The following is a 72089-nucleotide window of genomic DNA, read 5'->3' on the forward strand; positions in this document are numbered from 1 at the left end:
TTTAAAATTTCATAGAAATATGAAATCTTGGAGTTAGGCCATTATCCAAAATTTAATCGATATTGAGCCAAATAGGCCCTAAATTTTTCAAATATATTGTTAAAGTCAAATCTCATTTGATTCGTCCATTAGTATTTTATAAATCGGACAATTGTTGATCCAAGTCGTCGATCTGGATGCAGAATTGGTTGGGACAAAACTAGTTCCATAATGGTATGTCCCGACCAGGTTCCCCCCCAAAACTCTTCATTTTTTTCTCTTTTTTCTTTAAGCTTATCTAATGTTTTATGTGGTCTCCCCCTAAATCCCCACCCTATAAACCTCTATTTTGTTTTTTATTTTTTATTTTTTTGGATCACCAATCTAGATGATTTGAGAACAATCATGATTGCTGATCCAGCTGATCCAAACCGGGATTGGGGGTGGACAATCTGCCTCACCATTCCGTTTCTTTCTTTTTTTCAAAATGGACTCCATTTTATTGAGCAACAAATCAAAAGGCTTTGAAGTCTTTTTAAACATGGTCCTGCTTCCCTGGACAAAACCCAATCTTGGGGTTTTTTAAGGATCTAAAGTTTGAAAATGTATACTAACTTCCAAAAAGAAAATTTTAAATGCACTCTTTATGATCCTAAAAAAGTAAAATCCTAAATTTTAAGGTAAATTATCTAATTTTTGGACAACCAGATCTAAGTATTGAAGAATTCAAATTTTTATTTTTTTAAACAATTATTTGGCAATTCTTAATTAGATCCAAAATTTCACATAAAAAATTCCTTGAATAACTTTTTCTCCTAGGGGAGTAAAGGAACGTATACTCCCATAGAAGAATAGCACACATCATTCCTAAAACTCCCAAATCAAATATCCAAGAAACACTATATTCCAAAAGAAAAAAATATATATCCCAAAATGACTAGGTGTAAAGCTCCAAAACTTCTCAAAATATATTGCTATCCCAAAACCATACATTCTCAATGAACAACGCACTAAATTTATGTAATTTTTCTTAGAGATTCAATTCAAATTTTATGTAATTTTTCTTGGAGATTTAATTCAAATCCCATTTGGAAGAGCATGGTCATATGCGTGCTTGTGCTACGCAGTGCAAGTAGAGAGGTTTTGAGGTGGGGTAACATGGTAATATAATGTTCCTGGGAAACACAAAAGTTTCCCTATATTTCACTCTCCCGAGGAAGCATGAAATCTTGTAGCATTATGTTAACTCTGGTGGCAATAAACCCGGACCCGACGTGGGACCCGCAGAATACATCCGAACCGGGATCCAAAGGATGGACTCGACCCAAATCTGGGTATGAGTTCAATACCCGGTAGGTCGACTCTGGGTCAAAGTCTTGAACCACATATTTTCGGGTATTAATTTATGAAAAATAGATAAACATCAAATTAGAGCCTACCTTAAAAATTTCAAAATATATGAAAAATAGATAAAAGTTTATATAGAGCCGAAGCTCTAAACAATCAAATTAGCGCCTACCTAAAAAGTTTCACTAAAAGAGGTTATGTTGATTCTTAAATATCCTCAAATTGATCATCTTGACATCAAGATGCATGAACATGAGAGAAAAATGGATTTCAAGTTTTGAAAATAATGTATTTTGTAATGCATTTTTGGACCGTCAATTTTCAAAATTTTTAAGCTTTCATAGATATGTGGATCTACACAATTTTTGAAGCTTTAAACTTTATAAATAAAGATGAAAATATATTCTAAGGTAATAAAAAAAATTTCCAATATTGAAACCACATTTCTCTTACGCTACTTTAATGTAGGCTCTAATTTGATTGTTTAGAGCCTAGGCTCCGTACAAACCACGCCCATTTAAATATGGTATTGCACCAATGAGACCATATATCTTTTAATATAAAGTGAACACAATTCCTTGCAAGTATTTGATTTGAAATTTGATTACTTGGATGTGTCGTGATAAAATTTATTTTGAAGTTTGGGCTTGATAATGGAATAATTGTAGCCTTCCAATTTCACATCCATCGGTCAATATTAATGCGATCACCTTTTATAAAAAATAAATAGCCTCGTTATATATTTTCTTTTTAAATATATATATTTTAATTTTCGAGTAGGGGCTGGGTCCGGGTCCCTGCCGCGGCCTGATAATAGGTCCGGGTCCCTACCCGGTCCATAATGGGTCCGGATCCCTGTCTAATAATGGTTCTCCAGGTCCGACTGGTTGCAAACCCCAGTACGCTAGGCCCGGCCCGCCCTGCCCTCTCTCTCTCCTATTGCCCCACATTGGAGTCTTTCTCTCTCACTGACCTTTCTCTCCCTTCACCGTTGCTCAACTACTTTCTCCCTCCAGAGAGCAACCCGCCTCCTCCCTTCTGGACAAAGCAGAAAGACTGCTTATTAACGAGCCTTCTTCCTTTCTTTCATCTCTGTTCACTTAGATTCGCTTTGGTTCTTAACGAGAAAATACCACAACGCCTGTAAAATACCGGTAAGTTACAAGGTCAGTTGGGTTTTCTTGTCCCTTTATTTTATTTTTGAGATTCATCTGGTATATTTGGTTTCAGCTTCTTCTTATTCTATTTGTCATTTATTTTGTTGTTTTTATCCATTTTTTTTTATTTCTAAAACCTGCTGTGATTTGTCAGGTATTGGGATGTTATGGGGTAAAATGATCTTATTGGGATTTTGGTCATTATTAAGCTCCTTAGAAGGTTTTTTTTGTTTTTAAATAAATGACTGGTTCGATCACAAAATGAAGAATGCCATAAGCACTATTCATTTAATCAAACTTGCAGCGCTAGGGAAGGGCGGGCGGCAGCTTTCAGTGAAAGTTGGGGGCATAAAACCCGTGCTTCATTTCTACCTACAACCACAGCAGCCCCTCTCGAAGAAGAGAAAACCCGTGAAGCCTGTGAAAACCCTCGGTTGAAGAAGAGAAAGACACCCACAGCAGCATTTGCTCCATCGCCATTATCATAGAGCTCGAAGAGATTGAATCCACCAATCCGTGAGTTTTTTTTTTTTTTTTTTACTTCTTCAGGCCTCCAAGAGAGAAATAGATACATGTACGAGAGAGAGATGTCTTATAGAGAGTGAGAGATATCTGAGAGAGGGAAAGAGGTGATTTTCTCATTAAAAGATTGAAGAACAACTGTGGTGGACAGCAAGAGAGAGAAAGGGCTCCAAAACCCATTTCTGTACTGACAATCTATTTCCTCTGCTTGCTGCTTATTCAATGATTCATACTGAGAATGGTTTGTCCGCCCTCAAAAAGTTGCTAAAATTTGATCTCAGACTAATCGGAATACCCCCAATGGCTCCCTTACTCTTCTGGATATTTTACCAGATGGGATTCTTTCATTGTCTCACCATATGAAACCCATATTTCTACTTGATTTTTGGAGCTTTGGGTTTCTTTTTCAGTCTATTCTATTTCTCATGGTCTCACAATAAAAGCCAATGTTTTTTTTTGATGTTGGGAGCTTTGAATTTCCTTTTGGGTCATTGAATAGATGATAATTACTGGGTTGTTATTAAATTGAGCTGAAAATTCAGGAAATAATTATTATTTAGATTGGGTTTTTTTTTTCTTTTATACTGTTTTATTTGGTGTCCATCCTTGCTTTTTGTGTTTGGTTTCAAATTCAATTTTGTTGGAACTTATTGAACAGAATGAGAATGAAACCTAATTATAGTTATTACGAGTTCATAAATTAGACCCTCCATTCAATCAATAAAACTTTAATCATCAAAGAAATAATTTAAATTTCTTTGATAGCGTCAGCGAGCTATACCCTATTAGTAACAGTGAAATTTCAGTGGTTCTGTAATGAAAATTTCCATTATTGGAAAGAAAATTGTGCATGAGATTTGGAAGGTGTAATTGAAATCTACCAATCGAATGGTTCTCTTTGACATTGTTTTCTTTAAAAATAAAATTGGATTTGTTGTTACAAATAGATGGTTTGGATATTGTATGCCCTGCTTTCCTTCTATCATTACTCGTGTCTTCTCATTATGCTCTCTTTGAATTTTGTTTGTTTAGCGTTGATGGTACCTTTTATTTGTGCTTTTCTTTGCGTTAGCTGAGTGACCAAGATATTTGATCTCGAAAACTTGTCTGGGAATTTATTAGAGGGATTAAAAGAAAATTTCAAATTTTTTGGTGTGCTTGGAATTTCAATTGTTGTTGGGTGTCTTCCACTCTTAAGTTACACAGATATAAGAACAAATTTCAATCTTGACTGTACATATTATAAGAAATGCATTAGGTGGGTTCTTGCAAAAAAATTTCATTCAAGATATGCATTTTGCACATCAAATCAATTAAATACAAAATGAACGGTTTATCAAACAGTTTATCAAACAGCTTTCCCATTGCCAAACATGTGAAATTACCAGCACCACAGTTTATCAAACAGGGTTTCCAATTTTCATGCAAAGTCAGCAGCTGGGGTGATTCCCAAGGAGACTGCAGTGAAAGTTATCAAATGCAACCTCAGGGTTTTCCTATGATCTGAAAAAGTTCAAGTGGTGAGAGAGTAGAGGAAGAAGAGGAAATTGAATTTTTTTTTTTGCAGACCACCAAGTTCTCTCTCTAGCGTTTTCTCCTTCTAATGGATCCTTTCTCGTCGCTTTCCACTGTGTAAGCCAATTCCTTGCCTGCAACCCACCAACTCTTCCCTGTGTTGCCTGGAAACCACACTGGAGAGTAATTATTTGGTGATCAAATTACTGAGAAGATAACCCCTTTGAGAGTTTCAAAACTGCTTGTGGCGTATTCAAAATAGCTTATCTGAAGTCCAAAACTGCCTATCTGGTGGTTTTGTTCTCAAATTGTTGCCTTGTGGCTTTCATGGCGACGTTACTTTGTGGTTTTTTGTCAAAACATTACGTTGAAATTCTGGGAACCCATAAAAACATTGAAAATTTGTTGCTTTTTCTCCAATTGAAAATTTGATACTCTCTTCCTTTCTTCAGTGGAAAAACCACCTTATATTTTCGGACCTGGAGCTTTTTGAGGGCCAAAACCACTTTTAAAAAGAGGAGGATCGGGTGAGAAAGCATCAGAGAGAGAGGGGAAAGTGACAAAGCATTAGAGATAGAGAGAGAGTCGGTGATGGTTTCTGTGGCTCAACCATCCCTGCAGCTGTTATGCACCTGCTGAGTGTAGGTTAGTGCTAGTTTCTGATTTATTTTAAATTTTCATATTTTTTTCAATTTTTGCAGGAAATGGGTAAACTTGGGAAGAAGGCGAGGAAGTTTGCCAAAAAGAATCTTCAGTCTGTGTTGAGGAATAGACGTAAAAACAAGGCTCTGAGAGAGTCATTTAAAAGGAAGAAAGGCAATCGTCAAGCTGGTACAGGTTTCTGTTATTTTTATTCCTTAGTTACATACATAGCTTGTTATTTTGGTGATTTTCTTTTTATATATTAAGCCTTTGTATTTTAGGGTATACGTGCTTCTTTTTTGACATAACTGTCTTTGTTATAAGTTTTGCTACTAATACTATATTAGATGATAGGACTAATCCGAATGTAGCAGTTAGGGAAGTAAAGATGCTTCTAGTTCTTTGATTTCAAACTCATTTCTTAGTTAAGAGTATGAGCTAGTCACAAAGAGTAAATTGAATATCTGCTTCCATTTAGGTAGCAAGTTACCACTTATAAGAAAAAGAGATAACAACTTGCAGTGTTCTATCATGTGGAAACTGTCACTGCTTGGATGCATTTCTTTTGCCTTTGATGCCTGGATGTTATGTTACAAATAATTGCAAATATTTATTTTTCACTGTTTAATTTGGCACTTCTCGACCTTTCTTCTGCATTAATCTTATTTGTGAAAAAAAGATAGTGTTTGTGCATTGATTGACACTTTGTGTCACTTGATGGAAGCTGGAATGCTCTTTATGTCAAAGAAAGAGAAATACGGGACTAGTATGTTCTAGATGGAATTACTTTGATGTGGCCCTTACGCTTAACTTTTTCATTTATGATCAATGGTTTCTTGAATGTCTAGATGTGTAATAATATGTTATATGGATTTTGAACTTGTTGGAATTAAGAGTCTTGAACTTTAACAGTGTCATTCTAAATTGAACTCGGTGACTGAACATAGTTGTTGATTTTTGTTGTAACTATAGGAGAAAATAGACCTTCGCCAGACCAAGCTACTACAACATCAGACCAGAATCTTGAAGGGTAAGAAAGTAAACTCTTCTCTGACAAACATTGTGATTATGTTCGTCTGAATTTCTTATATTTAGGCAGTGTCATGTTGTCATTATTCAAATTGCTTTGTGTATGATACTGGTGACATGCATAGCAATGTGAGATAGCTAGAAACACATTGCAAGTAACTTATTTTGACTTTGTATGAGTTTTAATTATTTACAATTATTTCTCTGAATTTGTAGCCATGTACTTATTTATAGAATGTTCACTTCTGTTCATTTATACATTTTAGAAGTTAAAATGTAAGAGAAACTGCACTAACTTTCTATGGAAGCTTTAGCAATTAATATAGAAAGTGCTGTTAAAATGGTATCCAAAAATTATACTCTTCAACATCAATAAATTATGCTGCTCTACCATTTAGGTTCATCAAGTGCATATTTTATGTGGTTTGCGTCAAGATCCTTATTTCACTTTTTCTATTTGCTTTGTGGGGCTCATTTTTTTGCTTTTTTTGAACAATGTGTGTGCATATGGTGCAATGATGATGATGTTGTGTGCATATGGTGCAATGAGCCAGTACTTCTGTTAAGGTAAAATATACTGGAATGCCAAGGACTACGGAGAAACCATGTTTCTTGGGGTTATCACTGTCCAGTGAAATAATGGGTAGTAATGGAACCAGAGTGGAACTCACCAGGACAAGACAGGACCCAATGGTGGGCTTTACTCTATGTCCTTCATCATCCATTATCTCGGTGATGATGATGACGACCCTATGGACTACAGATTTTTCCTAGTCCTGTCTCCTGAGAATTGTAATATGCTTTTCCTTCTGTTGATAAGCTTTAGCAAAAGATGCCTAAATTATAATTTCCTCCTGAAATAAGTATTTTTCCATCCAAAAAGTATTGTTTCACTGTGTTAACTATTGTTTTCAGGAATATTGAAGGCAATATTTTAGATGGCGGTGTCTATGATATTTTTGTAGATAATTCAGGCAGTGAAGATGACCACCATTTGGAAGATGAGGATTCAGAAAGTGATGGTTTCCTCTCAGAGGTTTGGTAGACGGCTTTGTTAAATTAATATATAGTTTATAATTGATGATCTCTATGCATCATATGAGTGAATGGAAATAACCTTCTTAAGTACTGTTCAGGATTTGAGCTGCCCATATGTATCTGAAGATGAAATGGAAGATGAATTAGAAGGTTGGTGTATTTATAAGTGTTTTTGGGACTTTGGGATTCCTTAAGCTTTGGAAAAAAAAATTTCAAGAATTCTTTTTTTTCTTCAAGGTTCACTGTAATGAGTCGTTCTGGACATATTTTTATTGTTATTGAATTTATTACAGATGAGAATAGCTCTAGTGCTTTATTGGGGCAAAACAGGACTCTTCGTATGGAAATTGCCAAGCAAACGTGCATACTGGAGAGATTAAAGGAAAAGGTACTGGCTAGTTTGGCTCCTTGCATATGCAAACGCAGGTTTTAATTCATATCCTGAGTATGCAAATCATAGGACATGTGAATCCTGGATATTGGAACAAAGTTGTCTGGATATCTTCTGGGAGAACCCAGGATGTGCAAATCCCCCGTTAGAATTATCTGTTTATAGAGACTGCACTTGCTATTTCTTTATATTTTCAGGTTAAAAAAGGTCTCCTATTATTTATTGTTCAGATGAAATTCGAGACTGTTCATAATGTTACTCTAAACCTTAAATATATAGGCTTTTCATTGGTGCATTCTCTCAATTTGAAATTATCTTAGACACACATAACTTTCAGGATAGAGGCCTGGCCAACAATGCCAAGCTGCACTCTGCCCTCAACAATCCCCAAAGTCTCTCACTTGTCTCCCTCTCTCCCTTGAGATCTCTCACCTATATCCCTCTAGCCGAAAAATTATATCCTTCCGAAGGAGCATATATAAAATTATATGGTCCCTCAACAATTGCTGTCTATAGAGGTTAGCTTTATGTTATCCCTACACACAACAACAAAAAAATTATCCTTATCTCTCTCTCTGTTCTCAACCTATCTCTGTCCTTATATCCTTCGCCCCATCTTTCTCTCTCTCCCAACTACAAAACCCTCTTTCTCTATCTGGGTTGATGGGTCTGCCGATGATCCATCGAGTATGAAGAAAAGCCATTATTAAAAGTTAAAGTATAGCTCTTGCAAGTTTTTCCCATGGAGAAGAGCGACCTTTATCCTAAAAGTTTTGTCCAAAAATCATTGTGCTGTCCCCAGCCCTTGCCAGTTGGCAATTGCAGAATTAGGGAACAAATGACTTGCAGAGATAGGGCTCAGAGGAACCTAGGGCACGAGGGCCTGGCCTTCAGGGTTAATCTCTTCTCAAAACCTTCTGCTACTGAAACGAGCTCTATTACTCGAGCCTTACTCAATCAAGAATAGGAAGAAGAGTCACTGTGTTTTTGTGGCTTTGCCTCTTGATCCGGTGAGTTCAGATGGGAAAATGGCGATGGAGTGCCCATGAAGGTTTGGTGGGGATAGATGGTCTGGGGGTTTACGACTGGAGAGGTCAAAAAGAGGTTATGGGTTGAACGTCAAGGTCATTGAAAGCGACATGTATAATACATGGAGTGCAAAATGGAGGAAAAAATTCGGAGGATTGAATGACAGCTTTTGGGTGAAAGGGAAAGATGGTGGTGGCACTCTGATAATAGAGAGAGAGAGAGAGTGAGGAAAGAGAAAACGAGTATAGAGAAAAACATAAATGGGGAGAGAGGGAAGCAATCAACGGGTTATGTGCGGCCCAATGCAAAAGCATGTGTTTGCAAACTCATGTTTTAAGGAAAAAGTTTATATACGGTTGCTACCTTAAAATGTAGAAATACAGATGCACCTCAAAAATCCATCAAAAAAGGTTGTTTTAATGTTGAAAATCCCTCTAATTGATCATCTCGACAACGAGATGTATGAATATGAAAAAAAAAAAGATTATGAGCCCTAGAAATAGTGCATCTTGCAACACATTATCAAGACCGTCTGTTTTCAAGAGTTTCATATGTTCATAGATCTACTTGTTTTTAACCATTTTTGGAGTTTAAAATTTTATAATTAGATATGAAAATCAATTTTGAGATAATCCTAAGAATTTTTTACACCAAAATTACATGTTATGATAAAATTTGGAGGTGCACCTTAATTGGATTGTTTAAGGTTGCAACCTTATAGAAACCACAAATTTAAGTAATCCTTTTTCTTTCTTTTTTTGGATTTAGTTAGCCCGCATTATGAAGGGTTCTGTGGATATTAATAACTTTCATATGGGTCTCAAAAAATATGTCAAATGCGATTTCCCATCCCATATCCTGTATAAACCTGGCTTTGCATATCTTAGGATCCCAATGGGGCATAAAAATGCTTTTTCAGGTGGTCAGATGTTAGCTTAAGAGAAATGTTCTATTAAGTTAATGTTTGTCTTTGGGCCTTATTGTACTTAGTTGATGGACAAGATTGGAAAAATGTGCAACTCAAATTATTTTGGACATGAGTCTCTTATTCTACTCATAGATTTGTAAGAAAATTCCAATCATCATCATTCTTTGACAACATGTATCAACTTAGGTCTTATTTGTTTTGGGCTGCATTTTAAGATTGGTATGGTTAATGATCAAGATTGAAGTTGGAAAAACACATATGCAAATGCTGCAACTTTCTTTAATCTTTTTATGGAATAAAACATTGTCTAGAAAATAATAGAGGGATTAAATCCCTCGTTCATGGTCAAAATTTTTTTTTCATACGAACTCTGGCCTTCTGGCAATGAAAGCAATGTTGAAATAGTTTTAATGGAGGATTATCATATTTTGCTTAGATTTCAAGATGACATTGAGTCAAGGGAGATAAGGATGTGCATATGCAACTTTCTTTAATCTTTTTATGGAATAAAACATTATCTAGAAAATAATAGAGGGATTAAATCCCTCGTTCATGGTCAAGAATTTTTTTTCATTCGAACTTCTGGCCTTCTGGCAATGAAAGCAATGTTGGAATGGTTTTAATGGAGGATTATCATATTTTGCTTAGATTTCAAGATGAAATTGAGTCAAGGGAGGTAAGGATATATAACTTACATATTATTTGTTGGAAATTGGGACCAGTGGGTTGGAAGTGTTATTGATACATAAAGCTATTGTATTTGATGCCCTTTTATGTTGGGTTTCCCTCTTTATTTTGCTTCAAAAATTTACCCAGTATCATCTCACAATTACCTCCATTTTCATATTGGAAGGTTGGTCCTTCAGTGCTTTGTGGGTAACCTATGGCATGCTATGGGAAAAATTACCTTTTCTGCTGAATATTCACCTAATATTCGTGACATGTTCCCATGTACATGTCTATTCAGGAACTTGTAATGTGCTCTTCTTGTGAAGTGGTCTATTTGAAACTGTACCATATTTCATTTTCATCAAATATCCCCACTTCAGTCTTGCTTTATTTTCCTGTCCAATAGTACTTTTTCTTTTTGTTTTTATGAATAATTAATATCATTAAAGCAAGCAATTATTTCTGCCCCATATCACAGACATAATATAGAATCTATTTTCCATTTGTCAATTAAAACCTGCACTATAGTTGGCTTTTCATTTTTTCAGGATCCTGAGTTCTCAATATTTTTGGAAAGTCGCCATGAGGAGCGTCAGCAATCCAATGAAGAAAATGTAAGCCCCATGACCATATTTCTCAACTTATATAGCAAGAATGGGCACTGAATCAAGCGTCTGATTATTTCTTCTATGAAGTGTGATTCATCATAATCAATACGTAATCTGCCATGGTATTTCTTGGGTGCGATTCTCCTTAGTTCTATGATTCTAAACATATTGAAGAATGATTTAGGCATTGCTTGATTTCCGGGCCAAATTGCATTTTGAGCCAAATAGGAATTTTGTCACCTGCAATTTAACCACAAGGAGTGTTTTATTTAAACTCTTAGTGGATTTTCAATTGCAATTATGCTCCCAAATTGAATTATTTGCAAAACTATTGTTTATTTTGCAATACTTTCAATCCCTCTCTCTCTCTCTCTCTCTCTCTCTCTCTCTCTGCCCCAACCTACCACCACCCTTTTATGACCACTGTCACTACCATTGCAGCACTACCACAACCACTTCACCACTGCACTGCTTATCCATCACTAATTCACCACAATAAACGTCACGGCCACCACTCTCCTCCATGGCCATCACCACCACACCACCCTACCTCCACCACCACTCCTCTTCCATCCCACCATCACATCACCTCCACCACTACTACCACTACCACCGCTATCACATGCTGCCACCACCGCCGCAGTACTACACAACAGCTGTTACTGCACCCACTCCACCAATACCACCTCCACCATCTCACTATTGCGACTGCCACTATCATCACCTCTCGGCATCACCTCACCATCACACTGCACAACAACAAATTGCAATTCAAACTAAAACAATCAGACACCCCTGAGAGAAAATGATAATTGACCAAATTGCCCTGTTGTCAATTAAAATTTGAAAAAAGAAAACTCCATTGGGTGAAATCTGCAGTCAAATGGTGCCTTAGTGGTGGTGTTCTATATAATAAAGTGTAAATTCTGAACCTCGTTCGGCGTTTCATGTAGGCATGGAGTTTTGGATTAGGCTCAATAAGATAGAGAAAGACGACTAATAGACACATATTGATATAGTTTTAAATGCTAAGTATGTCTATATTCATATGCATGTAATAATGCTGATAATGTCGTATGCACTGCATCAGTCACTTATTGCTGATAATTATTTGCTAGCTTTTCATCTTTGTCAGGCCCCAAGTTCTCAGCTTTAAACCCTATTTATGATTTCTTATACATTTTCTATGACAGTTTTCTTCTGGAGAAGATGATGTTAATGACAATGATGGGAACATTGCAGTAGAAAACCCAAGATCACAGCATTACAAGGTTCTCACATCTTCTACGATAGATGCCTGGTGCCAGTCAGTTATGGAACAAAAATTTTCAGTTCTTCCAAACCTCTTGAATGGATTTCAAGCTGCCTGCCATTATGGAGATAATGACCAAGATGTCCTTCGCTACAATGTAATTCAAAGCAGAGGCTGCTTCTACAAGATTTTGATATTTATGCTCAAGGAGGGTGATGGTATCCTCCGAAGATTGTTGGGTATATCCAGTGGTTGCAAAAGGCAAATCATAGTGGATATGAGGAATGTGTCTAAATGGAAAGAAGTAAAACCACTGATAAAATCTTATTTGAGGAGCACCTTGTATCTTCTGGATCAGATGACAGATAACCTGATATTGGCATTCACTCTTTCCCGGCTTAGAGCATCGCTTGTTTTCTTTGCGGCTTTTCCAAAATTGCTGAGGAGATTAATTAAGGTGCTTACCTTGTATTCTGTTTCCCATGCTTTTGTTGTCAAAAATGTCCTTTTTTATTCACCCTGAAAAAGGTCATTTTTTTCTCTTTTATTGGGAACAAATGATGGTTCATTTGTAAGGGTACATGAATATGAGCCTGCCACATTCTTCCCTGTGAGAAGTTTATGCTCAATTTTTTAAAATAACTCTGGTGTCCCTAAGGTTTTTCTTGTGATATAGAATATTTATGATTCTGAGTCTTGTTTTTGTCACTGTGAGGGTAAATTTCTTGTTTCTCACTCGCAAGGAATTGAAATTGTTTTTAATCTTTTCCAAACAATAAAGTTTTTCTGGAGTATTAAACAGAACAGTCATAGGCAGGGTTGTACAGCAGGTTTATTTACGTTGGATGAAACTCTTTGAAAATGCAAGCAGGTTGCACTTCACTTTTGGGGAACTGGAGAAGGGGAATTATCTTTGGTCTCATTCTCCATCATCAGAGACATGGCCATTCACATGAGCCCAGACTGCCTTGAGTATTGCTTGAAGAAAGCATACAAAGCTTTTGCTTCTAACTGCAAGATTGTTGAACTTGCAAACCTTGATCACATCAAATATCTCTCAGATTCCGTTGTTGAATTGTTTTCATTAGATTTGGAGAAGTCCTATCAGCACGTGCTCCTTTCTTTGAAGCAATTGGCCATGGTTGTTCAGCAAGCTCTTAAAACAATGAAAAAGGTAATAATTTCAGTGCTCAAAAGGTAATCTCAGTTCAATGGACTATGGAAAAACATTGTCCATTGGTTCATCACTGTCTGTTGAAATGGACGTCTATGGAGAGAGAACTGGATTGCCCATTGGAATCATGTTGTTTTCTGATGGCTTCTGCTTTCCCCATTCCCCCTTATTTCATGGGCAGTTATGACCCAATGGAATTCGTTTTCTAGATATTTCTTTGCTTTGTTGTTTACTTCCCTTTGGTATTTATTACTCACAACATAAACCATGGCAGATTTCACCTGAACCTATGAGGGTTGTAGCTGTATACATCCATATGCTACTCCTAATAGCTTGGCTTTTGGTCAAAATCAACGAAAATTTTTTCAAATCGTTCCTTGAAGTTGTTCTAAATTTAAAACTGATTTTGGCAAGAAATATTGTCAATGATTACCTCTCAATTGAATCCAAAACCAAACCTCTGGTTTTTCTTTGTAGTAATCATAGTTACCAGAATCTTGCAACCAGGTGGCAATTTGACTTCAGAATCTCGCCTCGGTTCTTCGGTCCACAAATCTTAATAGGTGCACCAAACCATGATCAATCAAACATGGAATCTCGCTCCCATTTTTTGAAAATATCAATCTGAGTTATTTGGGATCCAAACGTGAATTCCCTTGTGGACCATGTTAATGCGCTTTAACAAGTGTTGGGTTCAAGATAAACTTTTACTAGTGGTGGAATGGCTAAAAAACTACTTTGGAATGCTTGGAATTTTTTAGATATTATGGAATGATTGCAAAAATGTTATGGAATGCTTGAAATTTTTTAAACATTATGGAACCCTCTATTTTTTATTTTTTTTTATTAATTAATGTATAAATTGTACTTCTTTATTCAACAAGGATGGGTGTCTAGAACGCCACATAACATCAGGATGGGTGACTCTACTATCATTCCTTAAGTCCGGAACTTAAAATAAGTCTTTTTATTCATTATTAAAAAATCAATTAATCTTGCTTTATTTATTCAATCTAGAAACTTCAGTCAACCTCAACTGTAGTACTTAGGGAACTCTAGTTGATGGCACTTGACCTTGATTCCAATACTTCTGGGGAATTATGATTAAGGGCATTTGATATGTCAATTCCAATGCCAGGGGAACCTTTGCTTAGGGTAGGCGAGAACCTCGAATCGAATACTAAGGGAACCCTGGCTAAACATACTCAAAATATCGACTCCAACATTAAGGGATTCTTGATTAAGGATCCTCTAGAACCTCAAACCTTTTTCCTTATGGAACTCATTTATTGATAATTGCATGCACAGTTCCAAGTAGTTGGGAGCACATTTCTCGAAAGGTGGGAATCTCGATTCTGAGATATGCATTGTACGGATGGTGCTTCCTACCATAGCATGCTTCTAGCATCTCATGATTCCCTGCTTCCGATTCCCAAATGCTCCTGAAATGATCTTGCTTCTAACAACTATGGCTGTAATTACTTTCTTAAATTTAAAATATTTGGGTTTGAACCCATAGCTCAACTGAAAGGTTAACTCAACTGAAAGGTTATTTTGCGTTATGACATGTGGGCTCAAACTTTAGTATTAATAGAAGCATTTCAAACAATGTATTATTTCCAGCACAAAGTTTAACTTGTAATTTGACATTTTCATTTTGGTTCCAAACATAGCCTGTGGACTGACTTCTTCTTTAATCTTTGTGTGCAGGAAATACTTAAGAAAATCCACACTTGGCAGTTCATTAAGTGTGTTGAACTCTGGGCAAAACTTATTTGTGAAAACATCAAAGACCATGATCTGCAACCTTTGCTGTACGTAATTGTTCAGATGATAACTGGGGTGGTTCACCTGTTCCCTGGAGTTCGCTACTTCCCATTGAGACTAAAATGCATACAATTGCTGAATAAGATTTCAATTTCTAGCAAGGTTTTCATTCCCACAGCTTCTTTCATACTTGAATTTCTGGAGAGCGAAGAAATGAGCACAGCAAAGATGCCTTGTGGAGAAGTCTTTGACTCCTCATCTGTCTTGAAGGTTTGAGATAGAATATGCTATCCTCATAACTTCTCCTGTATTAGTTAGTATGGCCCATATTAGGCACAGTTAATTAACTTACCAAGAAACCACACGCCTACACTCACAAATACATGTGTGTGTATACAGATGTGTGTGTGTGTGTGTGTGTGTGTGTGGTATTTTTTATGTGAAGATTATGCATCATGTGGTTATTATTTGCTTCTTTTGGAGATATGCTTTCGCCCTTTGATCCTAGTCAGATTTTGAAATTAACACTTCTTTCTTCTGTGCTGTTTTTAGAATTATTTAGGCCATTGTTTTCTGAAATTACTGAAATACCATTGATCTTTTCTAAATAAATTATATCAGATTCTATTGGATGACCAACGTTTTAGGTGTGACCAAAGTTAATGATTATTTATTGTATGGAAGATTCCTTTTATATGTATTTCAAGATAAACTGAGTCTTTTCCTTTGCCTGCAAATTAGTTTTATATGATGTGTTTGTCAGCCCTATGTGTTGTGTACTTGACATTGTTGTTTTTGTTATGTATGCCTTAGCAAGTGCGTATCTTGCAGGTACCAAAGCATCTGATCAAATCACAAGAGGTCCAGGAAGAATGTGTTCTCTCTGCAATTGAATATCTTTCTGAGCTGTTTCATCAGTGGAGCTATCACATATCATTTCCTGAGCTGGCTTCAATTCCTCTTAATCGATTAAGGAAATTCCATGATGAAACTAGTGATAAGAGTTTCAGGCGTGTGGTGAAGCAGTTCATTGATCACGTATATATTTCTTTATTCTATTTTATTTTAGTGGTTTACTTGCTCAAATAAAATCAGCTTTATAACTGAAAGTGAAGTTACTGAAAGTTTCATAAATTATTATAATGGGTACCATTTAATGTTGCAGGTCGATCGCAATGTTGAATTTATTCAGAAAAAGAGAGATGAGGTTGCTTTTTCACCAAAGGACCATGGAGCAATTGACTCATTTCTTCAGGTTTGTTTTTTGTTTTTTATCCTTTTGAGATCCTACTAGCATTTGTTTTTTGCCTGGTCTGTTCTGAAGTTCTGGATTTTCACAGGTTGAGAGTAGTGGAACCAGTCCGACTAACCAAAAAATCGAAAAAGTTAACAGAACCAGTCTTACCAATCAAAAAGAAGAAAAGAAAAAAAGTGGTGGAACCAGTCCTTTCTCTCAGTATTATACCTCTGTTTTGCAAAAATCAATCTCTAGGAAGGCAGTGTTGCAGAACAAACTGAGGTGAGGCCCTGATTGTTTTCATTTAACAGGACATAGTTCCAAAGTTTATTTTTTATATTCCTACAGCTAAATAACCTTAAAAAAATAAAAAATAAAAAAATTAGGAAAAAAAAAAATCGACAATTTTTTGGGAGGGTAACAACTGTTTCAAGTTTCATTATGTTTTGAATCAGCTTGGGGTGGTGGTTTCTAAATTTTGATCTTCTCTTTAAACATAATCAAGTATTCATGCATTTATGTAGCAATAAATACTAAGTAGATATTTGTATTTTCTAAAAAATCCAAACTCTGTAAATTTTTTTCATTGTGAATTTTCTAGATTTTCTTCCGGTATGTCAGAAAAGATTCTGTTCCTGCTTCAAAAGGCAATGGATATTTGAGAGAAAAAACTTCTGAACTGGATCCATACACCTTTTGCCAATGCTTTAAAGTTTTGAACTTTTCCCACATCTGACTGTGCCAAGACACAGGAGTTTTATCATCAAAATTTTCGAACTGAGTTTTTAGACAAATTTTGGATTGTTTTGCAAAAGTACATACGAAGAAAAAATGATATTTCAGACTCACAAATCTTCTAAAGTGATTTGGGACTCACCTGATAATTTATAATACTAAGTCCAAACCTAACTCTTTCCCATGGCAGTGAGCTGATCAAAACAGATTCTCAGTTTTCCATGTGTTTTGGATGGTATTTAGAACATTTCATTGACGACAGTAGCTATTTTGTGTCACTTTTTATCTTCCATTCTTGATGGACGAATAGGTAATTGGTCACTTCAAAACAAAATTGATAGATATATTCATACGCATCAAATATTTCTCTCTCTTGATGACTTGAATAAAATTGTAGACAGCTTTCTGTTAAATGTAAAGCCTCATTTGGCTTGTTACTTATTAGCAAAGCATGCCCATTTAGTTCTTGGGTAAGTGTCTTATATGCAACATGTTTATGGGAAAGCCTTAACCACTGGCTTGTCTGCCATCTGGCGGAATTCCAGCTTATGGTCTTTTGCTGCTTTGTGTTAAATTGTTAATGGCCTTCTGATTTACTAATTAAAATTCTTTTTCCATTTGTCTCAGTTCTAAGCCTGAGCCATTGAATAACTCAGAGAGATCACTTGTTGATGTTTCCGGAGAAGCGCTCCTCAATTCTAAGGGAAAGTCGAATAAAAGCCAGTGGGTTGAAGGAGATGTCGCTAATGGTCGCCATGGGAAAACTTTGAAGAAAGAAAGAAAGAGGAGAAAGATTGGTGCCTGAGGACTCTAGTTGCTTTGTTGCATATCTCTCTCTCTCTCTCTCTCTCTCGCTCAATATCTATTTCAAACCACACGAGGTACTGATGTAAAGAGATTGAACGTGGGTTCTTTTTGGCTCTGAACCCACAAGAATTTTGTACTGTAGCTTAATTGATTTTATTCAAGTCTTGGTAAACTCTTTAAGAACCTCCAATGGATTAAGTCTGACATAAAGAATTGGGGTTGGATTGTTTCTCAAAAAAAAAAAGAAAAAAAAAAAGAGTTTGACTTAGATTGTCTAAGGTCAAAAATAAAACATATAACGTGTGGGAACCAAGTGTTCTGCCATATGATTTTAGTCGGTCTGGATCAAGTCTGGATCACCTAGTTTCATGATAAACTTGCTCACTCTACAGAACCCGGTGAGTCCATAAGAACTATATGATTATTATTTCCAATAAGGAACACAGATCGGTCTAGCCTGATTTGCGATTCGGATCAGCATTTCCCAATTTGGACTGTCATTTTTTATGCCGGCTGTCAACGTGTTGACAATTGCAAATGTTTCCGGGTTAAAGATAATTAAGATTAGAGGTCTCCTTGGCAATTGCAAATGTCCCCGCTTAAAGAAAATTAAGATTAAAAGGCTTATGTTTATGGATCTCTCTCTCTCTATCTCTAAAAGAGGAACACAAACGGGAAAAAAATAAGAGGGACTTCAATACAATTAGGCATCTTTATGGATTTGGAACAAGATCTCTCTCTCTCTGTGGACTTCGGGGGTATAAAATTTCAATTGTGACCTACTAATTGGCCGTGCCCCCAACATGGGCGCAAAAGGATGTGCAAGTTCTTGTATCTACGACGTCCAATGAAAATTGGTACTTATAATTTCTTCTTTTGAAAAAAAAACAAGGGAGAATAATTCATTGTCCAAAGAATTATTTATTAAATTAATTAGCACGGTGCGGACTGCAGAGAGAGTTTACCATGTATTATCAAAAAATATTTATTAAATTAATTATCATTTATCATAAAGATAAATTAATTTATTATTTCTCCCTTAATTATTTTTATTCAGATAAACTTTTAAGAAGAATCCCATTATAATTTATGATATGATAATACCAGAAAGTCCAGTATATTTTTTATTTTATGCTCGAGTCTGAACCATTATTTTGTAGTTGATGAAAGATTGATTCAACATTGGACGTGGGCACCAGTTTTTTTGTAGCCAAAAAATATACATTTTTTGCAAATATTAAAATTATAATGGGATTAGTAATTTTAAAACCCAAAGATTCACAAATTTGGATCATTCACCTAAATCAGGATGGACCAATACACGCCCAGTTCCAAGATTATATCCAATCCCAATCCGGTACACACCAAACACAAAACCAACTCCCATGCTCCCCTTCTCTCTTCCCCTTCTTTTTTATGGATTTTCTTTTTAAACCTATTTAGTGTTTTCTTAAGCTTCCAAAAAACCCCTATTTTAATTTTAATTTTTATTTTATTTTTAAACATTTCTCTAGATCACCTATTTGTGACCAATTCAGATTTGTCGATCCACCAATCTGACACAGATTTATGGGGTGAACGATTCATTCTACCAATCCTGGTATAAAAAAACAATGGATTCTTCTATAAATTTTCCTTTTAAGTTAATATAGAATATGATTTTGATTTATAGACGATTAGAAAGTGTTAGGACATTAGATGAACACACGCTACTCTTCTTTTCGAGGGAACTACGACACAGATGAGATGATCAACAAAATCCTTGAGGAAAATAAGAGAAATGAGATGGATTACTTGAAGAGATGACTCACAATAAGCAAATGTAAAAAGCTTTACAAATAAGCATCCTTAGAATATGATTGCCAATTTTACAAATATCAAATTTATTACGATCTGGTCAATTTCAAAACTACAGGTACCTTGACATTTACCCAGTGACCACTAGGACTTTGTAAACAGGCATCTCTGATACATTCCAACTAGAAAAAACTAATTGAAAAAAAAAAAAACAACTAAATTCACCAGGGAAAGAGGAGTTATATTGGACATTCCATTAGACGGGGATGAGAGCCAAAAATTGACTTTCAAGACCTAGGCTTAGGCACCACAAGGATCCAACTAGGTGACAATCGAATCGGATCAACTGAGTGGATTTTGTATATGCAAACATATGAAGCAATGAAAATCTTATGAGAACCATGAACGCGCCTATTGGAGGACCTCACCGAGAGGACGATAAATTTTCACAGCTCCAAAAACGGGCAGTGCTACTCGGCTTTTAACATGTTTAAAATAGAAGGGAGAGGCATATGCTACAGACGAAGCATTACAAGCCATCCATGAGTCCCGTAAACACAACATTTACCTCTTGCTATGAATACCACAAATTACTAAAAAGTAGTTGCTCAAAGGTGAAAAGTTGGGGACAGAATTCTGAAGTCCAACCCTTACAAAACCACTAAAAAGAACTCAGAAACCATCCCCTTTCCAGGACAAAAGACATTAAAGAAGATTCAACAATTGCCAAGCAGAACTCTAGAATTTATCATTGCACCCAAATAATTAAAGCGATATAATTGCCTCTGCCACATTCACTTGGTGATAGCAAGAAAGTGAACACAATAAAAAGGAGAACCAATTGAATGATGCATTTAAAAATTATCTTTATTTTAGATAATTTATGGGAAAGATAAAAATGTTGTGATCATTTGATCAATCATCTGATGTGGTAAAAACTGACCTGGGTCAGGGTACCATATTCCCCATACCAAGGGAAAATCTGCTCTAAGTTCAATGTATGATATATATGCCGACTGATACATACATAATGAGTGGTGGAATTGGTAGTAGTTACCATTCTATTCAAACAATGATCTGCTCTCCGGCTCTTATCTGCAACCACGATTCTCAAGGTAAAAGATCAAATCATTATCAAGCTAAAAGATTGAAAGTAAAAGTGAATACAGTTTAAGCAAACATATTTCACTTCCTTTCCAACAAAACCTGCAAGCTTTTTTCATCTCTAGTTGGTAAGCACAGGGATTGAACCCAATACCCAGGTCACAACTCAGTGGTTCCCACACTCCACACCACACCTGTTTGGCAAATACATCTCAATCCACCATCAACTATGGTTTTGTGGTTAATTTATCCACCAACTTGATACTACTGTGGCCATCCATACTGCTACTGTGGCCATCCATACTGCTGATTCCTGTTACCACCAATCATATTTGGGCCTCGACCAGTTCCCGAAGAGCCATAAGGACCAGGTTGGGCATAGTTTGGAGCACCAACTCCATATCCACCTCCACCTCCACCTCCACCTCCACCTCCACCCCCACCCCTTGGACCCAAACCAGACATACCTGATGAAGCATAAGGAGCCCCACGTCCTTGAGGGGGATAGGGTCCACCATAACCGCCTCCTTGGCCTCCACGGTTAGGGTTGTACCCACTGCTAGGGTTCCCTCCCTGTGGGTACCTGCAAGGAATAACAGATGTTATGTGAAAGGTCAGCATCCAAGCAACTATCAAAACAGAATAGTTCAAACAAAAAGGGTAGGAAAAATAGAAGAAAAAGGCAACAAACACAAAAAGGAGAGCAAAAATGGAAACAAGATAAACAGGCTTTCTTAAAAAATATATGTATTGTTCTATTTGTTCAAAACAAGACAAAAAACGGACACTTTCTTTTTTCATTATCCCTTTTTTGCTGTCATATTCAGCTGTTCTATCCATAAAGAAAAAACAACCATCCAAAACTATTTTAACAAATGTACTTGTTATAATATACAATGTACGTAACAGATGATTACTACGATCGTTATACAACTTTAAAGAACATCATCTTAGATTTTAAAAAAAAGTAACGCCGTCATCGTGAACCAGTACCTGTTCTGACCGCCAGCCGGACCTCGAGGCTTGCCATAGTGGTGGCTGGGGCCTGCAACCACTTGGGGGGGGGCGTTGTGCATTGGTTGGTTAACACCCGGCCCACGGAGCTGAAGGTGGGGTTGACCGCCAGTCTGTTGAATTGGGGGTAGCCGAGCATGTTGCTGAGGGTGTTGCAACTTCTGCCTCTTTGCATTTTCTTCATGTTGCCGCTGTTGCTGCCGTTTCTTCTTTGTTTGGAACTCATGTGAGGATTCGTACTTGGGCAAACTGGACATAGAAACTGTAGTTAGATCAACTGAAACTTAAAAATGGAAAGTAAACTATTGAGTACAACATTTTTCGGCTATGGAGAGGTGACGTTCATTGGGATCATCACAATCCAATATTATTGGGCATTCAAGTATAGAAAAATCTTTGGTGGTTATGGAGAGATAGGGAAGCCACCCTTGGGGTCATTCTGGTAGGTCATATCCTCCAACATCATCCATCATTTTATTAAAAGGTAATACTCCAACATATTGGAGTTTTCCATAGTGTATTGGATTATAATTATGCTTTCCCGTTAGAATACCATATGGAAGAGAGTAGAAGAATGACAACAAACCTCTTAGGGTCACATGGTAAAGGGTCGTTCCAGAAATATTCAGCATCTAGAGCATCCTTTGCAGAAATTCTCTGCAAAGGAAAGTTATAAGAACAAAAAGAATAAATTTAGTAAACATGTATAAGAAAACATATAATCAATAAGCCTGAGTTTCCATCACCATCTCGAGTTCAACACATGATCTTGAAACAAAGTAGCTCCAACTATGTAATCAAGATGGAAGCTAATAGATATCCAAAGCTACGAATTAGTAATCAACTAGTTGGAAATGATATTACGACATACTTAAGAGCCCTCAAATGATTGAAACTACTAATGAATAAGAAAAATAAAAGGGATTTTGAAACGCAAAGAAGATCACGATTCAAGCAACTGATTAAAACTACTAACAAATAATACAATAACAGGAACTATGAAACGAAAATCATGGTTTGACTACTCGCACACATATCAAAATGCAAAAATATCATAGGATCAAGACTGATGTCCATAGAAATGTCTGATTTATGGAACTCATTTCTGTAGAATGCAGACCGATTTAAGTTATATTGCATTAAATATGGGTAACCAGCTGTCATCACTTTTAGATGCCAATGGGACATTTACAAAAGCAGTATTCACATGCAAATACTAATAATTAAGCTTACTAGCCCCTTCCCGCATTCCACAAAAAAACAAAAAAGTTTGAAGGGGTATACCTGAGATGGATCAAGAGTTAGCATTCTTTCCAGCAGCTCCAAAGCATGCCTGTCGAAACTGTCAAACAACAAACAAAATGACTAATCCAGCATGGTTACAAAATTTGGACTATCACAATAAATGGGATCCGACACTCAGATGCTACCATGTTCAGCATGCAAATAAAAACCATCTGATAATCAGGCATGTGATGTGAGATGAACTTACTGTTTAAAGACCTCTCTTACGCGCCTCTTCATTGCCCTTGGAGGCTTGAATTGATTATACCAGGGTATCTTGGAGACCCCTGGCCAGTTGACCTCATCAGGAGTTCCACAAAGCTCAAATATTTTAGTCAACTGCTCCAACTGCAATAAGCATAGCAAACAAAAATAGAAACAAGCATAAAATATCCACATAGAGAGTTCCAGAACAGGATAAATTTAGCAGAAACCAGGACTTTCCCTATCACCACTAACATACATTAATAATAAGCACAAGAGAAATATTCTAGATCAGCACATCTCCTACAAATAGCTTTGGCAACCAACATTCGTGGATTGGCTCTAGATCAAGCTTCTTTTTTTTTTTTTTGATGTTGTTAATAACTGTTGCTCTAGATCAAGCTTTAGAAGGGACTGACAAGCGCACTATTGGAATTATTACCCATTAGGCCATTACCAGTTCAAGTGTTCATCATGTCGTTTTCTTGATTTTTAGTTGATAATTTTTTCCAACTTTTTTTTCAAATAAAAATGACAATGCATTGAAATAGTGTATTTCGGTGCATGAGATTGCAGTATTTCGGTAAAGTACCTAGCCCCTCTTTGCTCATTCTATCAGGTTATTGCAATCAGCCAATTAATTTCAAATTGTAAACAACAAACATACCAAAAAGAGCGTATTTTTTATATCTTGGGTTGATAATCTAGGAAAATGGAGAGATTGAAGAAGATATCGCACATAGAATTAGAGCTGGGAGGGCAACGTGCAGATGTACAACCGGAATTTTATGTGATCACCGCATACCAATGAAGCTGAAGGATAAGTTCTATAGAACAGTTGTGAGCCTAACTCTGCTTTATAGGGCGGGAATGTTGGGCATAAAAAAACAACATACCCATAGAATAAGTATAGCCGAGAAGAGGATGTTGAGATGGATGAGTAACAAGACAAGGGATAAAATTCGAAATGAATACATTCGAAAAAATTTTGGTGTGGCACCAATAGGCGATACGATGAGAGAGAGTAGAATTAGGTGGGTTGGCCATACGTCACACAAACCCAGTACAACACCTGCTAGGAGGTGCCTGTTAGTTCAAGTGTAAGGCTCAAAAAAAGCAAAAGGTAGGCCCAAAAAGACATGGTTGGAAGTAGTGAGAAAAAATATGGAGAATTATGGCCTCACTAAGAGTATGACCCTTAATAGAGTAGAATGACGGACCATGATTCATATAGCTGCCCCAATTAGTTGGGAAAAAAGGCTTTGATGATGAAAGAAGCAAACGTACCATACCCTATTTTTCTTTCCTCTCTTTTGTCATATGTACCTCCTCAAAAAAAAAACATATGTATTCTTTAGGCCAATCAGGAATATTTTAAAAATAATAACTCAGATTAGATGTTACAAACATGAAACCAGCATCAAAACATGGGGGATAACATATAACCAACAGATCATCATCACTATCCGAGCCTTATTGCAACTATTTGGGGTTGGCTAATGTATAACCAACAAATCATCATCACTATCTGAGCCTTATTGCAACTATTTGGGGTTGGCTAATGTATAACCAACAGATAAACCAACAAATATCAAAATTATTTTACGGAGCTACAAGAATGTATGGAAGGAGCAAGACAAAAAGTAGAGTTTTGAAAAAGACTATTGCGTAATATACTTCAAGGCAATCAAAGCAATGCCGCAAAGTCTATTCACCCACATCTCCTCCGCAATCAGTTTGCATATTATCCAAGGTATCATGAAAGCTTGTTTTGTTTTCCAACCTCGCTTTTTCCTGGCAAGATTGGTTTTCCATACAAGAGCTCCGCAAAAATGCAACCAACAGACCACATGTCCACAGCTGGACCATACTTTGTGGATCCCAGTAACAATTCTGGAGGCCTGCAAAACATTACTTACCAGAACTAATTACAAAGAAAAGCAGTGGGATCTAAAGAACTCTTAAGCAAAAACAAGATATAGAGTACATAGGGGAACTTATTTTTGTTGCAAAAACGATTCAGGTATAAAATTTCAAATTAAAATATTCATGATAACCAGATTATTATTGTTTTTACCTATACCACAATGTAATAACACGATTGGTGAGATTCCCATTGTGATCATTTGAAAAGGAACGTGCGAGGCCGAAATCTGCAAGCTTCAAATTACCCTCATTATCAATGAGTAGATTTGACCCTGCAAGCGGATTATATATTGGTGTCACGATCGGAAGGAAATTGCAAGAGCAGAATCCAACAAGAAATCTCGTGCACTAATAACCTTTAATATCCCGATGAAGTACTTGATTGACGTGGCAATAATGCAGACCCGTCAATAGCTGCCTCATGTAGCACTTGAAAACACCAACAAAAGCAGCACAATTACTCACTTATCAAGCAAATGGAAGTAAGATTTGCTTGTAACCGTTGCATCATTGGTTTATTCAAACCTTAATTTGAGGAACAGTGAACCTCATTCCTGGTCGATCAGAAAGACCAGTCAAGTCATGGTCCATGTATTCGAAAACCATGTAGATGCTACCTTTATACTTATTGCCGTCTGCTGGTTTTCGAGGAACATAAAATATGTCAGTGCCAAAAAATAATACCACTACCGAGTAAGAACTGCATATTAGACTTCAATACAAGACAAGACAATAAAATATTGAATCTATCAAAACAAACGTTTTTTTTAAATATGTTGACTTTCTATCAAAACACACGTTGCTGAAATATCAAGTATAGCAGGGCTTATCCTCAAGTATACTAGGACATATCTTCACAAACTATCATTGTGCAACATATAATTACCTGGTTTCCCATGCTCATCTTTCTCACGACCTGAAAAACAAGTGTTTGCAGCTCTCTATTAAAACCGTGGATAAACATTAACACATTAACGTTTCTTTTGAAAGTGATGAAAATAAAAATAGGAGTTGTTTAATTTTTTTATTTTATATTTCTTTTAATTTTAGGAATAGGAAGTGCACTGGGATAAGTAAGTTGGAGTGTGAGTTTTGTGGCGTAAGTTTTGGTAGGGGCCTCTGTTGTGGTTCAAGAAGAAGCTTATCTTTTAAGATAAGTAGAAATTATTTTTTATTATCTTTTGGATAGAGAGAATAGGAAGGACTATCTTAAAAGATATGTTCTAATCTTCAGAAAGTCAATCTTTTAGTTAGAAAGTCAATCTTTTGATAAATATGTAGTTAAAAAGGTTATTCTTTTAGGAAAGAAAGGAGTTTTAGAAGGAGAGATAAAAAGAGTTTTTATTTTTTTATTTTATTTATTCCAGTTACATTTAAAAGGGAGAAGTCCCTCATTGTAAAGAAGATATTGGAATTGGGTAAAGAGTTCATCTTATGAAAAGATCCTTTTGAGGTGGACGCCCTTGCAGACCTGAAGAGATGGTATATTCTCTCAACCCTTTGTATTTTATATTTTTATTTTTCTGGGTTATTATTTATCTCTGCATCAGAAGATAATACTATCACATAGTAAAGATACGAATGTACATATATATGTGCATGTGTGTCTGCATCTATGCATGCATGTAATAAAAGATAAAACATAAATTCCTATCAAACCTGGAGATGTCACAATTTCTTTTAACTGAATAACATTTTCATGATGCAGCTTCTTCAGAATTTTGATTTCACGTATGGCGGTGATCGGGAACTGCAATAATAGACACAACAAATAGTCAACATATTGCAGGGTAAATCATAAAGTTCAAAACAAAAAAAATTAACAAAGACAAAGACATAGGGCAAATATAAGCCCCACTTATCCTAAGCCAAACTACAGCTCAGCTTTTCAAAAAACAATGCAATAATCAATGTTAATAAACAAGAACTTACCCCTTCTCTTTCATTGTCCATTCGAATTTTCTTCAAGGCAACAATGTCCCCCGTTTTTACCTCCTTAGCCATGTATACTTGCCTACAGAAATAAGAGCATCATAAACAAATAGTGTAACTATCATCCAAAACCAATTAAAGGGAAATCGATAAATAAAAAAACAAAACAATGAGAAGTTGTACACAAACATTCCAGCTATACATTGTTTTGCTCCCTCTCCAAAAATTCAAGTGAAATGCTTTCATTGCAAAAGACTCAAAGGAACTACTCACTGGCCAAAACGCCAAATTGAAAAGCTTGTCTAACCCCTTGTGGACCAATCTATGCCAATGACATACCCACCACTAAAACTCCATGCCCATGAGCACAACCTCCATTTTCTGTCCGAGAAGCAAAATAGAGAAAGGGAGAGAGAGTATAGGAAGATAGAGAAGAGGATAAAATGGAGAGAGAGAGAGAGAGAATAGGAATATTAAAAGAGAGAGAGATGGAGAGAGGGAGAGAGGGAGAGAGAGAGAGAGAGACAGATAGATGGAGAACAGGGAAAGACACCTATTGATAATTGAAAGAGAGAAAATAATGGAGAGAGAGAGTGAAGAAGTTTTGTATTAGAGAGAAGTGAAGGATAAAGAATTATTAAAAAAAGTGAAAAGCAAAAAGAAACCTAAATCATAAAATATATGTCAATCTCCTTCCAAATGTGTTCTTAGCTTCTAATTACTTAAAAAAAGGGCCAACCAAATTTGTCCTCTTGAAAAGATTGCTTCAAATTAATAAAAACCTAAAAAAGGGCAAAAATCAGCAAATATCCAGTATTTCCCAAAATTTAGTTCGTTTTCATTTTTAAACTCCCAATATATCTTTTATCTACATCTATGCCATAGGACCCCTAACTAATCTGTCTCTCTCGATCTCTCCCTAACCCTCCCTTGAACCCAAACCCTCCCATCCTCATAAGTTTCCCTACAGACCCCTCCAACAGGGACCCCATCATTGTCTCTTTCACAGTAACCATCCATTACCCTACTGCCCCCCTCCCATCCCCTCTTTCATCTCTGAAACCCACCCCCTTGTTTTGGAGGACCTCATCTCTTGGGATCCACCATCTCTTTCTCCTGCTCCCTCTTTCCCCTTTCCTCTCCTTTTCTCCCCTCCCCCCTTACCCCCCAATGCCTACTTCCCTCTCCCTCGCACCAGTTCACTGTGACTTCTTTAATCCAACCCCTTTGCCCCCATCCCTGTTCTGCCCCCCAACTCCTCCTAATTCTCCCGTTGATAATCTTCTGGACCAATAGGGTTGAGATTGTCCTGACGTTACTGGAGAAGTCCCCCCTTTACAATTTCCTAGACGACGAAGCTGCAGTTTTTAGGCCCACGACTCGAGACAATCTCAGTCCATCAAAACCCATTCATACTCACATTTTTCATCCCATCTTTAACCCACTACTAATACTCAAAAATAAATCCCTACCATTATTGATGCAAAGAAGCTAGACCCACTTACCTGAAGCTCACGGTGCTCTAAAATCCACACATAGGTCACCTTCTTGCTCCTCGTGGCAGCCAACAACAGCAGCAACAACGGCAGCGGCAGTGAAGAGGTTTTCCCCTTGAGCGCTAAAGAGAGAAAGTTTGAGGAGAGAAAGTTTGAGGGGAAATAGAAGGGAATGCATACAGCGGTGGGGAAGGGCGTGACTTATAGGCGCATGGGTAGGTGAGATCTATTGTGGCTGACGTCGTGGGGTGGTTGGGGAAAATACTGTGGCTGTCGTCACTCGCGCGCTTCGTTCTTGATGCAGCCCCTTTCTTAGTAACCTCCTCCATCGGAAGAAGGATCCCCGGTGCCTCATAGTGTCCCTGGATTAGCTTTTTCCAACTCCTCCTCTGCCTCAGTCCCATCGGTGGACTCCTCTTTTGTAGGCAGAATAGATCGTGCTCAAGGAAAGATTCATAATATTATGGACGTCATGGGCTTCCCCTACTCTGCACCTGACGGACCCTTCAACAAGTTCTTCAAGTCGAAAACCACAGGCTTCCCCTACTCTGGACCTGAAGAACCCTTCAACGAGTTCTTCAAGTCAAAAACCATGGGCTTCCCCTACTCTGGACCTGAAGGACCCTTCAACGAGTTCTTCAAGTCGAAAACCACAGCCAGATTAAAGATAAGTTGCAAAGGAAAATGGGAACTTGATAAGGTGGTCTGTAATATCAATTACGATCGTGCTGCTTCCCTACCTTTATCGCCACCTGCCTCTGACCCCATTCTCCAAGGGTCTCTGGTAAGAAGATCCCCTAGCATCTCCACCCTAATTCGCCTGCCCTGATGCTTATTCTCTCTTGGAATATCTGAGGGTTAGGCCTCCCTAATAAAAAACAGGCAGTGAGGGATTTCATTATGAAATGCAATCCCTCTATCCTTGCCCTCACTGAAACTAAAGTTGCCTGCACCCACCCTGCTTCAGTTTGGAACTATAGTAATGGTCACTTCTCAAACTTTACAAAAAAATTATACATAGATAACTTTCGGTTAACTTTATTCATTGATGAGGTAATATGTAGATCAAGTTGCACATGAAGTACAAGCAGAGTGAGAAATAGACATATTTAGGGGATAAGAGAGAAACTAAAAACTACAACAACTTGAGCAGCGCCATCCCTTTTGTTCCTTTCTTGGCCAATAGTTCTGCGACATTGTTATCCTCCCTGAGGACATGCACGGAAGATGTACCACATGAGCTGAAAAACTTGCTTTCCTCGAAATGATCCCCATTCTTCATGAACATCAGAACATGATCTGTCCCCACCATATGATCACATCAAAAAAATCCCCTTCCACGACTATAGGGCCCAAGTATCCTATATATAGGTCCTGTACAAAAATGAGCAATGTGAAGCTCTCAACCATCTAAAAAACACAAAAATCCGCTGGTTCCAAGAGAGTCATTATCACCTCCCACAAATAATCCCCAAGAATTCCCTCCATCCTCCGTAGACCTAAGATTATAATAGGGCTCCCGTCAAAGTTTAACTTAAGAGCATCCTCTCGTGAGGGCTCCCACACAACCCTCCAAATGACAAATGGTTAAACTCAGGAGTGAACTGACTTGCAATCTCTTGGAAGAACGTAGATGGTAAACCCCCTACATGCATTCACGGCAGATCCCACAATATGAACATCAAGTCATAATCCTCTCCAACCACTTCTAAGGTCGCCTTTTTTACACTAAAAAATACGATTATTAAAGTTTCCATACCATTTGGACACTAGGAGACAATATTGATGCCATTCACCACAAACTTGAAGGAAAAACTAACTCTATATTGTCCAAGGAAGGCCAGGTGTCTTCCTTTTAGATGCCCTTAAAAAATCAATAATGAAATTACTTAGGAAAATTTTAGAAAGAACAGTCTCGAATCGCCACTTTTATTGTCTAATCCATATTACCAATACTAAAGATGCCACAGAAGTCGCTCTTCTTACATTAGAGCACAACATGTGAACCAGTAACGCAAAACTACCTCAAGCCAAATATTATCAACTGATCAAGGGTTCAAGTGATAGAAAGTATTCGTCTAAGCAAATTTCTTATGCCAGCACTTAAGAATTCCAAAAACCAAATCTCAAAATGTGCCCACTGGACTCTAAAGCCAAACTACGCTTCAATCCCCAATCCAACTTCTCAATACCATCCTCAATATCATAATCATCGAACACTTAAATTACAAATGGACATTATCTTAAGAATGACTTCATCCTTCTTGACCCCCAATGAGCACACTGCTCACTCCCTAGCCGATGTAGTTTCTCAATAAATAGACTGAAACCATTCACTTATTCAAGTCCTAATTTTTCACCCTACCCAACACAGCATATGATATTTCCTTAGAATCCATGAGCTTATTCTAGAGCCTTCCTCCTACCATTTAAGTCCATAAATGTGTAGTGATTACCAAATATTCAAGCTCCCAAATCTCAAAAAATAGGTCATCCTCCAAAGCAGCAATGACAATTGTCTTTACAACATCCAACTATCAACACCTATAATCTACCCTACTGGGAGAATAACAACAAAAACATGCTAAGTACACAGTAATCGGGGCAGTTTAACCAGCCTCACAAACCCCCCACACCCATCTCAAAAGGAATTAAGACAACCTTGGGGTACGTTTTTTTGTCAAAAAACTCTTTCTAAAGAGTACATTTCCAGAAAGAGCCTTTCAGTCACATGGAAAGCGATTTCATACGTTAATAGGTATAAAGCCACTTCCTCATAAAAGTGCAAAGAGCATTGTTTTAAAGTGTGAATGTGCTTTCCCATGAGCTACAGTGTCTACAGATCTCCCATGGTAGTACAACAAGAACAAACTCTCTCAAAGAGTTAATTCCCATGAAACAAACGTGGCCTTACTGTAGTGAAGTTTCTAGTAGTTCACCTAAACTTCTTCAATCTTGTTGATGTTAGCCTCCAGATCCAAGCTCATCTTCCTCAAGCAGTACACCTCAACCTCTTATTGCTTGACTCGCACTCCAGCATCATGCCCCTATTCTTCTTTTCATCCACCTCCACGAGTGGCCCCCATAATATCCCCACATTGCTCCTTCCAACATTTCTTTTTAAACCACTTTTTTCCTCCCCTGCTATTATTAAAGCCTAACAATAGCTCGTAACTCATAAATGACTTATCGATAAAAAGGACATTGTCAGGTCAAGGTACAATAATACACATGCGGTGTATGACATGTAGCGTTATGTAATAGGTATGCAGTAATTGGATAAAGTAGATCTTGCTTTATATATATACAGGGCTTCATTTCCCATTCTCTATCACTATCAGATAAAGTCAAAACTCCCCTTTCCAGGTCCTATTACATTAAGCATATCTATTAAACCTCGAATAAATCAACTCAGATGAATTATTTGCATATCCCTATAATAGTGATATGTTTGGTGCAAGCACGAAAAATCAACTATTAAACATATTTAATTTTGGTTCAATTCAGATATGGCATGTTTGGATCATGCACAGTATCAAACAAGATCATCATCATCATCACCATCATCATTATCATCATCATAATCATAATCATCATCCAAGTCATGTTTCAACTATTTGGCGTCAACTACACAATTCTTGTTCTGCCATTCCGGTCTATCATATCCTGTCAGACCAGGAGTCAGCATATCTCTTTTAACTACTTCCATCCATGTCCTTTTGAGCCTTCTACTTTTTAGAGCCTCACTTGAACCAAATTACTCATCCTAAACAGTGTTTTTCTAGGCAACGTTGCACATGGCCAGATCACCTAAGTGTACTTTCCTCATCTTATCGCCTATTAGAGTTACCCTTAAGTTCCCTCGGATGTATTCATTCCAAATTCTATCATTTCTTGTCTTGTCACTCATCCATCTCAATATTCTCATCTCAATTACATTCATTCTTGAATATGTTGTTTCTTGACTACCCAACATTTCATTCCATAAAGCATAATTGGTCTTATAATCATCCTATAGAACTTGCCTTTCAATTTCGTTAATATGTGATGATCACATAGGACTTCAGAAGCACATCTCCACTTCGTCCACCCAACTTCGATTCTATGCAAAGCATCTTTGTCAATCTTTCCATTCTCATGGACTATCGACCCAATATATTGAAACTACAGTCGTTTAGGTACTTTTTAGCCATCAATCTTAACTAATTCCTCGCTTCTACTCCTATTATTACTAAACTTGCATTCCATAAATTTTGTCTTAGTAAGGCTAATTTTAAAACATTTAGATTCTAGAGCATCACCCCAAAGTTCTAACTTTTTGTTGACTTCGTCTCCAATCTCATCAATCAAAGCTATTCTTTCGCAAATAACATACACCACAGGACCTCATCCTATAGATGTCTAGTTAACTCATACGAAAACATAGAAAATAGATATGAGCTCAGTATTGACCCCTAATGTAGGCCTCAATCTCTCTCGTGCACTTCCAAAATCTTTATTTGTATTACCATATAGATGTAAATCCTTTTCTATCTTCATTTTTCTCAAAGCTTCTTTCACTTCAGATATCCTAATGCTACAAATGTATCTATGACCTCTTACCGCATTTATGTCAAAGGTTCCTCCTGACATTGTGCTCCCAGAGTGGTCATCCTTTGACAATTTTTTAAAATAAACTCTCCTCCTTACATTGGTCTCGCATCCTTCACCAAGACCCTTTGATCCTCACTCTTAATGGAATTAACATGATCTTGATCCCTACACTTCCTCTCTCTCATTTTTTGCTAGTTGGAAAACATCGTTTCCACATTTTCTTGTTCCCAATTTATTTATTGTATAAATCATCATATGCCTTAAGCTTTCCCAATTTCCTACATATTCTTTTGATAGTATCAAACAATATGGCATGCAAAATTCAACTTTAGGAAAACGTGAGTAGCGTTCTTTACACCAATGGCTGATCATGGCCATTGGATCTATGCGACGATGAGCGCAAGGAGTTGTCCCCTATGAAGCTGCTTAGAGCCAAATCCATGGTCCCTACCTAAGTAACAGTGGAAGACTGACAAATTGAGCAAGTCTACAATCCAGACTTTCATTTTTCAATTAATTTGCTTTATAAGTGTGAAATCAAGCCGCGTACATTCCAAACTTCTCATCTGATTGCCCTACGCATCTGTTAAGATTTGCCATTGCTGCCACAACCACATTAAAACATGAATATCTGAATCCATCTGCATAAACCATATGGATTCATATAAACCACAATATACCCCAGAAGAAACAAAACGAAGGAGAAAGAAAGAAACATACACATTCTTTCCAGGGAATCAAAACATATGTATAAAAAAAATTAAAAACTGTTGAATACCACCATCCGCATTGCAGTATTGAAACATAACTCTAATGTCATTCATAATTAATGGTGGCTATGTCAACAACTGTGGCATCATATAAATTAGGGTAGAAACACATTCATGAATTTTCCGGCTGAAACTTATCAAGTTATGATCGTTTCTTGGGTATATCAAGCTCGTTTCCAAAATATTAAACTCTAATTTTCACTCTAGTTCGCATGATATAGAATCCAAATCATACACCGCATCAAACCCTGATTTACTAGTAAGAATCCCAGAAAACATAATATCAAGCTGAATAGTAGCAACATAAAGTACAGAGAGAGCGATAAATGAGAGATGCAGAGAATTAGGGTTCTACATACCCATAGGTTCCCTCTCCAATCTGTTCGAGCTTGTCAAAGCAATCAACACTTCGAGAACCCCATGATGGTGATTCATCGAGGTTCAGTTGGCCTGGTGCAGCCACGGCCATGGCTTCTCTGCTACAAATCAATTCAGGGAGCCCTAAAAACGAGTGAAGCCAACAACCAGAGTAAACCCTAGAGGAACAACGGAAAACCTCGAATATGAAAAACGCTAGAAAGAAACAAGAGCCTTATAACCAGAAAGAAATCGATAGAAGAAGGACAAACCCTAGGAATGGAGATCTGCCTTTGAGAACAGGGGGCGAAGTTTGGAGGAAAGCAGAGAATAAGTAGTCTTAAGAGCGTATTTTAATATCATTGCTTTATTTACCGGGCATCATTTCATTAAACACGGGTTTAAGGATGTTTTGGCGAACTAAACATCGATTGAGCTATGACTAACTTGAATTCAACCCTTTTCTCCCGATCTTTTTTATAACGTTCACGTACTCTAGCGGGAGCATACTATACAATTAGTCCATTGACAAAAGGCCTTGCGAGGACTTGAAACATGTCAATTTGGATCTATCTTACCATGAATTTTTTTTTGATAAAAAAAGGAAAAATCAAGCTCGTAAACAGTTCAATGGAAATGTTTAAAAATTGGGCAATGTTTAGTTTTAGGGTGCGGTTTGTGTAGAGCCTAGGCTTTAAACAATCCAATTAGAGCCTACCTTCAAATAGTATCAAGGAATGTGGTTTCGATACTGGAAATCGTTTTGATAGTCTTAAAATATATGTTCATATTTATTTATAAAGTTTAAAGCTTAAAAAATAGTGCAGATCAATGATATCTATGAAAACTTCAAAATCTTTAAAATTGACGGTCCAAAAATGTGTTACAAAATACACTATTTCCAAAACTTGAAATCAATTTTTTTCTCATGTCCATGCATCTTGATGTTAAGATGATCAATTTGAGGATATTTTAGCATCAAAACAACATCTTCTAGTGAAAGTTTTGAGGTAGGCTCGAATTCGATTCTTTAGAGCCTTGACTCTATATAAACTTTTACATTAGTTTTATCACATTATTTTTTAGCTGATACAAATTATCATTTTTTTTATTGATCCTAAAGTTCAAAAGGTTATAACTGTATTCATCCCACAAAAAAAATAGGAGAGAATGGTTTAAAAAGCGGATCGGTGACCTGAATCGGGCACCTCAAAAATCGATCAGGATCTACGAATCGGAGATCCGAATCGGGAATCGGCTGAATCGGTCGAATTAAAGCTTTAAAAAAATCCAAAAAAAATATTAAAATTCATTATAAATGTTGTTTTTTAGGAATCCAATAAAAAATAAGGGTACTACATTATTAACTTTCATTTTTTTTTATCAATTTGTGAATATTGAGATGCTCTTTCCCTGTATAAACTTATTTTAACTATTAAATTTGCGTCACATAAAAGAAAAACCATAGAATTATCATGGATAAAATATATAATTATATGTGGACTATTATAAAGAGTAACCAATGAAAGAATGGCCATTAAAATCTCGTTTTGGCAAAAAACCCTAATCCGTTAAAAAAACCCAAACTATTACAGCATAACTAACTATAATCCAAAATTATTACAACCTCATTAATTATAATATTATATACTTAAATTATAATTATTAATTTACATTTTATAATTATTTTATTAGACAAATAATAGCAAAATAAAAATATTTTATAATATTATCTAATTTAAAATGTATTATTGACAACTGTAAGAAAAACAGTACACTACATGATTTATAATATAAAAACTCATAAGTAAAATAAAAGATTTGGTTATCAATGTAAAAATTAATAAAATGCGTACAAAATTTTGGAAATAACTCTTCAATTTTTCAAAAAATTATTTTTTTAGGTTTCTATAATAAAGTTAGTAAAAGAGATTGTTAGTAGAAAGATGGAGATTTCAAATAGAATAAACTTTTTATTTTTATTTTTTTTATACCTTTCATATTATTTACAAAAATAATTATACCACTATATACAACAAAAATTAACTATTATAAAAAATGAAATTTTTATTTTTTATTTTTTTATGCCTTTTATATTATTTACAAAAATATTTATATTTATACCAACCACTATATACACAACAAAAATATTTATATTTATATCAACCACTATATACACAACAAACATTCAACACATGCCCAAGGGGATTCGACCTTGGGACATCAAGTAAAAAACAAAAGCCATAACCACTAAGCCATCTAACTACATGTGATTATAAATTGTTGATTAATAGACTATATTTACATTTCGTTTTCATTTAATGATGTTTGGGAATTATCCCACATCGAAAGATGGGTATTCAACTTTGGTATATAAATACCCACGTAATACGAACTATAACATGTGTGCAAAAGTATTAGGGCAACCTCACACGTGCGCTTGGATACACGTGTGTACGCGTGAGTATGTGTAGGACACGCTTGGATACACGTGTGCACGCGTGAGTGTGCGTAGGGCATGTTCGCATGTGTGCAAGTGTGAGTGTGCATGGGGCACGCTCGCACGTGCGTTTGGACACACGTGTGCAAGTGTGAGTGTGCATGGGGGCACGCTCGCACGTGCGTTTGGACGTAGGGCACGCTTGCATGTGCGCTCGAACACACGTGTGCACGCATGAGTGTGCGTAGGGCATGTTCGCATGTGTGCAAGTGTGAGTGTGCATGGGGCACACTCACATGTGCGTTTGGACACACGTGTGCAAGTGTGAGTGTGCATGGGGCACTCTCGCACGTGTGTTTGGACACACGTGTGCAAGTGTGAGTGTGCATGGGGCACGCTCGCACGTGCGTTTGGACACACGTGTGCACGTGTGAGTGTGCATAGGGCACGCTCGCACGTGCGTGTCATGTGTTACGTGTATGAACCGGGCTGAACCGGATAGAACCGAATGGGAACCGGCGGTTTTTCTCTAGAACCCGGGCGGTTCCCGATTTTGTGCTGAAACCGGCACGGGCTGTACCGCTTCCCGAGTCGCCGTTTTTTAAAACACTGCTCCTAGCCAATGGTTTTTGTAGTACCAGATGAACACTATACTCCTACGAGGAGCATGCAATTTTTTAGCTTCTTTCATATCCTAATATATTTTTTAGTTTTTACCCAAGTAAGGAAAAATATTATATAAGGTTTCAACCTTAAAATGTAGAATTACATATGCACCTCAAAAATCTATAGGAAAATGTTGTTTTAATATTGAAAAACCCTCTAATTGAGTCCTATAAATAGTGCATATTGCAACATATTATCTAGACCATCCATTTTCATATATTTATAGATCTATTTGATTTTAACCATTTTTGGAGTTTGAAATTTTATAATTAAATATAGAAATAGATGTTCATATAATCCTAATAAATTTTCATACAAAAAATAAATGTTATGATAAATTTTGGAGGTATGCCTTAATTAGATTATTTAAGGTTGCAACATTATAAAAACCACACCCAGTAAGTAAATCTACATCATGCTCCCATGAGGAGCATATAAATTTTTTACTTGCTTTTACTATCATAATGTATATTTAGGGGCCGTTTGAATACCTAGAAATATATTGTCTGTAAAATATATTACCGGCATAATACATTATTGCATAATACATTACCTGCAAATGGATTGTTACTGTTTGGGTAGTATTTAGATGCAACCTGAGAAATACATAACTAATGCTTGCCTATATCTTGAATAAATATGGGAAATACATTACCAATATTTTACCATCACTTGCCTATAAAGTATCATTTATTTCTTTTTTGTCACAAAAATCCACTGAAATGAGGAATTAAAGTCATTGTCACATCATTCCAATAAGATTTTCTAATAATCATCCCCATTCCACAACGATTTTATAATAATAACATCATCACCATTTCAAAAAGATTTTCTAATAATAACTTGTACCATTCTAAAGTTACCATCACACAATTTCTTGCTTATTTTGCATACCTTTGGTACTTACATGGAATCACATGTCTTATAACATGATTAGACATTGGTTCAACATGATAAGTCATTGGAATAATATGATTGGAATAACGTGTTTTTATTATGATAAGCCACATTTGTATTTATTTATTATAAAAGTCTTTCCAATATCTATCTATGTAATTTCCAATAAACAATAAATTTATGATACCAAATTAAAAATTTGTATGGTACAAGTTAAAAAATGGGAAGAAGTTTGATTAGTAAATTATAAGGTTTGGTAATTTCAATAGAAAATTTAGAGATATTGGAAGAAACTAGGTATTAGAGGAAAATAAAGAGGTATCTTATTTCAATTGAGTTTTTATTAATCTCTTATGCGAATTATGTTAGGGGAATTTTTTTGTTATAATTGTGTTGTGTAATTTCTTATGTTGGGTAAAAAAATTTATTATAATTGTGCTATGTAATTTCTCATTGATTAGATATGCTGAACAAAAAAGATATGCTAAGGACAGAGGAAGAATGGAAAACTTGAGATGAGAGAATAAGGGGGCTTACAAAAAAAAAAGTGCAGATGAGATGAAGGGTTTGAAAAAACAAAAAGTATAAGGGGCTTCAAGAGAGAGCACTGCAAGCCAGTTATTAGGATTCAAGAGAGAAGGGACCGGCTTAGAGACGGAGGGAGCACCAATGCACACGGAGCAGGTGGGTTGGCATTTTATTAACCTAGTATAGGGCAGAGAGAGGCACGGAAGATTTCTAAAATCAAGTAGATCTTCCACTGTCACCGCGCTTAATATGTTTCATGATTTTTTGGAAAATCTCGAGTAATCTCTTTCCGTTTCCTTACTATAAAAAGTACCCAAACCATGTACCACCCTTTAAAGAAAAATATTCAAATTGGCATTTCCTATCACCCCCCTTTTTGTTCTAGACTAAAAAATGGCATGGGCATTTTGGTCTTTTTAGATTAAGTTGAGCAGGTATTTTTTTGGAACATATATTATAAGAGAAATGATCTAGTAGGACCTTCCCTCACCCATTTTAAATGATCACCATTAAATTTGACACGGATGTATTGAAAAGTCAAGTCCCACACCCATGTGATAACTTTGGGGTCCTACACACATGGGTGGGGGAGGGTCCTATAGAATCATTACTCATATTATAAATATTGTATACTATAAAGGTTAGCAAAACTCACGTGATACTCAAAGCCATTGTACAAAAAGAAAACATACAAGTTTGAATCAGGGTTGTCTACAAAGAGACCATTTATCTTTAAACAATTGTTTCATGTGGGTTGGATCGTATTTGCACAATATGCGGTCTAGAGGTATAAAGCATCTATCTTGAAGATGGGTGCAAATAGTGGTCCATCTAAAAGCAATTGAAACTAATGGTCTAAGTGTTTTTTTAATATAATTATTATTTATTGTTTTCAAAATTTATTTATTTTCTTACAGTCAGGATCTCCATGTTATATAAGGGAAAATTACAAAAAAAACCCAAGACTGGAAAGTTACAAAAAAAAAAAAAAAAAAACCCAAGACTACACTTTCTATGCAACTTACCCCCAACTTAACTTTTTCTCTCATTTTTTATCCAAAATAAACTTTCTATGCAAATACCCTCAACCAAAAATTTTTTTTTTTTGCCTAAACTACCCTACCTTACTTTTACCTTACCTATATGCCTCTCTCCTTTATCCCACCAAAATTAGGCTTCGGCACTGTTTAAGTGCAGTCCAGCAGTAGAACACTTTGGAAAGGGGCTCCGACACTGTGTAATTGCCGTCTGGCAGCAGAACACTTTGGAGTCACAGGGCTTCGGCATTATGTAAGTGTGGTATGACAGTAAAACTTATGGAGTCACAAGGCTCTGATAGTAGTAAAGGGCGGTCTGGTGGTAGATACTTTAGGAGTTATAGGACTCCAACACTATGTAAGTGCGGTCCAGCAGTAAAAATTTAGGAGTTATAGTGATCAGGCAGTTGCAAAGGGCGGTTTGGCAGTAGATGTTACTGGATTTCAGGGATCCGATTCGGCAATAGGTATTACTGGATTCCAGGGATCCGGCACCATATAATGACGGTCTGACAATACTCAATTTCGATCTGATAGTTGTCTTAAGGCGGTCCGGCACTTAAGTTTATGGAATAATGGGTTTGGCAGGGTATTTGCATATAAAGTTTGTTTTGGGGAAAAAACTGAGATAAAAAGTTATAAATTTTGTTGTGAGAAAAAGTTAGGTTGGGGGTAAGCTGCATAGAAATTGTGGGCTTGGGGTTTTTTGTAATATTTCCTTTAAAAACTAAGATCGAATTCTATTTAAAACTAAATTTATTACGGGGCCCGTATTTCTACATGTACAGGATTGACCGCATACTAACCGTGTCCGTTATCTTTTATACATGGAGGTCACAATCATTCATATTCATTCGATGTCAAATTGGATAGCTTAGTTTAGTCACGAAGTCCAATAAATTTATTTTTGAAACTTTGTGTCTGTTCAATGAGACCCTTACAACCACCTAATTTAAAATTAAAATAACAATAATGATTGTGACCACTATATACAAAAGATAATCGGTACAATGCCAATCCCTTTTGATTAAGTAGGCGAAACACTCAAAATATATACTAAATTATTGTTCCATCTAACTCCCTATCTTTCTTGGGTATCACGTTTCCTGTCTCATTTTCCTATCAGTAGGCACAAAAATAACTTTTCTATCCCTAAGCCCATATGTTGTTTTGTGTGTTGTCTCATTTTCCTATCAATATGCAAAAAAAATAACGTTTCTATCCCTAGCCCATATCTGGTTTTGTGGATTGTTATGTTGTTGTGTACACTACATGCAGCGCCAACCATCCATTTATATGTGCTGCATGGTTGATTTTGAAAATTTCATGCGAGGTTGCATGGTGATCCTGCAGGACCAAACATCCGGGCCAAACACAAGATTATGGGGTCATGCATGTGAACAAGTATCGTGCACTTGTGGGAGCAAATTGTATATTTGCAGCTTTCTTATTGATTTTACATTTCAAGTTTTGGGATACATTGTTAGGTGAATATTCATGTATCTAAAACAAAACAAAAAAAATGTTATTTCTACATCTAAATATGACCATCCAAAAATTAGATGACACAAGTTTAGGCAAATTTATCGACATGGGTGAGATTTACATGAGCTTATACCGTGGTAATATAGCACATATCTAAATTTTGCCTTAGATGTTGTCTCGGAGTGGGAAACATTATGATGACTTTAAAATCTATTTCATCCCTAGTTATGAAAACTAAAGATTTAAAGAATGGTGCATAGCAACAGATCTAAAACCATTTGAAATTTTTGAAAACAAAAGTTCCATGCATAACGCTACAAGATACACTATTTTTAACTAAGTTGCTTTTTTCTTCATACCAAATATATCAAAGTCAGATAATTAATTGGAGGTTGTCCAATGTCATTACACTCTCTTCTAGATAATTTTTTTAGTGTTACCTCACTTCAATAAAATAATGTTCACAATTTTTTAATGAAAACTTTCCTTATCAAAGTACACTCACCTTGCATCTACATACCCCTTTTCTACTATTCTAACTCCAAATCATATGTATCTTGATGGGCCTTTTGAGATTAAATATGGTGAAATGTTAAATAGTCAAATCATATGTATCTTGATGCGTGTTTTGAGATTAAATCAAAACATATGGTGAAATGTTAAATAGTCAATATATTAGATATATTTTAACCAGGGAAAAGTTTATTTAGAGCCGAGGCTCTAAACAATCAAACTAGAGTCTACCTCAAAATTTTCTTTAGAAGAGGTTGTTTTGATGCCCAAATGTCTTCAAATTAATCATCTTGGCATCAAGATGCATGGACATGAGAAAAAAATAGACTTCAAGTTTTGGAAATAGTGTATCTTGTAACCTATTTTTGGACCATCACTTTTCAAGTTTTTATAGATCTGCTTGATCTTCACTATTTTTTAAGCTTTAATTTTTACAATTAAAAACAAAAATATATTTTAAGGCTATCACAAAGATTTCCAATGTGGAAACACATTTCTCAATACTATTTGAAGGTGGGCTTTAATTTGATTGTTTAGAGCCTTGGCTCTATACAAACTGTACCCTTTTAACAAAATTCCTTTTTAAATTTTTTTTTTTTAATTTTTAATTTTTTTCAAAACTCGAGGGCCTAGCCGTGTCCCTTGCTTATCAGATTTGCATGATTTAGTTCTCGATACACATTCCTTAAGAATTTAAAAACACATTCATTTTGAGCTCCAAAAAGGGTACCATGTTTTGTAAAACAACTGGATTCGAGAATTTTCGCACAAAATAGTTATCATTTATAATACCACAACGCATATGCATCATATCAACAAATATTATAAATATCGTAACATAAAAAATTACAATAATATAAAAATGTGAATATATAATTATGTGGTAGTAGGCATTTTAATTTAGGATGGGTTTATATGAGTCAGCTGTCTCATAATGTACATGTTCGGGCCTCCCATCAAACCATCTTAAAAATAGATTTTTAATCTAAAATTTAGGGATTCATGATCTAGGTTAAGATGATCATGAACAAAAAAAACAAATAAAAGTTTCAATATTTAATATGTGATTTTTTGAAAATAATTTGTACACCGTATAAGCCCTGAGTTTTTAACAAAAGATGGACGTTGCTGAGTCAGAGTTCTTGCACCCGCGGACTCATGAACGAATTTTCCTTTAATTTATCATTCATACTTAATATATACGCTATAGATAGCTGCTGATAGTGCAACAATTTCAATGTTTTTCTTGCTATTAGCCAATGCAACTATAAAAAACAAAAATCATGTCACTGCATAAGCATTTATTAAAAGACGAAAACTATGACGATCATTATAAAAGGTCAATGTACGACATTTGAAAAAGTAAGGTCGCAATTATTATTTGCTGTCAGATTTTAAATCATGTGGCTAAAAAAATATTGAAATCTAAACAAAAAATTGGTTTGGCATTAAACTTGACCATAGTACATCCACTGCCTTAGATTCCACATCCGATGGATCGAGGTGATGCGACATTCTTGTACCAGAGAGATAAACATATTGATTATATAATTATTTTTGTATAAAAAAATTAAAAGGGTGCGATTTGTATTAGGTGTCAACTTCAAATAATCAAAATAAGACGCACCTCCAAGTCTCGTTAAAAAAATATAGTTTCAATGCTACAAACCTTTATGACAATTTAAAAGTCTATTTTCATTTCTAGTCATATTTAAAGTTCTAAAATGATATGGATAGAACATATTTATAAACACTAGAAATTTTAAAAAAAGGACAATCTAGATTGAACATTACAAGGTACATTACTTTGGGAATTGAAATCCTTTTTTGTTTATATTCATACATCTCGATGTTGAGCGGATCACTTGGAATGTTTTTCGACATCAAAACAACCTTATATAGACTTCATGCCAAATTAAAAACTAAAAGGAAAAGTTTATATAGAGCTGAGGCTGTAAACAATCAAATTTGAGCCTACCTCAAAAAATTTCACTAGTAGAAGTTGTTTTGATGCCGAAATATCTTAAAATTGATCATCTCGACATCAAGATGCATAGACATGAGAAATACAATAGATTGCAAGCTTTGGAAATAGTGTATTTTGTAACGCATTTTTTGATCATCAATTTTCAAGATTTTCCAAGTTTTTATAGATATGTCGATCTACACTAATTTTGAAGCTTTAAACTTTATAAATAAATATAAAAATATATTTTAAAGCTATTACAAAGATTTCCAATATTGAAACTACAACACTATTTGAAAGTAGGCTCTAATTTGATTGTTTAGAGCCTAGGCTTTACACAAACCGCACCCCAAAACTGAAAATCCCTAAAATTTGACGAGCACCAGTTTTGAGATATTGAATATTTCTGGTGGATAAACGCGTCATTTTCTTATTCAAAATTACCGCCAAGAAAGTGCTCATAAATACTCAACTCCCACACAAAGACAGTCAAACTGCGAGAAAATCCCAACTCAAAGGGCTTCTTCCATTTTTCTGTGCCCTAATTTTGAAGCCATGGACGATTTTGCAGAAGAGCCTAACCAGGGCTCGAGCTCTTTCATCCGAAGCGAAGTATTTGCTCAACTCAACCCACTGTGCACTGAAACCCTAGAACTTCTTCAGAAACCTCACGGTAATGGAGCTCCGCTTTTTGCACTGATTGATTATGTCCGGAATGCTCCTCCTGATTCTTTGCAGTCATGCTTTGAGTATGTTTACTGAATCTTAGCACTTCTTTTGTCGATGAATAGATCAGTTCTACAAGAACATGTGAGTAATGAAGGCAAATTGTTAGGATTTATACTTAACTGAATGTTTCTGTAACTGTGTTTGGCCAGTATAATATTTCAATATAACCCTGAGAGAATTTGAGGCTGTTAGCTAGGATTTGTAACTGAATTGAATATTTTGCCTTTTTGTCCCAATAAGTGGGATAATCCATTTGATCATGTAAAAACTTGAGGGAATCATTAGTGTTTGCATCCAGATTCCTTTTTTTTTTCCATTATATAAGCAGGAACTTTACACAAATAATTAGGAATTTTGTCTGAATTATGAAATACCCACTGCTCATAAAAAGTCTGTGATACTGGTGTATTTGTTTGTGATTTTTGTAGTGGAAATGCTTATTTTATCGGAAGGTTCACCTAGTTCTCGTCTGCATTTAATTTGTCTCTAGATGATTTCTGGAGCAAATTGTTTGGGTTTTGGCCTGGATTACATACTCATTAATTTTACATAATTTTATCTGCTTCTATTGCTTGTTTCTCACTATTTGGGGATTGTCATTTGAATCTCCATTTTTTTTTTTTTTTTTTAATTTTGTAAGTTTTTTCTGTCCATAATTTGTATCTGCTTCTATTGCTTGTTTCTCACTATTTGAAGATTGTCATTTGGATCTCTATTTATTTATTTATTTATTTATTTTTAAATTTTGTAAGTGTTTTCTGTCCGATGGTGAAACAATTTTTACTCCAGGGTGGAATATGGAAATTTTGGCTGAATCAAACTTTGGTCTGGAATGATATGACGTTCATGTCATGTTTTCTGGCATTATGTGGGAATTGAAAATTGATAATTTTACATTAACATTTCCAATTTTGAAAAGACTGCTGATGCTTAAACCAACCTGCTCCCCATCTGTTTCTTAAAAAAAGAGGAAAAGGGATCCAATTCTTCTGCTGAAAAAATATTTTGTTTTAAAATTTTTCCGAATGTGGTTTTTTTTTTTTGGGATTATCTGCACAACTAGAGAAAATATGGAACTGGTACGTGGTAATTATATGACTAGTTTGATTAAAACAAGTGATCCTCTGGTTTTGGGGCTGTCTTGGTCATTGTATGCTTTTCCAATTTTGGTTGGGGTGGGAAAGTTGGAATTTGTTGAAATACGATACTAAGATTCACAATACTGGTGTATTTCATTGCTTCTGGATTCACATGGAGAAAACTAGTTTACGCCTTGTGCTAAAACCCTTAAACATATCATATATTTCTAAAGTTAAATTTTTAAAGAAAAGCGGGTCGTGCCTATAATAAATGTATGACTATCATTCATGAGAGTACTGAAATGAAGTGTTGATTAATTGACATATTGTATCTGGAATGCTAGTTTATGTATTTGGCTTGTGCTATGAGAATCCTTGTAGCTTATATTGTTCACTGGCTTTCTGGGATTATGTATCTTGCAGTGGGACATGTATCGCTCTATATATATTGTAAATGCAAAAAAGTGTCTATTAAGTCGACGAATATTTCTGGTTTCATTTTTATTGACTATTTCTTTACCATTTTTTTTTTTGTTGTAATGCTTATTTTGAGCTTTAATGTTTAGTATCCCCTAATGCTCTAGTTTTCCATTTTCAGCTATGTCCTATTTCCCTTGCTGCTTCTCCTTGATGCTGCCATTCGTTGCAGGTCATCTTCTAAAGGTGACCCAAATAAAAACATAGGAGTGGACATGGCTCCCTGTACAATCAGTGATAGGGTGGCAGAAGGTGTGTTGCAGTGTTTGGAGCAAGTTTTAAAGAAGTGCCATTTGGTTTCTGTGAATCAGGTATCTCCCTTCGTAGTTCTATGACACTTGCAAATTTCGAATGTAGATACATGTCACTTTAACCCATAGGTGATGGTTATATCCGATAAGTTGTCTTCAATCTAACCAATCTATAGTAACATACTAAATGTGTGACAAATAAAAGGCCTGGACCTCTCAAATGTTTATTCTGCAATGATTGTGAGAAAGCTATGTTTTCTGGTATATTACACTCATCAAATGCGTCATTTATGACTAGTCCCAGTTGCAATGTTTGTGCTCCTAATGGTTTTATTCAGTCATTAAGATATTTCTTTTGAGCACTGTCTGTATTTTTACTCTCTTTTACTCAAATATGTTTACTTCATCTATAGAGATTTTTTCTTGCAGATGGTTGTGGTCTTGAAGAGTTTGACAAATGGGGCTTTGCTTCCACCATCTGATTCTTCAGAAGAATTTAGGGAAGGAATAATCAAGTGCTTGAAAGCATTGCTTCTTGGGCTACGTCCATGCTTTATCAAAACTTGCACATGTAAATCAACTCCTGGTTTGCCTTTACTAGTATCAAACACGGAACTGAAAGCCTATTTTGATCGTCATATGAAATTTCAAACTGAAGGTGAAGAGTGTTTGATTTCATTTCTCCAGTCCCAAGATGCTTCTGCTGCAGTTGGACACTGGTTGTCCCTGCTTCTCCAAGTAAGAACTTTCTTTAGAATTATCATGGTTTCATATCATATAATATAGAATACATAAAATAGGATAAAATAATATGAGACAATTTAGTGCTTTCACATGTACATTTACTTATGTTTTATATATCAACACAAATTCCCATTTAATCGAACAAGGGTAATTTATCAAACTAGCCATAAGAGATGAGCAATTTAACACTTTATCCATGTCTTTTGATTTAATTTCAAAAATACCCATAAAAATACACATTGCCTTGAGTTGGAATAGTTGCAAATTGGCAGAATTTAAATACCTTATCTCATGGGTATTTTGATAAACTTCCCTAGAAGTAATGATACTGTTGTAAAATTCTATTGAAGAATTACATTTATTTTTCTTTTGAAGAATGACATTTACTATTCTTTAAAAATATTATTTATGTTTGAAATATATAATATACACATGAAATGGAATTATTGGATTCATACAAAATGAACTATTTTATTTGTAATTGAGGTGGGTATCTTCTACCTGTCTCTTATATTATTACTTTTTGATACATTGACTAACCCAGTATACCAATTATTCTTGCTTAAGTCTGTATATGTTTGAAAAGGCTGCAGAGACTGAAGCTGTGAGAGGTCATGTGGGAAGTGCCAAACTTCGTGTTGAAGCCTTTTTAACCCTGCGTATACTCATCGCTAAGGTAACTAGCAGCAGCTTTATGGGTATGTGATCACGTGCTCAGTGTGTTGCAACTTCTGCCATTGTTTAGATGCTCGCAATTCATATATTTGTTGCTTTGTGGGAAAAACTTTCATAAAATTAATTTTATCCGGGGTGTTTCTATTTTCTAGTATTTGGTTATGGTTATATATTTTCTTTATATCCTCTTGCAGGTTGGCACTGCTGATGCATTGGCTTTCTTTTTACCTGGAGTTGTTAGTGGCTTTGGAAAAGTTTTGAATCGCTCAAAGATCATGATTAGTGGGGCAGGTGGAAGTGTTGAAAGTATTGATCATGCAGTAAGAGGCTTGGCTGAGTTTCTAATGATCGTGTTTGGGGATGAACCAAATCTTAATGGTTTGGGCATATCCATGAATGTTCTTAAAGAGCTCCGTCCATGCAAAGATACTTCTGTTGAGTCAGTGTTGGCGGCTCTTCGTTCTTTACACCCGCAAACTGATAACCTGAACAGTGTTAACATGGCCAAAGAAATTGAATCTAGGAAGAGCACTGCTGATGCCCTTCAACACATGGCCCCTCTTCATGTGCATCGCTCAAAGGAATGGATTGAAAAAACTGCTGAGCACATAGATACCTTGGTATCTGCAACATTTCCTCATGTACGTTTAAGCATTAAACCTTCTTGATTGTAATGGTTGTCAATCTTATTAATGTCAAATGTTTCTCTACCTTTTGATTCAATTTATATTTTACCCCTAACCATGTGAAGCAATTGTGCATCAGCTGTGTGTCCATCCAGCACAGAAAGTCCGCTTGGGGCTTGTGGATGCCATGCAAGGATTATTGACTAGATGCCTCTACACGCTAGAGAAGACCAAGTTTATACTTTTGGTGAGTATGAACCTGCATGCATGTGTGTTACGTACATTTCACATGTATCTATGAGTAAACCCATGTATGTTACTTATATGCAAATCCATGCACATCAGTACATTTTATTGGGTCTGTGGACATTTGCTCTCAAAGCTGCATGATTTTACTTATATTTGCATAAGCATACATCTGAATAGATAGATGTGTGAATGTATACATTCATCTAGTTGTATCCACCTAGTATGTACGGAAGCCTTCGTGCAAATCTGCACGCTTTTATTCTTGTAGTTATTTTTGTGATACTTTTGTGTTCCATGAAATGTCATAGTGAATCTTTCATATGACTGTCTCTGCAGGAATGTTTATTTGTTTTGGTTTGTGATGATTACGATGTTGTGGCCTCAGCTGCTCGGAATTTTTTAGCATTCTTGTTCTCAATGAATGAAAGATACCTAAAGGAAAATGATATTGCAGAGATCTTGAGCAGGTAAAATTCTTAAGAATGTTAAAGCACAGCGTAATTCATTGGTGCTAAGTTATTTGCAAAACAGGCTTATTGAGAAACTGCCGAGGGCAGTGCTTGGAAGTGACATCAGTGGTGCAGTGTCTCACGCCCAAAGATTGCTTGCAGCAATTTTTTTTGTTGGTCCGAAGCGTGTGGTTGACCACATTCTTCATACACCAGTAAGTAAATTATCTATCCCATGTTTTCTTAAGTTTAAAGGACATGTCCCATAAGGTGCACCGGCATGCTTAATATGTTATTTTCCTTATGTTCTATCATTCTTATTTAAACTCTTGATGCTTGAAAATTTATGCTGCTTCACACACGCACGTACAGAGGATTGCCCTGTACCTATCAACATCTGAAGATCTAATACAGAAGTACTGCTAGACATTTAATGGTGCTCTGTGTAATTAAATGATCGTGCATGTTATGTGGCTCGTTTGCCATTTTCATACATTATCTTCATTTGAACTGAAGTTGTAGCAAGAACTTTGTTTCAACGTACCATGTAGTCTTATTTGTTACCCTTTGTGGTCTTTGCACTAGTGTGTTCAGTTCCACGATTTTTATTTTCCTTCTCCTTTTAAGAGGTTAGTATTGAGCATTAGCTTTGTTTGAATTTCAAGTATTATTGAGAAAATATTTATAATTTGATGTTGCAGTTCTCAATTGCTCGTTTGTTGGAATCTCTGGCAATGTCCGTGAGTCACAACTCTGCATTTGCCAGTTCTATGGATGAGCTGATTTTAGCAAAGCCCTCTGCAGGATACTTGCACTCCATTTCTGAATTGAAAGCTGATTATAGCTGGACAAACGCCAATAAGGCTTTGATGATTGTTAGTTCAGATGAAATTTCCAAGTCATTCAATTCTCTAAAGAAAGGGTCTGAAGTTCCTTTGGAAGTTGCATGTGCAGAACATCTACTTCCAAGAATGCCTCCTTGGTTTGTTCATGTTGGCGGACCTAGACTTTATCACACGCTTGCAGGAATAGTTAGGCTTGTCAGTTTATCAGTGATGGCAGGTTTTCTTTAGTCTCATTTTTAATATCACTCAATCTGAATTATGTGAATTTTGCACTTAGTTTTACCTATTGACTTTGTTATCTGTTTGTACTTTGTGGATAGATTGCGGATGTGAAATGTCTTTATCCACCCTGACTGATGTTCCATTGGAGGATATCCACACATTGATCTCAGAGCTTCGAATAAGGGAATATGGGAAAGAAGGGTGGCAGGCTTGGTATGCAAGACATGGGTCTGGGCAGTTACTGCGTAAAGCAAGTACTGCAGTGTGTCTTCTGAATGAGATCATTTATGGCATATCAGATGAATCTGTCAATTTATACAAAAACTTGTTTAGAATATCTGAGAACAAAGTAAGTGAAAGATGGGAAGAGGAGATTGGATACAGTGACAATTTAGCTGACGGCTCTGGGAAAGGAATTCATTCAACAGTTATTGATCCATCAGTGAATTGGATGATTTGTGAAGGAGGAGAAACTAGGAGGCATAAAATTGATTGTGTTGGCAGCATTTTACATGAATATTTATCGCCTGAAATTTGGGATCTTCCATTAGATCAAGATTCTCCTCTTTTAGTTTGGGGCGCTGGTGCAGAAGACCTGGATTTGCATTTTTTCCAGGATGCTGCTATGCTTCAACAGGTAGATTTCTATTTTCCATGGTTTTAAATGATGATATTAAATTTTTCTTTGAGTAATGGGGCCATTGGCCTCAACTAGATAAATTCAGTTATTTATTGGTCTAGGACTCTAGGTCTGACCTGGTTTGAAACTGGCCCACTTCTAAACTGTTATACACCAGCCCTCCTGTCCAACTCATTTATTTACTCTGTGGCATGAATGATTAACTAAGAATTTTTTTTGAAGAATCACCATTAAGCGATACTGGAAGGAGGGAGAGAGCAATTTTGTGTAGGCAATAACTCATTTCTTCCTCTTAACTTTTTACTTCCTGTTTGAAATTTTCAACCAGAGTACTACCTCTTTTTTGTCCCTGGATGGGCCAGCTGTGTACTAGGAGCATTGGTTTATACTTTAAGGTCTCTTTTGTTGATTTGCATGCACGACCACTTTGAAATACTTCTGGTATTACCACCTTTGCTTTATGGCAGGTTATAGTCGATGGCTTAGGCATATTTGGAATATCACTAGGTAAAGATTTCGAGAGAAGTGGGTTCCTACATTCTTCTCTATATTTATTGCTGAAGAATCTTATTTGTTCTAATGATCAAGTCAAGAGTGCTTCTGATGTTGTGCTGCAGACCCTTTCTTCTTCAACTGGTCATACCACGGTGGGCATTTTGGCAAAACCTGTTTTCCCTTGGCAGTTTATAATTGTGTTAAATTTTGTAGGCTCTTGATTTCTTTTACTTTTGAATAGGTCAAAAGCTTGGTTGTGGGGAATGCAGATTATGTAGTTGATTCTCTATGTCAGCAGTTGCGCCATGTGGATCTTAATCCTCATGTTCCTGATGTGCTTGCTTCCATGCTTTCCTACATTGGAATGGCCCATGAAATTTTGCCATTGTTGGAGGAACCGGTACAACTTGTTTGCCTTCTCAAGTCTTATAATTTAAAATATGTGGTGTTTGGGTGAGTGTTTTTCAGCACTAAGGGTTCCCAGGAGTTGCTCTTCCTAAGTATTGTTCTTTGCCCAAGCATTACACTCAATGGAGTTTTTGTAAGGTCTTCCTCCACTAGGTCTTGCTTATGGCACTCCATAAATTTCTTCGAATTAGTTATTAAGGTTCCACATTACCTTCTCACTAAAAAAAATAAAAAATAAAATAAATTATATATATATATATATATATATATATATGAAAGTCACTATGCAACGCCTATGGGCAAACTGAACAGTGTTTTGGCCCATAGGCCTGGCGCCGTCCAATTTTTTCGGACAGTGTGGATAAATCGACTGCACTAGAAAACACGGGAAACTGCCTAGAGCTGTTGCGGGGCGAAAACATGACACACACGCGCACGATATATATATATATATATATATATATATATATATATATATATATATATATATGGCTCACATTATTCTGGTTTTCATTCTTTCTGTCCTGTTAATGTAGCTCTCGCTCCTGCATATTTTAGTGCCAGATTCTATTTAATATGCGAATATTTGATAAGCTACCTCTAGTATGCTTGGAATGGAAAACTGTAGTGGAGATGATTTTGTATGGTAAAGTATGCAAGATACAGGTCTCTTTCAACTCATTCAAGAAAACAATACGGTTCTCTTTCCCATCTAGTGAGATGTCATTGTTGGTTGTTGCATTTGAGTAATTGATATTTGTATCTTAGCTCCAAATATCTTTTACCTTACTGAACAGTATGATCATCTGAGTTCTGTGTATTATGAAGTTGGATATTATTTCCGGTTTTCATCGTTCATCATGAATTTTCCCCAGTCAATGTTTAGCATTACGTCTGTTGTGTTATAGATCTCAAAATTTCTGAATCCGCAAAGGAACTCTTTCCATGGCTCGTAGTGGCTATAGTTGCTTGGAATTAAATGTTCAGCACATGCAGATGGTTTACTGATAAAAAAAGGAAAGGTATACGGTGGTAGTTCCTATTTTAGCAATCTGGAGAATAATCTTGGATGGTAGAATGGCAGTTTTGCATACTGTAGGTCTCACATTTGAAAATTGTGTACTTGATGAGAACAATCTTAAGTATTGCGTGTCTCTTTCTATTACAGTGGGAGGGGAATTGGATTTCTAATACGATGGGAGGGAAGTGGGACAGTTTGAATGCAAGGAACTCTGGACCATCCTTGTAGGTTGCCTAAACTGGCAAAGGATTTTGTGTTGAGAGATCAACATGGACAACAGATGCAATATTTGTAAATGCTTAGGGAGCCTCTGTTTTCACTCATGTTCCATTCCCATCAAAATCATGATTGAAATAGAATCTACACTGGCTGGTATTGCCACCGATATTTCTTGGTGGGATTATAAAAGCATGGGAGGCAATGGTGGCCCCCTGTTTATCCTATTATTTTGGAATTCTGAAGTTAGCATCTTTCGAGAAATCTACCTTTATTAGCTGCATCTATTTTTGGTGATTTTTTTTGCCATCTTTCAGCACAACACTCTTTTCTAAATTATGAACCTTAAGCTTCATCCTCTTTTATAGCTGCTAGTGGTATTTATTCACTTTGCGATTATATCCTTTATAGTTTGTTTTTCCAATAGTTTGTGTGATGCCATTATTATTTCGCTAGTTGATCTTCTTTATTGCTCTTAGTTTGAGAAAGCTTCAATTTATGAGTTGTTTCTCTTGTGGTTCTTGGTGTTCTTCCCAAAAAAAAAATGATTATGGTTATGCACTTCAAGTAGTTTTAGGCAGAAATTTTTATGATGTTTCCTTAACTTGTCATGAATTGGTTTGAATTCCACAGATGCGGTCTATTTCATCAGAGCTAGAGGTTATTGGGAGGCATCAACACCCAGAGTTAACCATTCCATTTCTGAAGGTAGCATCGTTTCTTGTTTTAATGCAACTTATGCTACTTTTTAATACCCTCCACTTTAATTAGCTGTTGAACAGTGCCATTGCATGTTGTGGAATTTGATGTGCCTTGTAGTATCAGCATCCATATCTGGTACACATTCTGTTAGTAAGCTTGGATTTGATATTAAGCTACCCAAATTTCTCCCAATTATTATGGAGGAATTGTATCTTTTTTTTTTTGGAAAATAAGTATGCATGCACAAATTGCTTTTTATGTTCACAGTGTGGCCATTACTAGATTCTTGATAGAGTGAGAATTTGATCATAGTCTCATTTTTAATGTATCTGATGCTACTACAAGCTAAATTGCACGTAATTAGCAGTTCAAAAGTGTGATGTGCATTTTGTGGTTGTTGAAGTGAATTGCCTTGTCAAGCCTGCCATGGTTACCTTAATCACTGAACCAAGTGGCCACAAGTCTTATCTTGGAGTGATTGTAACTAGGCTTTGCAAAACTCACATTTGAAAAGTTCTTGGGAGGTATCCTTCAATTGCAACATGGATGATTGACTGACATAATTTAGTTTTGAAAATGCCCATGGATTACTTTACCTCACAATTAAGTCTCCTTTTCCATTTATGTTAATGGGAAATTTTTCCCTCATATGACTGGGGAAATTACTTGTGCCATCTGTTGTATTGCATACCCTTGGAAATAGGATGGCCATCAGTGGCAGCCTGCACTGGTGTTGTTATGATGCCAATATATGCACATTCGTGCAAGTTTCTTCCAAGAAACTTCCATCCTGAGCAATGTGAAGCCATCCCAGTTTTATTATTGATTTGGTATTTGTTGATGTATCATGCTGACGTCTAGGCTTCGGTTGGGAAAATTTGGCTGGTAGTCTCTTTCTTCCTTGAGATTTCCCTCTGTATTTCATCCAGTTCAGAAGTGACTGCGGCAGTACTCTCTCTTACAAAACATTCATCTGGGATTTTGGTAGCTAACTTGGGCAAATCCTCTGATAGTAAATGTCCCACTTGATATGCAGGGGAACTTCTTATGTAAGAATACTAGTGAGAGGTTTTCTGCTATTGAATGTCACAGATAGCATGATAATTCATGGGAAATGTTTTCTTTCATGTCGTGTTGCCTTGTGTCCGTGATGAAGTTTCCACTGGAGCTAGTCTACGAGTGTCTTGGATAAATCTTAGTCATCTCTGCAAGTTTTTAAGAATTGGTGTTGCATGTATCATGCTATATGGAAACTACCATGATTTATATGCTTAGTATTCTTCATACTCTTCTTCATACTCGAGCCAGTTATGATTTTTCTGTTATCCGGTTCTCATCATTCTGAATAAGGACTTGTATTATTTGCTGCAGGCAATACGAGAAATTGGGAAAGCAGCGATGCATGAAAGTGTTTTAGTGGCCAATGAGTCTCAAGAATATTTTGTGCATGTCAAATCAGATATAAAGGGTTTAGATAAAAGGACGAGTGAGGTTACCATACAAAATGATGGATCCCCGGATGCTGATGGTAGCGGTCCCGAAACATTGTCATCTCGTAAGTACTTCCAGGATTGAATTTCTGTGGTATGTTTTTCAATGATAAGATTTTTGCTATTTTATTCAATTGTTTTACTTCTCTTCAAGGAAGTCGTTTAAATTGATGTGTAGTACTATAGTAGAGATTTGCTTAAAATCTAGATCGTGCTTTGTCAATTCATTGTTAATGAGTCTGACAGTGCTTCTTGCTTCGCTTAGAGGTTAGCATAGGTCGAGCTAGCCTTACTGACTACTCTGGAATCACCACTTGAATAACAGAGCTTTCAGTCTGATAGTCGCTTCTTCCCGGCTTCTATCCTGCACCTGGTCAACTCGATCAAGCTGCTGTGGTATGAACCAATCCCAACCCCGTCGGAAAGGGACGTTCTGACATCTCGTTTAATATTCTCTGTACTGACAATGATCAAACAAAAGAAAAATGTTCTTTGAACTACTTTCCGACTTTCATGGGTACATTTGGCTCCCTTGTTCCCTACTATGAAAAATCATTATGATCTTAGGCTTATTGGCCAGACTTTGACTTGGCCTTTATTTGGCCGGAATGCTTCCTTTCTTGGTGCTGCTGGCCCCCATCCAGACCAGACTTACCTGGATTGAATTGTGACTTGGCAGGTTGATTCAACTGAACTCATAGGTGAGCTTCATCTTTGCTTAAAACCTCACCTTTGCTTCCATGTCCTTACACGACATAAAAATTTGAAAAATATGCCAAAAGATTGAAGTCTTTGAATTTTTTCCCGTGTTACTTTCTTTATTTTTTCCTAAATATGATGGATTGGGATATTAGGTATGGTTTCCGGGATTGGGATTGGGAACGGGACTGGTTCTAGATTAGATCGGGAGTGAGGGATCGTGAAAGGCTAGAAGGTCCCTAGTTTCAGGATTGATGTATGTAAATCCCAAAATTAAGGTTCGAGAACCCAATTTGTTGGGGAGCTCAATCTTAACTTTCAGGAATCAAATGATAAGTTCTACAACTCAAAGCTCGATTTGGTTAAAAATTGTGGTCCTTGAGTGCACTTAACTAGGATTCCCTGGGTCCAGAAGCGCAATCTGTATAATATTATATAGAATTAATGATTTGTTTTTAGAAAAAACCCAAATTTTATTAATAAGTGTCAAAAATCCGATCATTCTATGATAATTTTATAATTTATTACTCCTTTAAGAATAGTTCATATTTTGATTAAGTTATAACAAGTTTTTAAAGAAATTGAAACTAAAAAAAATTTAAGAAAATTGGATCATTATATGATATATCAATTGTTGCTTCCTTTGGGTGTAGTTTATGACTTTATGACAAGGAATAGAAATCATGGCCGTCCTTTATTGAAACAAAAAAGTATTAAAATAAGTATTAAGTTGAAGCCCATGGTAACTTGTGACTTAGTAAAAAGGCCAAGGGGGACAGTATTGTCTGCTATCACCAGAAATCATATATGTAAAATTATCATACATACAACTATATATTATATAAATACTTAAAAGTATTGACTAATCATAAAAAATAGCCGCTACTTAGCATTAAATTGAAGCTCAAGGTTCTAACTTGTGATCTTTAAAGTGGCCAAGAGGGACACTAGAGTATACCAATAAGGGAATCTTGATCTCACGTTGGTGGAACTTCGGTTCAATTTGAAAGGTGGACTATGTGACCAGGCAAGTCAATACCAATTAATTTTTTTTTTTTTACTTTTTTCTTATTGTATTGCTACCTGAATCACTCACAAGTGTTTGTATACAATATGAACCAAATAAAAGTGTCTAAGAATTCTCACTTGTTTGCCATTAAAATGAAAATACATTCAAGATACAGATCTAGAAATAAAGTTGCAATGGAATCAAAAGAGCATAAACTAAGAGAATACCTTATACCTTACCCCAAGTTACCTCCAAGGACTCAGCAAACCCCACATTGGGTCTCCTCCACCAATAGCACACAGGATCTTGGTTCAAGATCTCATCTCACAACTTGGGAAACCTAGGCAAAAACCTGCAGAGTGCATAACATGGGATGTCCTTGACCAAGGTTCAACACATGAGCATAAGGCCAAGACCTAGGGCTAGGCTATGTGGCTCAGGCGTGCCACCCCTTGGCTTAGTTTTCATTCTTAAACCCTAAAGTTTGGAGAGAAGAAGAGAGATATTTTGAGAATAGCGTGCCACTCCTTGAGGCTTTGAGACAGAGAGGTCAAGTGTCGAGAATGAACCCTCCCATAGCTAGTTTATATAGAACAAATACTAGGGTTTCTAGGGTTAGGGTTTTGCCATCACTATGAGATTTAATCTTGACCTTTGATCTTGGAGACTCGTGGGGTGAAGAGATCTCATCCATTCATTCCTTATATCAGCCATCATGATTAAAGGAATGAGGTGGAACAATTATCCCTTAGTTTTCATAACTCCATTACCATCAAATATTGTGTAGAGAAAGTAATAAATAAATCATAATTAATTTCTTTCACCTTCTTATTTTGAAATCAATCACAATTAATTTTTTGCACCTTCTTATATTGAAATCAATCAAAATCTCTACACAAAAGTTCCCTAAAATATCAAATCAACATATGGCATAATTGCCACATTTCAATTTAGGAAAGTGTAGAGGACGTGGGGCACACCACCCATAGGTTGGCCATGTGGCCCCCTCGCCCCATAACATGGTGGTCCCAATGTACCCCAATGGGCCCCCCGAATACTTTAAACATAATTTTAGATAATAAAATAATTTTATAAAACCTCTAAATATTTTAGTTTTTCTCTAATAAAAATAAATCCAGAAAATTGATTTTTCTTTAGTTAAAAATCATTTTTAAATAAAATAAAATACTTAGAGAGGTCTAAAAATTTATTTTAATTATCAGAAAAATAATTAAAATATATTTAAACATATTTAAAAAGATTTGATGAGAATTGGATCCATAGAGTTAAAATTACGATAAATATATTGAGGACTCCATCCTCTCTAGAGATCGTATCTCATTGCACCTTCTCAAACTGATCCAACAGGTCCCATGATCCACAACCTCTCGTAGGGGTTCATTATTGTACCATCAAAGTCAGCCAATAAAGTGAAGGAGATCTGATTCTAGACCACGGATTACACGTCCCTCCTTGAGGACAATCCATGCCTCATTTTAGCAATATGCTCCATGGGTCCTTCCAATACAGGCCAGCGTTGCAGAGAGTCATCTCCTCTGTATATGTACACATCACACACTCTTATCCAAAAAGGGCGGCTTCCCAAATGGCTATCAAGTGTATATGTCGTGTGATGGTAATGATAAGGATTTAGGCTCTTGTCATCTCATGCTATCCATCACACATAGGGGTCAAATCTATGGCCCCTGGCCAACTGTCCTAGGCACATTTATGACCTCATCGAGGGATAACCCGACATCGAAAATCCTTATCGGTTGTGTTCACATAATGCCTAGGACTATGGGTTTTTAGACATTACACTGAGCTATAGCCAGTCAAAAGTGTGTACCGACATCAGAAATGCCTCATAGTCCAATGTGGACCACACTCCCACTGGAGCTAATATTTCACTATATTCTTTTTTTTTAAAGTTCATGCTCTCATAGGGCTTTAAATGGTCACACAACCCCAACACAATTTTCCTATGAACCCTTGGATATTATGATAAGGAATTTGGATCCTACGTAACTCGGGATCTCGATCCCTAATAGGAAGGATTAAGATCCCAAAGCTTAAAAATCGTGGAGGAGCGAGATACCTCTCCCTGGAACGCAGGAGCTAGCTTCCACAGCAGGATCGACCCCTTGGTTGAGACTTGAGAGATCACATAACTAGGATATCACGGTTCATAGAAACTCTAACCCACATTCACATGCCTTCATTTGCAGCTCCATACCAGTTAAACAATATATATTTTGGTAGATAATATGCCACAAAATATGTCAATTGTTTGACTTCCTCTTTCCCATTTGGCCATTTTTCATCATTCTAGAAGGAAAGTTGGGTTGGGATATCAGAGTTTAGAGAAACCCCACCCGAAGTCTCAACCGTCAGAATAGCATTACATGTTTTGTCCAATCAACATTTAAAGGTGGTGTTGGAGTACTGGCTGACTTTCGGAACTCCATCAGTTGTTGAAGTTCAAACTTCAAGAACTAAGGAACTTCAAGAAGGCGGTCCTCAAAATGCTCACTTCCTTTGTCTCTTCCTACAAGAGTTGTAGGGCTTTCATGTTAGTCTCCCTTATGGCATACTTGGCTTCTTTAGCTCTGCAGGATGATTTGGAGGTTGTCCTTCAGGCATGAATAGGTATTGGAAATCTAAAGCAGAAACCAGAGTAGAACCCCCTATTCTCTTTCTCCCCTTACTGAAATTATGAAAAATTGAATGACTTCATCTCTCCAATGAAATTTTGGATGTTGCAAATGCTCTTGAGGCCCTAAGAAATGGGGTAGGGTGGACAATGTGGTGCTCCGCATGGGGGTGGACCAAATTCTTTTCCTCAAGTCTTATTCTGAATCCAAGGCAACTGAAGACACGTCTGTCTATGATACTTATGATTTCCATGTGACTGGATAGCATCAATGGGTATAAATTGATGGAATTTAGAACCATTGGAATAGCCAAAAGCCTTCCTTGCTTATTTATGAGCTGGACCTGGCTTCTGCATAAACTATGGACCTGCCATAAATAACATTCAATCAACGTGTTATACACACTAAATGGATTAGGTTACACATAAATACTAAAACCTGAGCGATCCATGTCCAGGGTGTTGACGTTAACCAGACTTCATGTTTCAAACTTCCAATGGTACATTCAATCCCTTCACATTATCTGTAAGCAGTTCCAATCTGGGATCTGCTTTTACTTCCTGCACTTATGCTTTATGTGTCGCAACTGTAAGAACTTGTCTTTCTTTTGTTTGTTCATTCTTGAAAGTTTATACGGGTACATGCATCGATTTTCTTTCAAACTCATCTCCTTGGAGAAACATTTCTGTAAGTATTCTGACTCGGTATCATCACTATGATGCTTAATGTGTGTAAGATTTTTCTATTTATATGGTCGACATGATCAGAATTTTGTAAGCAGTCAGCAAATTTTGTTAGTTTTTTTGTTTGTTATCAACACCTTGATTGCAAATTCATTTTTGGTGAAATATCCAGAGGAATCAATGGATATGAAGTCCAGTATTGATGCAGAAGTAGAGCATTGGGAAGACTTGCTATCCAAATTGAATGACTTTAGAAGATACAGACGCTCAGTTGGATCTGTTGCTGGCTCGTGCATATCAGCTGCCACTCCACTCTTGGCTTCAACGGAAGAGGCATCTTGTCTGATAGCTCTTGATGTAATCGAGGTACTTATCTATCTGGTTTTGAGAGAGCGTCAGGTTACAAATCACGTCAGTATTATTATTGGGGATATGGTCGAGAACATTTGAACTTGTGAACTTAAATGTCAATTGCAATGAGTAAATGTAGAACTTATTTTGGCTCTTCTATGGTTGAAGATGCTTGGCTTCTTTATATGAATGTAAGGAGGTGGTTCTTTATATGGGCATATCTCTCTCTCCCCCCCGCTCTCTCTCTCTCTCTCTCTTGCATGTTATGGTAATGCCTAATATGTGGGGGATTGGATAAACAGAGGTTAAGATTCTTTCAGACATGAGCATGTTGTGTCTCTTGCACATTATCTTTTAGTAACGCCCCTATTTGGAGGTCCTTTGCTACAGTTTAAGTTTGAACATCAGACTCAGAAAAGTTTGTTGAGGCAACACTTCCAAAATATGATATAGTAAAGCAAGCCATCATCATTATCATCATTTTAGCCTTTTTCCAATTAATTGGAGTTGGCTACATGAATCCTGGTTCTCCATGCTGCTCTATTAAATGCCATATCCTCAGTGAGGCCTTAAGTCCTTATATCTTTTCGGATTACTTCCAACAACGTCCTTTTAGGTGTACCCCTTGCCCTTTTCAGTCCTTCTACTTGAACTAACTCGCACCTCCTAATAGGTACTGTACTTGGTCAGCATCACACATGGCTAGTGCCACACATGGTAAAACAAGCCGTTTGATGTAAATAATTTACTGCCACCTCATGTTTAACTAGCATGCTTTTTTATGAGTGCTCACGTTTTCTGGCTCCCTTCTTGCCACTGGTCATTTGTGCTAAGAACCTAGGTGTTGTAGCTTCAAATTATCAATCAGCTTAGTTTGGTTTATTGGTCAGAGCATAGGTGTGAGTCCGACTTGCTTGAATGATGAGGCAATCCTGAGGCATATGCACCCTAGAGTTGGTAAATGCTCTCAACTGGTCTTCCATTAGAAAATATGTGTCACCATCCTAGTCAGTGGTGACGCTTGAGGACCAGTTGTTTAAGATCAGAGGCTTTGCTTGGGATGACTAAGTTTATATTTCTGAGAGATCATATCACTTTTTATTTTATTAAAGAAATAATGGAAATAATGGCTACAGAATAGAAAGTTTTTTATTCCTAATTTTCCCTCTCTGATATTTTTCTGATTTCTTTTCTGTTCATTAAACGTATAATTTCTTTCTATAGACCTACAGTGATATATAATAGCTTGGTCATGAGTTATAGATACTCAAATTGAAAGTTATTTCAGCTAGGGGTTGCTGCTCTGGCAAAAGTAGAGGAAGCTTTTAGGCATGAAAGAGAAACAAAGGAAGCGATTATCCAAGTGATTCAACGCAGTTCATTTTATGATCTTCAAGACACTGTTGATGCGACAAATGAAGGAGAAGCTGATGAGAATAGACTGCTTCCAGCAGTGAACAAAATATGGCCTTATTTGGTTCTCTGCGCTAAACATAAAAATCCTGTGGTAAGTGTTTATTTTGTATGTCTGTACCCATATCTTTGATTACACTGAAACATTGCTCGTGTTCTTTTTGCATACTGTGACATTGCTTCTCGTATCAGTGGTACTTTACCAGGCAGTGGGTTTAGAGTAATGTGAATTGTCAGATTTTTGGAAATTTTGTGTGTGTGTGTGAGTGTGAGAGAGAGAGAGAGAGAGACAGAGAGAGAGAGAGAGAGAGAGTTTTTCGCCAAATTCAAGAGCGTTGTAATTCTCAGTCAAACTTGAGAAAGGTTGGGGCGTGTTTCTCAGCCAATTTCAAGATAGGCAAGGGGCAGTGCAATTCCCAGCCAAACTCTAGAGAGAACGGCGTTATTTCTCGGTCATGTTCAAGGGCCTTTTTGATATAGAATATACATTTTTGAGTTTGAGTTGGCCTTTCAAACTCTGAACAGAATGTCATATCATGAGCTGAACCATTTTTCTTTCATATTGCTTAATAAGAGAGAGAGAGAGAGAGAGAGAGAGAGAGAGAGAGAGAGAGAGAGAGAGAGCTCTATTATAATGATCTTAACCTCTCTCTTTTTATCCAGGTTATCAAGAGATGCTTGCTTGTGGTCAGCTCGGTGGTCCAAACTTGTGGTGGAGACTTCTTTATCCGTAGATTCTTCACTGATGGCTCTGCATTCTGGAACCTCTTAATCTCTGCACCATTCTCTCCAAAACCCAAGAGAAAAAACGAAGGACCCATAATGCTTCCATATAGAAAACCAACTTCTCTCTCTCCAGAGCATGATTCAATGGCCGAAATCTCCAGCCTTAAGGTTAAAGAGTCAATCCTTAAAATGATAACAGACATCAGTAAGAATAAGAAGAGCGCTCGAGCCTTAGAAGGTGTGTTTAGAAAGGTTAGTAGTCTCATTGTAGGGGTGGCTTGTAGCAATGTGGCTACTCTCCGAGGAACTGCCATTGATGCACTCCGCAGGCTTTCTGGCATTGATCCCGACTTTGTTTGGCTACTTCTAGCTGACATTGTCTACTCGTTAGAACAGAAGGATGAACATCCTTCTCCACCCTCCCCAGACTTAGCGGAGGTTTCCCAGTTGTTGCCCCCACCATCTTCTGCTAAAGAGTATTTGTATGTACAGTACGGGGGAGAGAGATTTAGTGTTGATGTTGAACTTTCTAGGGCAAAGGAGGTGTTTCAGAAGTTGAATCAAGAATCTCCAGCCTTGTATATGTACATTAACGGTTAAATATACTAGGTTAGATGTTCTGCTTGGTACTTTTAGGGCGAGAGTGTTTGCTTTTTCACATGTGTTCTCAATTGTGTTTGATGTTGAGGTTTGATGGGAGGTGTCTATTGTCTGCCATTGCCTCTCGATTTGAGAAACTGCTATCAAGAGGGGGAGAGAGAGAGGGAGGGAGAAGGAGAAGAACGGGGGAATTGGTCCCAGAGAGGGAGGGATGGTTGGAGAGAGAGGTGTCTTGTAATGACTTCTTTGTGGATTGAGGATCTGAGACCGTCCTAGACACTTATGAGTCCATTTCTGTCTCAAAGAATTGGATGTAGAGTTCTTAGAATATTGTATATTTGATGGATCTAGCTCCATTGAAATGGATAGATTAGATCAGATGTGAGGTAGTAATCAAGATGGGATATTTTTGAGGCTCCATGTTCAATTTTTCAAGAGTCTCGGTCTTAGATTGGATCTGCAAATTCCGGGGCCTCATATCAGATTTTTATCAAGATCATGAAGATTTTTATCAAGAATTATGATCTTGGGGTTTTCTTTTTATTAGTGATATACTGGATACATATAAACCAAAGTCTTGTGCACAATCTGCTGAATTTATCCAACAATCTTTTTGTGGGTTGATGTCCAAGTAGAACTGCTCAAGGAAACACTTAAAAGGTACTATGGAGATACACCCTTCATGTGTAACAGGCCCTGGCTCCATCCTCAAACTCATCGATGAATGATTGAGGTGAGCATAAGCACATAGACAAATGACATTATTTACACCATACATTACCTTATAGTTTCATTTTTGTAGGAGAGAAGCACAAAACAATGTCCTTTTCTTGGACCTGTTATAGAATCATGACACATTTGAGAGAGAGCGAGAGAGAGGCATTGCTTGCACGCATTTCACATAGAAAGCATTTTATTTCATACCAAAAATGAGATTAGATCACTAAGAAACTCGTAATGCAAGAACCGATGATGGCTTGAACCACCTCGGATGTTGTAGTCCCGTGCAGATTTGTCAAAGAAGGGAGACAAAATTGGTTTTCAAAATTTGTTTTATTTTTCCTCATAACTAAGCCCCATGCAGAACAACTTATCAATGTTAAGAGCAGAAACTAAAATGGGTTGTACAAATTGTTTCTTTTCCTCAAAGAAAACTAACGGGATTGTATATTATGAGACCATTTATCTTTAGGGATTATTTATAAAGAGGTCATTTATGTTTTATACATGGAGGTCACAATCATTATTGTTCTTAAATTTTAAAATGGGTGGTTCTAAGAGTGTAATTAACTATACATAGTTTACAAAAAAAAAATCTCCTATTTCATGTCTCACTCTAAGCCATCACAATTATTAATAGTCATTACATGTCAAATTGGATAGCTTGGCGTGTGTTATGAAGTTTGAGAATCGTTTTATTTTTTTAAAAACTTTTAAGTCTAGTCAATACACCATTATAACTATTCAATTTGAATTTTGATGGACATGAGTGTTTGTAATTTTCTTGGACTAAAAGTGAATGGTCTTTGTGTGCTTTCCAAAACTAAATAGGGTTCTACAACTTAAGTTGTTCTCTCTTTTTTTCTTGTAAAAAAATAATGAGGTTGATGTTAATTTGGGGCGGCCTAGAATAAATATCACTGTACTCTATTCAAGATTGTATATAATGAAATTGTTGCCTTTCATACATAAAGATCACAAACACCTCGAGCTGTTAGACGAAAATCAGATAGTCACTTTTTTTTGTGCAGAGTTTGAGCAATATATTCTCTTAGTTTGCAATCAATTTCTATTCCACCTGACTGCCCAATTTCACATCTGATAGTCGAAGGCAATTGTGACCCTTATGGTACAAAGATAAAAGTGGAGGACACAGAAGACTAATAACGAATTTTGCTTATTGACTAAAGCTATCTTAGCCTTCTGATTGAATTGATCGGCTGGAAGGAGTAGTCTATGTGTGGGTAGTGCCACATGAAAAGCTTCTCCTTCAAGAAGTGCTCAAAACTTATAGGCTCATGGTACCATAAGAATCTATATACTGCCTAGAAAGAAATCCAAGGAGAAATGCACTACCAAGAAAGCTTTAGCAAATACTATCCACAAACCAATCAACCTTTCCTTCAAAACATTTCGTCCAAACATGAGGAAAGGCAGCACAACTTCTTGTCACTTGCCAGAGTGTCCCTGGGCCCTTCATTGCAGAAGAAAATTGTCCACCACTTATCACATTTGCTTAGACATTAGCATGCAATTGAGTTTGGCAAACTAGTGAACAGATCAAGCTTATATAATCCTATTGCTTTAGTATATTTGGTTAGCTGAAAACTGCCCACTATCAAGCTTAGCAACAACCTTGTCAGCCTGCTTCAGCATGAAACTACTGGACACTTGATATAATTTCCAGCTCTTTCGTTTAATGGACCTCCTATGGCACTTTGGATTGTGAGCCACTACACCATATGCATTTCTAATGTTATCAAACTAAGGCCCTGTTTTGATGAGTTAGAAATACAACTCCTTTAAAATTGCCTAGGGTTAACTTGAGTTAGAAATACAACTCCTTTAAAATTGCCCAGGGTTAACTATCATTCCAGCTTTGCTATGTTTTTTTTTTTTTGGGTAATTTAGTGGGGCAGATAGGTCCCTACCCGTTTTTTCATATAGATTAGGGCGTTCAGTTTTTTGAAAGAGTTAGTTGGTGGTGTCAGCAGGATTGCAAACCACAACGTGATAACTAAGTATGGGGGTGCTACCATCACGATCTAGCTCCTTTCGTACATTGTTGTCGTCTTGTTATTATATTTGGACACATTAACTGGGCAGGAGTGGAATCCTTGACACATTGTGGACACATTGCCACTTCCACACTGACCGCTCAAGCTAAGGGTCCTTTCCTATTGTCGTGCTCATGTCACTGTTAATCAAATTCCACTTATCGACAAAATGCCCCTAACATCAGTGTTTTGCAGGTAGAAGCAAAAAAGAAGAGGGAAATTTATCAAGGAACACGTGATTTGAACTGTTTAGCATTGTGTACATTTTCTTTTAACTAGCTTCAAATTACCGATCATTTTTTTTTTATCAAATTTCAAATTGACCATTAAATGACATATCAAAACAGATTTTAAAATTTTTCAAAATACACTTAAAAGTAAAATGTTAAATAGTTTAAATATTAAGTGTATTTTGATAAATTTCCTTCAAAGTACTCCTTTACTGCCACCGGTAATAGCAAAGTTATTTTCACATACATTTATATTGAATGATGCGCCCCTATGCCCACACATACCTTTAAGTTAATGTCAAATACAGGTAAAGGTAGAAGAGGGCAATCAAAATAGTAATTTATATTTCGTATTTTACACACTTTTTAAGACTATATATTTTATGTTAATTTTATTGTTCTATACATTTAATAAGTTCAAGTGTACATATTTCTCATAAAGAATATTGAAAATAATTAAATAATAGTAAATAACTCAATAAATAATATACAATGAAACTATTTACTTTTGCCTCTCTCTCTCTCTCTCTCTATATATATATATATATATACAGAATTCCAAAAAATTTCAATGTTAGATACACTTTCAACTGAGTGGCAGTAGATTTAGAACATTATTAGAGCTTGTAGTTCATATTGTTTTCATGGTGGCTTATCCAAATAATATTTGACATGGAGCTTCACAAAAGCTACAATTTTTTTGATAATTTCTATTCAAATGAGCAGCCCATATTTGAGTTTGCAATGGCAATAGATTTAGAGCATCCATAAATCACAGATTTTCTTATCATTTATTTTACTATTTTTGGTGAGGTCTTCAGAGGGAAGATTTTTTTAGGTCTCTAGGCCACCTCAAAAGTGGTATTTTAAGGGGAGAATATATAGTTGCACAATCGAAAGAAATGTCCTGATTTATTTTTGGAATTCAGAAATAGTTGTATATATGTCATATTGTACACTGTAAAAGAATATAATTTATTTTAATTTTTAATTTTTATTATGTATTAGATTAAGTTCAAATTTGAACGTCCATACTTTTCACTATTTAAATAAAATTACCAAAACACCTTCAAATACTGAGGAGTATTTTAGTTATTTACTATTTTTGAATTATTTTAAAATATTTCTACATATATGTGGTGGTAAGAGGTATGAATATATTAAAAATTAATCTTAATCCAATGTATATAAAATAATAATAATAATAATAAAATGAAACTTTTAGTGCAAAATGTAAAATTTATAAGACTCTTGTTGAAGCCAAAGTATATTCTTCTCCTGTAGGAGTAGAATGTTCATTTACTTCTGGTAAATCCCCATCTAGAAATAATTTTAGGACCCAAAATTTTGGGAATGTAACCATTTCATCCCATAGATTAATCTCAATAAAAAAAAAATCCTAATTATGCCCTTTATGCACTTTACAAAAGTAATGGCTTTGAGATTGAATAGAGCCTATCCAATTTTAGATGGTGAAGTCTACATGTTAGAAAGCGCAAATTTTAAATTATTTTTTTGAGAATAATTATTTAGTAGTTCTTAAGTGGTTACCGAATTTTCAAATTGAAAAAATCCTTCCAAGTAGGTCTCCGGACTGAGGGACTGTATATGTGCTCATTTCTAAATTCTAAAAATAAAACATGACTTTTATGTAAGGGTGTGGTTTGTATAAGATTGCAACCTTAAACAATCCAATTAAGGCGTGCCTCCAAATTTTGTAATAAATACAATTTTAGTGTAAAAATTCTTAGGATGGCTTGAGAATCTATTTTCATCTTTAATTATATAATTTTAAACTAAAAAAAGATTCAAATCAATGAGATCTATGAATGCTAATTTTTTTTAAAATGGATGGTTTAGATAATGTGTTGCAAGATACACTATTTTTAGGACTCAAAATCTTTTTTCTTTTCATATCATACATCTCAATGTTGCTATGATCGATTAGAGGGTTTCCGAACATCAAAACAAACTTTCTATGATGAATTTTTTATATGCACCTTAATTCTAAATTTTAAGGTTGCAACTTAATATAAATTTTTTTCTTTTATGTACAAGTAAAATGGTTTATGCATGGGGGAGGGGACGCATAACTGCATATGCATCCCCTGAGGCATCCCACATTCATCTTAAATATGGATGTGGAGTTGTGTTCTCTCCAAAAAAAAAAAAAGAAGAAGTTAAAGTCAATTGTTTGAATTTTTTTTCAAAAAACTATTATTAGTTTATTTTTTCATATTCTCCACGCTAGAGACTATATATACCTTCAAAATTAGGTCCAAAATCTATCTAACAAATGGGTCATGAGGAGAGGATGCAGATCTACATAGAATCCTATAACTCATAAAAACCATGTCCTCATCTAAATTTCCTATACAGTTTAATGTTCCTATGGACACAGGTTTTTTTCAAACACCATGAATCACACAAAGAGTGAGTATAATGCCGTTTGGATACACCGATTACGACTGGCATTAAACGTGATTGAAGAAAACAATACTCTTGTTAATCGAATTTAAGGGCTTATTTGCAGCCTTCAAATAAGCGGGGGTTCAAAACATGGACCTACACAAATGACCTCAAGATAGTTCCTATACAAGAGTGTTAGAAACTAGAATCAGTCGTCAAACAAAAATTTATTGGGAATATATATATATATATATATATATATATATATATATATATATATATATATATATATATATATATATATATATATATATATATATATATTTACAAGTGCGAATTTAAGAGAGGAGTAGACGTCTAAAATTTGATATGAAATTTTTTTGTAAAAAAAATTAAAAATAAAATAGTGTAGAAGTGTGATATTATAATTGAGGCCATCTCAGCCGTCCATTCAGGATGGACGGTTGGATAGGGGAAGTATAAATAGCTTGCCCCAGACAAAATTGGGCCTCAATTGTCCCCATTACTTTTAGGGAAACTTTTACATCTAGTGCCACCCACCTAGAAAATATGTGTTAGGCTTCAATCAAAATATCATGTCTAACATAGTCTTATTTCTATTTTTTTTTCTATAGAATATCTTGACATGAAATTGGGGTGTGCCCTTTCCTCGCATACGTGTACTCATTTAAAAAAAAAAAGGAAAATTGTTTCATGTGGGCTGGACCGCATTCCTATACATGCGGTCTAAAAAGTGTAAAGCATCCATCTTAAATCTTTTAGATGAATACAAGTGTGTGTTCCATCTAAAAACAATGGAAACTAACGGTCCAAATATTTTCTTACTAGAGTCATTAATTCTAGTTTTTAAAATTTATTTATTTTTTCATATTCATAATCTCCATGTTAGAGATTACATTTCCTTTAAAAATAAATCTTAAAATCCATTTCAAATATAGAGTTATTAATAAGCTCGTATTTCTACATATGCGGGCTTGATATATATATATATATATATAAAAGATGACCCAACTACCTTCACGAGTTACAAAAGCAATTTGGTCATTCTTTTTGTCAGAAACACCATTTTTTTTTTTTTTATAGGTTATGTTAGGGTGTTTTCATTATAGAGTAATTTATCATTATACTCAACAATTTTGGACATTTCATACCCTTATTTTGTATATAGAGTATTTTTTTAATAACATTATTTTTTATCATTAAAAGAGATATGACATCATCCACATAAAATATAAGAAGTACCGTTCAAATCAAACCACTGATAATTACTGCTGTAAGGAGCGCCATGGGTAATACTTTCGAACTTTGAACTTGTAGTTTTCATTCTATTGGACATTAGAAATAGGACTCAAAAGATTCTCCACTTTTACGGCTATCTTTGTCAAAGTAAAACCTAAAAAATTAAACAAAACCAATACCAAATTATGTTGTGTGCGCCCCAACCCACGCTCCATTGAATCTACTTTTAACCTAACCACGCATTGCACGTGCTGCAAAACTTTTTCAAGTCAATGAGGGTAGATTTTTCCATAAGAGGAAAAAAAGACAAGACACCAGCAACAACTTATTATTTAAGGCCAGTTTGTACATTTGTTTACTTGAAAAAGTATAATTTGAATAATATTTACTAGTTGGGAAACATCAATTATGTTTCCTTTTCATAAATTCCTCATTATTTTCTTGATGACACGAATTATGACTTTGCTTCCGTATGTACATTTTGCACACGCCTCATCTACATAAGTGACTCCATGTGGGTTTTTTTTTTTTTAATGTTGAAAAGTTTTATTGACGATTAAGTGAAGGAAATTACATCAAAACAAATCAACAGTAATAGTAACGAGGCACCACTTTTAGCTAAAGAATCAATAATGAAATTTGCTTCCCAGTAGACATAATTGAACGAAAGAGAAAGTCCAGCTAAATCTATTATTTGCAACCATAAAGATCACAATTGCCACAGGACCTTCTGTCTCAATTTGCATCATTTTATCACATTCAAAGAGTCCCATTCAATTCACATATTACCAGTAATGTTCCTCTCAATCAAGATTCAACCCACATAACAAAACACTCAATTCAGCAAAATTTGATGTTTTATCCCCTATCTGACAAGCAAAGGAGAAAATCACACAGCCCGTGGAGTCACGTACAATACCACCAATGCCGGCTATACCTGGATTTTCAAAGGAACTTCTATCAAAATTTAGCTTAACGCTCCCAAAGTTAGGTGCCAACAAAAAACTCTTCGGTCTAGAACGAGAAGTACCAAGAGAAAATAGATTGTGAAGATTAGACAAAACATCCACAATTGGAATACCCCAACCCTCCTTAATCACAGATAGCCATAACCAAATGGATAGCTTAATTTTGGCTATGAGTTTTTCAAAGAGCAATGAACTCCCTTCAAAGGTGCTTTCATTCCTCTCCTTCCATATTTCCTAAAAGATAACCCTTTTAGAAATCTTCCCCAGGACCTTCCCACCTACAGGCAAATGACTTAAGGACATCTGAGAGATAATACCTTCCATTGAATGAGGCATGATAAAAAGTACCCCAAATGTGAAGAAAAGTCAGAACCACACACGAGATGTAAAGGAGCAATGGAGCAAAAGATGTGCCACTATTTTCTCATCTTCTTTGCACAAAAGATAAACATTAAGCAAAAATTTTCCCCTTTTAATCGAATTATTAACCGTTAAAATCCTATTAAGAGAGGCAAGCCAAATAAAACACTGGACCTTATGTGGTATAGCCCATTTCCAAACAGCAGCAACATTGGAGTTAGACCATCTAATCCTATCTTGGAATAATAAATTATAACAAGATTTCACCAAAAAAACACCATCACTTTCAATTTCTCATATAATATCATCCTCAGTAGCAACATAGGTATTATCCAACCTTTCCATAAGAGAACACCATTGAGATAATAGGCGGTTAGATAGAGAAATATTCCAAGAGCATTGCAGACCTCTTCTTTCTAAAGCATTATGAATGGTCACTGTCGGCTGAATTACCAATTCAAAAAGATCAGGAAAGACCATTTTCAACGGATATTCCCCTATCCACTTATGATGCCACGGAGACACTAACGTACCACAACCAACACTCCATCTAGAATAACCTGAAACAATACGCTTGCATCTAAAGATGAACTTCCACACCTGTGAAACCTCTTTTCCATGCCCATTACTCAACCCGACCTGTAATATATCAACTCCATATTTAGCCATGAGAACTTTATTCTATAAATGGTTCATGAGTTTAATGCTCCTTCACCACCATTTACATTAAAAGTGCTTGGTTAAACACCCTTATTCTCCTTAAACCCAGCCCACCCTCTTTTTTAGGTATACATACT

General features: G+C 36.0%; 3 protein-coding genes across 24 annotated transcripts; 2 read left to right on the top strand and 1 right to left on the bottom strand.

The window, feature by feature from the left end:
- The first annotated feature begins 2289 nt into the window (after positions 1–2289).
- Positions 2290–18011, top strand: LOC18443061 (Noc2p family). 3 transcript variants are annotated; one of them, XM_011628285.3, is made up of 15 exons: positions 2290–2480; positions 2788–2999; positions 5222–5351; positions 6135–6192; positions 7107–7227; positions 7328–7379; positions 7523–7617; positions 10795–10860; positions 12048–12563; positions 12978–13280; positions 14991–15317; positions 15879–16085; positions 16213–16302; positions 16388–16566; positions 17647–18011. In XM_011628285.3, the coding sequence occupies exons 3-15, from the start codon at positions 5225–5227 to the stop codon at positions 17822–17824; spliced, it is 2319 nt and encodes a 772-aa protein (XP_011626587.1). In that variant the 5' UTR covers positions 2290–2480; positions 2788–2999; positions 5222–5224; the 3' UTR covers positions 17825–18011. The 3 variants fall into 3 exon arrangements, with proteins under 3 accessions (XP_011626587.1, XP_020528553.1, XP_088713641.1); XM_020672894.2 differs by having other exon boundaries at positions 2294–2492; XM_088857515.1 differs by lacking the exon at positions 2290–2480 and having other exon boundaries at positions 2774–2999; positions 6135–6758.
- Positions 18012–20469: 2458 nt separating this feature from the next.
- Positions 20470–34628, bottom strand: LOC18443062 (cyclin-dependent kinase C-1). 13 transcript variants are annotated; one of them, XM_088857518.1, is made up of 16 exons: positions 34576–34628; positions 34306–34447; positions 33727–33817; positions 27361–27468; positions 27088–27169; positions 26815–26905; positions 26042–26071; positions 25681–25793; positions 25512–25584; positions 25307–25427; positions 25013–25130; positions 23234–23373; positions 23026–23083; positions 22328–22398; positions 21721–21990; positions 20470–21310 (listed from the first exon to the last, which is right to left on the bottom strand). In XM_088857518.1, exons 5-16 carry the CDS (start codon positions 27157–27159, stop codon positions 21013–21015), a joined length of 1455 nt encoding a protein of 484 aa, XP_088713644.1. In that variant the 5' UTR covers positions 27160–27169; positions 27361–27468; positions 33727–33817; positions 34306–34447; positions 34576–34628; the 3' UTR covers positions 20470–21012. The 13 variants fall into 13 exon arrangements, 11 of the variants coding, with proteins under 11 accessions (XP_088713644.1, XP_088713643.1, XP_020528385.1 ...); XM_088857517.1 differs by having other exon boundaries at positions 27361–27640; XR_016048911.1 differs by lacking the exon at positions 27361–27468 and having other exon boundaries at positions 24949–25130; positions 25681–25790.
- A 9677-nt stretch (positions 34629–44305) lies between these two features.
- On the top strand, positions 44306–63919 carry LOC18443063 (ARM repeat superfamily protein). Of its 8 annotated transcripts, none has more exons than XM_020672824.2 (18): positions 44313–44584; positions 46242–46431; positions 46801–47109; positions 47702–47791; positions 47985–48431; positions 48556–48663; positions 49002–49132; positions 49197–49329; positions 49816–50176; positions 50280–50818; positions 51289–51328; positions 51410–51468; positions 51558–51716; positions 53595–53669; positions 55035–55218; positions 60371–60564; positions 61838–62056; positions 62626–63919. In XM_020672824.2, the coding sequence occupies exons 1-18, from the start codon at positions 44391–44393 to the stop codon at positions 63286–63288; spliced, it is 4095 nt and encodes a 1364-aa protein (XP_020528483.2). In that variant the 5' UTR covers positions 44313–44390; the 3' UTR covers positions 63289–63919. The 8 variants fall into 8 exon arrangements, 7 of the variants coding, with proteins under 7 accessions (XP_088713649.1, XP_020528483.2, XP_006853326.2 ...); XM_088857524.1 differs by having other exon boundaries at positions 44326–44508; XR_016048912.1 differs by lacking the exon at positions 62626–63919 and having other exon boundaries at positions 44306–44584; positions 49816–50172.
- The last annotated feature ends 8170 nt before the right edge of the window (positions 63920–72089 follow it).

The sequence above is a fragment of the Amborella trichopoda genome, chromosome 2, assembly GCF_054954075.1.
Source record: "Amborella trichopoda isolate Santa Cruz 75 chromosome 2, AtrichopodaSantaCruz75HAP2 v2.0, whole genome shotgun sequence".
Taxonomy (NCBI): domain Eukaryota; kingdom Viridiplantae; phylum Streptophyta; class Magnoliopsida; order Amborellales; family Amborellaceae; genus Amborella; species Amborella trichopoda.

Bases quoted from the DNA above. Each gene is read 5' to 3' on its own strand.
- LOC18443061 (XM_088857515.1), top strand. From the start codon at position 6,571: ATGCTGCTCTACCATTTAGGTTCATCAAGTGCATATTTTATGTGGTTT. The intron at 7,618-10,794 runs GTACTGGCTAGT...TCATTTTTTCAG, and splicing joins TGGAGAGATTAAAGGAAAAG to GATCCTGAGTTCTCAATATT. The intron at 13,281-14,990 runs GTAATAATTTCA...CTTTGTGTGCAG, and splicing joins CTCTTAAAACAATGAAAAAG to GAAATACTTAAGAAAATCCA.
- LOC18443062 (XM_020672725.2), bottom strand. From the start codon at position 34,381: ATGAATCACCATCATGGGGTTCTCGAAGTGTTGATTGCTTTGACAAGC. The intron at 25,428-25,511 runs GTTATTAGTGCA...ATCCGCTTGCAG, and splicing joins ACTTCATCGGGATATTAAAG to GGTCAAATCTACTCATTGAT. The intron at 23,374-25,012 runs GTTGGAAAACAA...TGCTTATTGCAG, and splicing joins TCTTGCCAGGAAAAAGCGAG to TTGGAGCAGTTGACTAAAAT.
- LOC18443063 (XM_006853264.4), top strand. From the start codon at position 44,391: ATGGACGATTTTGCAGAAGAGCCTAACCAGGGCTCGAGCTCTTTCATC. The intron at 50,819-51,288 runs GTAGATTTCTAT...GCTTTATGGCAG, and splicing joins ATGCTGCTATGCTTCAACAG to GTTATAGTCGATGGCTTAGG. The intron at 51,469-51,557 runs GTGGGCATTTTG...ACTTTTGAATAG, and splicing joins CTTCAACTGGTCATACCACG to GTCAAAAGCTTGGTTGTGGG.